This window comes from Lactuca saligna, chromosome 5, assembly GCF_052625555.1.
Source record: "Lactuca saligna cultivar CGN05327 chromosome 5, ASM5262555v1, whole genome shotgun sequence".
NCBI classification, from domain to species: Eukaryota; Viridiplantae; Streptophyta; class Magnoliopsida; order Asterales; family Asteraceae; genus Lactuca; species Lactuca saligna.
In genome coordinates, this window is record NC_136421.1 from 182,894,521 (window position 1) to 182,957,724 (window position 63,204).

At 39.7% G+C, this 63,204-nt stretch overlaps 3 protein-coding genes across 4 annotated transcripts; 1 reads left to right on the top strand and 2 right to left on the bottom strand.

Annotated features, from left to right (window-relative positions):
* Nucleotides 1–18,860: 18,860 nt before the first annotated feature.
* Nucleotides 18,861–20,984, top strand: LOC144998818 (translation initiation factor IF3-2, chloroplastic-like). Of its 2 annotated transcripts, none has more exons than XM_078958552.1 (8): nucleotides 18,861–19,164; nucleotides 19,463–19,502; nucleotides 19,603–19,662; nucleotides 20,005–20,057; nucleotides 20,164–20,229; nucleotides 20,313–20,385; nucleotides 20,483–20,575; nucleotides 20,684–20,984. In XM_078958552.1, the coding sequence occupies exons 1-8, from the start codon at nucleotides 18,920–18,922 to the stop codon at nucleotides 20,828–20,830; spliced, it is 777 nt and encodes a 258-aa protein (XP_078814678.1). In that variant the 5' UTR covers nucleotides 18,861–18,919; the 3' UTR covers nucleotides 20,831–20,984. The 2 variants fall into 2 exon arrangements, with proteins under 2 accessions (XP_078814678.1, XP_078814677.1); XM_078958551.1 differs by having other exon boundaries at nucleotides 18,862–19,164; nucleotides 20,161–20,229.
* A 3,624-nt stretch (nucleotides 20,985–24,608) lies between these two features.
* Nucleotides 24,609–26,814, bottom strand: LOC144998763 (AUGMIN subunit 8-like). Its single transcript, XM_078958491.1, has 6 exons — nucleotides 25,882–26,814; nucleotides 25,679–25,798; nucleotides 25,485–25,601; nucleotides 25,317–25,406; nucleotides 25,117–25,224; nucleotides 24,609–25,027 (listed from the first exon to the last, which is right to left on the bottom strand). Exons 1-6 carry the CDS (start codon nucleotides 26,812–26,814, stop codon nucleotides 24,965–24,967), a joined length of 1,431 nt encoding a protein of 476 aa, XP_078814617.1. The 3' UTR covers nucleotides 24,609–24,964.
* Nucleotides 26,815–32,067: 5,253 nt separating this feature from the next.
* On the bottom strand, nucleotides 32,068–36,988 carry PDE327 (FAD/NAD(P)-binding oxidoreductase family protein). Its single transcript, XM_078957696.1, has 13 exons — nucleotides 36,603–36,988; nucleotides 36,193–36,255; nucleotides 35,659–36,099; nucleotides 34,966–35,037; nucleotides 34,697–34,822; nucleotides 34,270–34,482; nucleotides 34,130–34,177; nucleotides 33,714–33,860; nucleotides 33,286–33,447; nucleotides 33,091–33,184; nucleotides 32,668–32,786; nucleotides 32,546–32,590; nucleotides 32,068–32,448 (listed from the first exon to the last, which is right to left on the bottom strand). The coding sequence occupies exons 1-13, from the start codon at nucleotides 36,942–36,944 to the stop codon at nucleotides 32,212–32,214; spliced, it is 2,109 nt and encodes a 702-aa protein (XP_078813822.1). The 5' UTR covers nucleotides 36,945–36,988; the 3' UTR covers nucleotides 32,068–32,211.
* Between the last annotated feature and the right edge of the window lie 26,216 nt (nucleotides 36,989–63,204).

The following is a 63,204-nucleotide window of genomic DNA, read 5'->3' on the forward strand; positions in this document are numbered from 1 at the left end:
TCACATACAACCATAAACAGGGTTAGCCCAAGTTCAGTCAAAGTCAACATTCAGTTGACCTGACTCGCCGAGTTGGCCTACCAACTCACCGAGTCCATGCTTCTCTAAACCCACACATAACATACTATCTAGGTAAACCTCATAACCAACACATAACCAGACCAAGATAATTATCACAAGAACCATTATCTTTTAAATGCCCCTTTTTGGTGGGCCGGCATTGTGGCCTTAGACCTACCCCTACTGGAAGGTAACTCACCTCGATATCGTGCAGTGTCTGAACTATCCTCGGCACACAAGTGGACTCCCAACGACTCCTTGATCCCTACACGACAACCTTCAAGTCAACACATATCACATACAACCCTAAACAGGGTTAGCCCAAGTTCAGTCAAAGTCAACATTCAGTTGACCTGACTTGCCGAGTTGGCCTACTAACTCGTCGAGTCCATTCTTCTCTAAACCCACACAAAACCCCGGATCCACTAGTCGAGTCTAGCAAAAACTCGACGGGTTCTCCTTCAATCATAACATCGGGACCATCTTCATCCGACTTGCCGAGTTCCTTCTTGAACCCGTCGAGTTCATCTCCAACTTAAGAACTTGTCCAGTCTATGACTCGTCGAGTTGTATGAACAACTCGTCGAGTCTATCTTCAAAGTTTGGGAGATTGCTATGGACTCGCCGAGTCTGCTCATACCACTCGTCGAGTCCCATGGCTTCCAGGTTCCTTTTCGCGTCTAAACCCACAAGGGACTTCCTTCCTAACACTAACCCATTCACCGAAAGGGTTTGGGTGCACAATGGTCACCGAATCGTCGAGTGCCAAGAGCAACTCGCCTATTCCAACCTTGACCAATTTTATACAGTCGATTTAAATGAGGTCTAACACACAAAAACCATAGATTTGGCCTCCTAATGTCCATTTTATACGTAAAGTTCCAAACTTGATGCACGTGCATGGGGTTCTTAGCTCAAAAATCCATATAAAGTGTCCTACAATGTGCATGGGGCTCTCATGGCCCTAAAGTTGGCACCTTTATGCCATGAGACCCCTCTTAAGGCCCAGATCCGAAGGCTATAGTCCACATAACACCCTTTAAATCCGAAAATGGCTTGAAAGCCCTAAATGCACCCAAGATCTACGATCTAAAGATGAACAACCAAATGGAAGACCAAAGCAGGAGCATTTTACCTTGATTAAGCTGAAGATGGAATGAGATTTCTAGATCCACAAGCCCCAAGTCAAATACTCAAGCTCCTCTTCTTCCTTCCAAGCTTCACAAGTCAACAAAAGCACCAAAATGGCCTTAAGACACACACAAATGGCTACGGTTTCGATATGCAGATCTAGGAGAGTGTTAGGGACAAGGGAGGCTGAGTTAAGGTGTTTATATAGGGTGCAAACCCTCATATTAGGTTTTTTTTTCAGACAACACGGACTCGTCGAGAGCGGTCTCTAACTCGCTGAGTCAGCCACTTAACTCCCGTGTCCAAACTGCTTCTACTAGATGATTTGGGCCACCAACTCGCCGAGTCCTAGGCCAAAATGCAAAATACTTAATTTAAAAATACGTACCAAGAACCAGGTGTTATATCACACTCGGTTCCCAACCTTGATGATCAACCCCAAAAAAATAGTTTGCGAACAAACGGGAATTATAATGCAAACATGTCGTAGAGATTTTCTCATATATGACTGATACTCCCCACAACCTTTAACTGTTTCATTTATCTAAACCAACTGATTTGTGTGCCTCTCGACTTCCATCAATGCACCAATACCATAAGTACCATAATAAGAAGAAATCAACAATCGTGATCACTGGGTCGACAACCTATGTCTAGAATGCTCCCGCTATTACGCCGATCTTGGCGATATTACATCATTCTACCAACACCCCATGGCCTAAAGATACTCACCTAATTCCATCATTTTGTAGGGACCTAAGCAACATCTTTCTCAACAATAACCGAGCACACTAATGCCATACCCTCTTACCACACACAATTACTTTCAAAGAACAACTATTACTAACAAAAAACCCTACGAAATCATAGTCGCACACGTCCCGAGAATAGGATAAATGGTCGTACTCTTGAACCAATTCAAAGGTTATAACCCAAAAGCCCCATACATATAACTCGAACCAAGTGCTCCAATGTTATCTTGTCCAGCCTACTAACACCCCTCTCGATAATATCCATAATGAATTACCACATTGTACATCTTTCAAGGACCCACAAACTCATCCAAAAAGAGCAGAAATCCCAGAGACTTATCGAAATGACAAGACTCTATCATTTACAATATACATCCTCAAGATCAGCTGAAACAAGATCCCATAATTGATCGAGGCTGAACAGATTCCACCATCACGCAACTAGCTCGAGAAGACTTCCAAGGGTCTTGAATGTTACCAAAGCCTGAGCCTACTATGAACCAAAATTCCACACCAACATTAAGGGTAAACATACCCAAAGACAAAAGGAGCATAAAATATACTAGTCTTGATGATAGGTTGACACATCCATAGAACTTCAACTGCCACAACTCGAAACTTCCTGAGACCCTTCGATGAATGACGCACGATGCGACCAATAGCCGAGGACGCATTGATATTAGCTCTAATGAACCAAAACCCATGCGGATCTCAATGTACCCAATTCCATAACTGATTCCCCGGTCGACCTCTAACCAAGCTATAATATAATTATAAATCTATGCAACGAGCTAACAATTTCCCTCTACAATCGATACTCAACTTGAATGGTCCTAATGACTCCTCATCCATTCATTGGCGCCCCTAAAAGGAACAAATAGTTGCAATGAGCTCCTTGACCAATCACTTTCTGCTGAGGGACAACTCATGTGTCTCCGAACACATACATCTGATCGACACCTACTATATACCCCTCTCTTGACCAAACCCTGAATAGAGATCCCACATACTCGCACTGTAGATCCCTAAAAACCATTTTCTCAATACCACGAACCTGGACATATCGATGATCCTCCAAGTAGAATACTCAGTTCTCCCCTACTTAGGGTTCGAACTCCCACCCATTGATTTGGAAACCAACCCATAATTCAAACCGACATAGCCAGGTACAACCATCTCTGACCCTGGAATGAATAATACACATAGGATGATATTCCATATAAGGATCAACCAAATCCCAAGAGAATCCTGAATTTTAGTTGAAGATCTCTGAGATTTCCCAACCTTTCAGTGGGGTCTGAATCAGCAGTTGGCCTTCGAGACTCTGAGGCAGAGATTGTGCAAGGCCCCGATTCTCGCATTATCTAAGGAATTAGATGATTTTATGGTTTATTGCAATGCTTCTATTTCAAATTGGGAGTTGCCCTTATGCAAAGAGGGCATGTGATTTCTTACGCCTCGAGGAAGCTGAAGCCTCATGAGGCAAATTACCCCACGCATGACAGGGGCGGTGGTGTTTTCCCTAAAAATATGGAGGCACTACTTGTACGAGGTCTGATGTATTATCTACACCGACCATAAGAGTTTGAGATATTTGAGGGATCAGTTGAATTTGAATATGAGGAAGCGGAGGTGGTTGGACATGGTGAAAGATTATGATTGTGAGATATTGTACCACCCTGGGAAGGCCAATGTGGTGGCCATTACTTTGAGCCACAAGACGGCAAGCACATCTATTCAGGATACCTGATTAAGAATGATTGTCACTTCACATTTGATGGATTTGATCAAGAAGTCCTAGGTGAAGGGGTTAAATAAGAGAAAATGGAAGACAGAGCGAATTAGAGTACAAATTCCTTTGTTTGTAAGAGACAGTCGGGGTTGTTGACGCAGTGTGGCAAGGTTTGGGTTCTGGCATGAGGTGGGGTAAGACAGACCATTACAAAGGAGGCACATAAATCAAAGTTTTCTATCCATCCGGGGCCCACGAATATGTACCGAGATTTGAGGTTGAGTTATTGGTGGCCCTGCATGAAGAGGGTGATAGCTTTGTTTGTTGAGTGGTGTTTGACTTGCAGTAAAGTCAAGGCCAAGCACCAGAGACCCCATGACAAGATGCAATTGTTACCTATTCCCATTTAGAAGTGGGAGGAGATCACCATGGACTTCATCACACATTTGCCTTGGATGGAGCACGGTGTTGATTCTATCTGCCTCATCATGGACATATTAACCAAGATTGCATGTTTCATCCCGATTGTAGAGGCATATCCGCAGAGAAGTTAGCAGATATTTATGTCTGGGAGGTCGTTGTTTGACATAGGGTGCCAGTTTTTGTGGTCACGGACCGGGATGTCCGTTTCACTTCCAGATTTTAGAGGAAGTTTCATGAGGAGTTGGGTACACAGTTGCATTTTAGTATAACATACCACACTCATACCAATGGCCAGAGCGAGCGTACAATGCATACATTCCAGGATATGCTTCGAGCTTGCATGCTAGATTTCGGAGGGAGTTGGGATACTTACCTTCTACTGGCAGAGTTCTCCTACAACATCAAAATCATGCAAGTATTGATCGAACATTATTTGAGATACTATATGGAAGGAGGTATAGGACCCCTGTTTGTTGGGGTGAGGTCTGACACCCGGTAATGGGAAGCACCGAGGTGGTTCTTAAGGCCAGAAAGTTGATTTAGTTGGTGTGCGACAAGTTGTGGGTCGCACATAGTCAAAAAAAGAGTTATGCTAACTGACTTCGTTCAGACCTTGAGTTTCAGGTGGGGCAATTGGTATTGCTAAAGGTTTCACCTTGGAAAGGTGTCATCCTGTTTCAGAATCGGGGCAAGTTGGGTCCCCAATTTATCGGTCCCTTAAGGATTACTGCCCGGGTTGGCAAGGTTTCTTACAGGCTAGACCTTACAGATGAGCTCAGTCAAATCCATAACACCTTCCACATGTCACTATTACAGAAGTGTGTAGCCAATGAGTCAGTGGTGATATCGTTATATGATATTCAGGTGGATGAACGCTTAAATTATGTGGAGAAGCCTATTGCAATTCTCGACAGGAAAACTAAGACTCTACGCAACAAGGTAGTGAAACTAGTGAAGGTTTAATGGAAACACCGAAAGGGCTCTAAGTGGACGTGGGAGGCGGAGTCCAAATTAAGGGAGCACTATCCATAATTGTTTGCATCAACAGACTTTGGGGACGAAGTCTGATTCTAGTGGGGGAGAGTTGTAACACTCTGATGTTGATTTGAGGTACTTCACTTTTAATTTATTGTTTAGGCTAGAGGTCACGACATAAGTATGTTGGTCAAATCGTGAAGGTCCATTGACTAGTTGAATCGTAAATTTAACTCTCACGATGTGAGAGTAAAAGGGATCACGATGTGAGATTCACAGAATGACTAAAACCTAATATTTTAGATATTTAAGGGAATGAATGGACTAACGTTGCCCCTCACTAGCTTCATGCATTCCTCTACCTTCTGGAAACCCTAAATCTACCTCCCTTAGAGTCCTTATCCATTTTTGAGATCCTTGAAGCATTATCGGTGGTTTTGGTCCTTAAAAGTGAAAGAAGACCTTGGTTGTGCAACCTCTTGGCATTTTGGGCAGCTGCTTTGCAGTCTCTTGGAGCTTTTGGACCATTGTAAGTCTTAAAGCTTGAACCTTTCTACCTATAGATTTCTAGATCTAAGTTATGAGCCCCTTTTTACGTGTTTGTGTTGGATCCCATGCTTAAGATCCATAAAGTTGGCAACTTTATGGATCATTGAACATTCTACGTAAAATAGTCCTTGGATCTGGGTTTTGGCATGGTTTGAGACTCTAAGTATGAGTTTAGATCTCATTTTTCCAAATTCTGACCTAGTAGGAGTTTGGGTCATGCATTGGACATGCATGACTGAAAAGCTACGATTTTTATGATACTTTGGATTAGAAAAGACCCACTGGAAAGTCCCATGCTATGGCTGAAAGGATTAAGAGCTTAATGCTCAAGGCTGGCCATAACAGATCTCACGACATGAGGACTAAGCCTATCACATCGTGAGAATACTATCGATCACGACTATCTTGTCCAGATTTGGTCACAACGTGACCCAGGGTATGGTCACGACATTATAAGGGTTGGAATCACACTGATGATCTAAGTCGACTCGTTATGTTGGGACTGGTTCGAGCTGGTACTCACCACATGACCATGGGTTGGTCATGACATGGGGGCTAACTGTAGGAGCTGGATTGTTGACTTTGGGCCTAGTTTGGACATTAGACTTCTATTTTGGGCACCCTAGGATTTAAGCCCGTGAGGGGTTTTGGGCCCACATTGGAAGATCGGGCCATAATTGGGATGTTACTAGTCAATTATGATCAGGAACTTTTTGAGTGGTGAACTGGGCCTTAGACTTGGACTAAGTTATGTAAAGGGTAAATAGGTCTTTTACCATAGTTGGATTTTTAGTGTGGGTCGGGATCAAATTATAAATTGGGTGTTATTTTATGTTGATAGTACGGGAAGTGTTAGTAGACCAGCAACAAGTGATTTAGTTGTGAGATTCAGTAGTCTGATGTGAGTCTCCTCACTATATCCATGGGTCGAAGACACTAATGCCATTCCATTACTTGTTATGTAAAATGATAGTTGTCTATGTGTTTGCTTGTCTGAAAGAACTCGGGGGTATCCCATGGCACTTGTATGAAAGACCATCGGGGTAGCCCATGACACCTGGATATTAGTGTTGGATTAGTGTCTAAGTCCATAACTATTTTGGTATGTACTTGACCCGATGGTGCATGGTCCTTTTGGGTTGCCTTCACCAAAGCAACTTGATTGGAGAAATGAATAAAGAGAGAGAGGATAATATGATTTATTAATATGTTATAAGAATAATATATTAAAGGAGAAATCATATTTGTTTAATTAATATTGGTCAATAATTAATTAAGAATTAGTTTTGTGATCAAATGTAATTAATTAAACTAGAGGGGCTGATTTGTAATTATGTGATAGTTACAAAATAAGGTAAGGATTATCTTATTTGTATGGTGGAGGAATTTAAGGTTGGAAAGCCTTAGAATTCGAGTATGATAAGGATTCAAGGATTATCTTATTGGTTGCTTAATGGATAATCAACTAGATAAGGATAATGACTGAAACCCTATCTCTACACCTATATAAACACCCCTAGGGTCATGAATTCGTGTATCCCTTCCCAAGAAGTCCTAGATACGAATTCTAACCTCTCACCTCTCTCTTTATACCTTCTCCACTTGCTTATGGTGTTTGTAAGCCATTAGAGGAGTGACACTTGTGACTCTAAGCCTTTCAAAGCAAATTCAAGGAGGAATTAGGATTGTTATTGCTACATAACAATCAAGGTATGATCTTAAACCTAATTACATATTAATATGATTACTTGTATGCTAGAATTAGGGTTTATAGTCTTGGATTCAAAGCATGTACAATAGAGAAACCTAGATCCAAGCATTAGGGTTTGTATGAGCACATAGGATGTCTTATGACCAAAACCCATCAGTGGTATTAGAGCCTAGCTTGGTTTCAATTGTATTGATGCATTGTATAACTGAAAAATTCGATTTTTTGGATTGTGGAGGCTGGACTCGCCGAGTCCATGGCTGAACTCGCCGAGTCCATGCAGACTCGACGAGTCCATGCCTGACTCGACGAGTCAACTCGTCAGATAATGCTTATCTCGGGATTTCTTGCTGTTTTTGCATATGGATAGTTACCTTATCATGTTAGATCAATATAAATCCGATTTTATGATATATATGACTATATTCTTGATCTAATTAAAGATAATTATCAATTAACAAGATAATTGTTTCCTTATAAGATAATTGATTAATTATTTTGAGTAAATTGATAAATTGTTTTGCAAGAAATCATTAAATAAATAAAATATGGATAATTATGTGATTAAATGTTAATTTAAAATTATTTGTTATTTGATCCTTGTTGTTATGAAAGGTTTCATATTTTCCCCTTTAGGTTTTATAGTTTAAATTTGAACCCAAAGGTTTTGGAGTTTTGAAATTTAAATAGTTAAAACCCTAATGTTTTGAAAAAGGTTTCAAAATTTGCCCTCAAGTTTTGGAATTTAAAAGTTGATTAAAGGTTTAATTAGAAATGTTAAATTCTAAAACCCTAGTAATGTTTTGAAAAGTTCAAATCACACCCTTATGGTTTTATTAATTAATTAAGGAGTATAATTAAAAGAGGTTTAATAAATCCATAAAAGTTTAGGTTAACCTTTTAATTTAATTAAAAGTGTAATTGTTAAAGTTAACCATATAGTATTTTAAAAGTGTAAAATACACCCTATACTACATATATAACATTAAAGGTTTAACATTATATATATGTATGAGTAAAAGTCAGTCTTACCGTTAGTAGGCCTCATTCACGAAGCTGGTCTATAAGGGGTGTTTAAGGAAATTGCCTATAAAATGGCGATTGAATGGGTATCCACTCTTACCCACCGCACTTTTGACTAGTGGAGGGTCGTTAGCCGAACGGGTAGGATAGGACGAAACCTTCCATTATAAGTATAATGAAATACAAAGTAACTAAATGTTTTTCAAATTCCCAATCTTAGTTACTTAGGCAAAAGTGAATTGATGCAATTCCATGAAATTACACTTTGTGCCCTTGCGAAGACGTTAGTGGAGCGTGTGTAGTTTACCGGCACACTAAATGGTTCTGAGCAAAGGTAGCAAAGGGTGACTCAATGTTTGTCATAGTTCGGTGGAGCGTGTGTGGTTTACCGGCACATCGAATAGGTGATTGTAACATGTGAGGGCACCATGTAGTTTGCATGGTTATTCACACCCGCTTTGTGATCCTCGGCATCCCAGTCACAAACAAGAGGGGCATATCGAGATTTAAACATGCCATTGAAATGTTCAATGAATCTCAAAGGATTTAGGAGTTTTCATAGATTTAAAACTTAAATTTCTTTTTCGTTTTTCATGGTGGAAATTAGTGAATCGTCATTCACTTACCTTAAAATGTTCTGCAATTTGGGTTACGGCATCCCTCTCCCGAGTTGTAAGATATTGTGTTGGGTCCTAGCCTTGGAATTTCATTTGGGTGATTTACCAAGGACTCAATCAATCAACTAATTTGAATTCGTTTTTGTCCCGATGTCAAAGTTCGACAACTATGGTCTTCTCAAATCCCGTGGAACAAGCATTCCACATGAAGATGATATTCCACGATTCGATCGAGGAACAAGGAATCATGCTTCACTTCCTCCTCCTCCTCCAATTATTCTCCCTAACCCACAAGATTGTAAAATTGAAAGGTTCAATATCAATCAAGCCCTTTTGGCAAGTAAACATAAAGAGGGCAAGTCGGTGTGTGCACACGTCTTAGGGATGAAATCACACATTGATAGATTAAGAATGATGGGATCCATTGTCGGTGAAGAGATGGCTGTTGATTGGGTTCTTCAGTCACTTCCTAACTCGTATAGTGAGTTCGTAAGAGAGTACTATATGATGAACCACGACGTGACACTTATAGATCTCACCTACATGCTTATTGCTGCTGAATCAACAATGGTTTGGCGCAATAGAAAAGAAAAGTTGATTGGTGAATCTGCCTTCAAGACCTCTATGGATATAGACACTGGCAATGAAAAACATGCAATGATCGAAAAGTTTGATCATAAGAGAGAGGCGATGTCTGAAGTAGTTCCATATGTTGTTCCATAGGAGTCAATTTGCTTTTATTGCCAAGAGAGGGGGCATTGGAGACGAAGTTGCCCTATTTACCTAAGAGATCTAAGAGATGGGAGAGTCAAAAGTATGACTACGCTTTAGGTAAGAATCCACTATCTAACTCCATTAAGTTCCTATTCATTGATTCTTAATACATGATGTGATAAGATTGCATTTGAATGTTTTGAAGGATCGGTGAAAAGAAAGGAAGCTTGATAAGAGAGCAAGATGAATCTAATCACAAGAGATGGATCTCGATCTCATGGACTTGAAGATTGGATTTTGAGCTTAGATAGTTATGATAGAGTTGTAAGAAATTTTCTTTTTACATAGTTTTCAATAAATTTTGCATTGTAAGGACAAATGTTTTTCCGCTGCTTTTATAAATAAAATAAATTTTGTTTGACTTATTTATTTGTTTACTTCCTTGCAATGAAATCGTTATGAAAATTGATGTTTGCATATTTCTACAACGAGTGGATATGATTCTTAGTTATGTTATTTATGGAAATGTCAAGAATTTACCAAATAGGGAGAGTTTCCCATCGCCCAAGTTTCAATTGGACAGAAATTTGGAATCACTCAACTTGGTTGCATGATGAATGAGAAATTTCGTATTTGGAAATTAGACTAATTCATTGACAAAGTGTCAAGTGAAGGATTAGGAGATCGAGTACACAAAGTTGTGTGTTGATCAAGTTCACCATAAGAGTAACAAAGATATTCGTCATGATTTACTAAAGGTTTAGTAAATATGATTATACTTACAAGATTAAGTGTAATTTTGAATTGATTAAAGGGTTTAGATCAATAGCAAAACGAATAAGAAGAATCAAATAGGCAGAAAGATAAGAGTTTCTCCATTCTAAGAAGAAGGGAGAGTAGCTTTTATGCTTTATGATAGGTCTTAATGATTAAGAACCATATCTCAATTGATCCTCTAAGTGAGTCTTGGTACAATTGTATGTCCAAGAAGAGGAATCAAAGATTGAAGAAATGGTCAAATCAAGAAGTCAATCATACTTCGTTCCAAAACAAGTCTTAAAGTCAAGATTGTGACATTGAGTGAAAAGCATTAAAGTTTTATAACATTCATCAAATGTGGAAAGTTGTGATGTTTTGGATAAGACAAAAGACCAACTAGGACCAATTTGTGAAGTGTTTTGATAAAAACTACACTAACTCTTGAATATTTGTTTGTCAAGAAATGTTTATTGACAAAAGAATCTTATATGTCAAGGAGTCAGTGGGAGTCTTAATGGTCTTGAAAGGTTTCAAGAACAAATCAAATAAACCTTATTGATCATCACTAGCACACGATTTGAGGTTTACAACCTATCGTGAAGACATTATTTTGTTTCTGTGCCAATCCAATCGAGTTAATTATGCATGTGAGTCCTATGAGTTCTCATTTGAATGAGTAAAAGGAAAGGACCTTGATCAATGAAAGGTACATTGATAGGAAAAAGGTGAGATGCTTAACTACTTGGAAGACGTGGTGGGCAGCTGTGCTACCATAAGGCAAGAAATCAAGATTAAGGAAGTTCGATCCATATGAGTTTGAATTTGTCGTAAACTTTGGTTTTAACAAATTCACATGGATAGGAACACATACACCGTTTAAATCTAAGTGTCATAAGATTTCCTCCTTCATGAAAATGATTGTGAGGAAATGCTTTCACTAAGAAAGATTTTAAAAGATAGTGATTGTAAAATTGCATTCTCGAATTCGATCATGGTTACGGCATCCCTTTCCATAATTTGAATTGTGAGGTTTGGCAATTAGTCTTAATTGTTAAGACACACATATGAACTATCTAAGGCAAAAGTGTATAAGTTCAAGAAGCTTTGATAAAGATTATCAAAGCACTAAGTATTAGAAACATGAACTTAAGAAATTCAATAAGTATTGTTTTTTTGAAAGTTAAGATGTTTATTAATACATGTCAAAGCTAGTGGGAGCATAAGTGTTATGTTTCATAATAATCATCATGATAGTGGGAGCATAAATGTTATGATTGTATGATTATTAAGGCAAGTATTGCATAGTTGGCAATATTAATTATAGAAAACAAGAGTCATACTTTGCAAAGTTGTAAGAGTTGAAAGGTTGTGTTGCTATAATTAAGGGAGAGAATATTATGCTTCATTTCAAATCTAAAGGATTAGGTTGTGGAATGTTAATAAATTTAGTCAAAGGTGCATAGTGTGTTCTTAAAGTTTCGATTATGATTACGGCATTCCTCTTCACAATTCGAATTTTGAGAACATAGCAAATAAAACATTATGCGTCGTATCCCATACACTTCGAGTATAGGATCGATTGCAAATGATTTAATATTTGACCATTCTAAGATTTTCCAAATGTCTAGTGCATTTAGAGGGAAAAGGGACTAGAATCGGTTTTGACTAAAATAATTAAACAACTATCAAAGGACAATCCAAAGTTCGACGAGGATTGGTCGCTTGTGAGTAGTTGGAAGTATAGTATTGGAAATTATGGAAATGTTTCCATATTGGATGGACAATATCGAAATCATTACGAATAAGATAAGATTCTATTAAGAAATGAGTTGTCATATGGAAAATATGGAAGCGTGTCCATATTGGGAAGTAAATATTGAAAATCTATGACTAGATTAGAAACTTTTATGCAAAAGGATGTTCAAAGGAATGTACTTTGAGAGAGAGACATCATATCTAGGGAATTTTCTTGTAACAATCTACGTTAGAGGACTTTGTAATATCATTGGCAATAGTCTTTGTGACTTTGATGCAGTGACATTACGAAAGGATCGTTGCATAAAGTGTTAGAATCTAGTATATTCTATAAGTAACAAGAATTTGATATTCTTACACTTAAGAAAATGGATTTGGAGTTGTAAAATGAGAATGATTGGAAATGTGTTCAATTTGTCTATTTCACAAAAGTAAGAACCATATATAAACATTGTGTGCATGCTAGGAGCATGGGACAAGTGTTGGAATTCAAGTAAGAAGTTGATTACCCGAAACGATAAATAATGAGTAATCGATATGGTGATAAATAAAACGTGTTTTGTTTATACTCAAAGGTTTGAGGCCATATGGGATTAGTATTATTCTTGTGTTTCACCTTGCATGTTTTGACTTCCAGAATAATTGAGTTTATTAAGAATAATCGAATTATTCAAACGGGCCACAATCGTTCATATGTTGGAAGTAGGTATGAATGAAGACTGTCGTGAATTGGTGTGTGGATTGTCTAAAAGAGTATTAGACATAAGCAAATGTTTGCTGCAACGTTCATGAGTGCTTATGAATATGATTTGAGCATTGGATTAAACCCACGCTCACTTGGATCACTCCATGAATTGTATTACGAGTGATTGGTGACACGATAACATCTTATATTCTTGAAACCGAGATGTGTGAGTTGTATCTTGCGAATCGGTTGCACATTGATAATATGTAAACGCACTAGTAACTTGGTGTTATAAAACATATTGTTGTGTGTGATTTGGTTAGTGAGTGCAAGCAAGCATTGTATCAAAGTTTATCTGTTCCTTTTATCCAAGGTAGGATAAAAGCGATATCTTTGGGCCCCTCGATGGTTTAGTGATTACATACGTAAATGCTCGGCCGGGCTAGGGCTAATTTGATTTGTTCAATTAGTCTGTCGTCATAAATCGGAAATCGAGATATAGTACAAAGAGAATGATTTGAAATCATATCTCATACGATATCTAGAATGGAGGAATATATGATCCCTTATCTAAGGACACGCGAATCTGATATGATCAGAGTTGACAGCAGCTTTGGAAAGCTACGATTGCAGATCGGGATCTAAAGTCATACGCAGAATAGTTGTTAGACTTATCCAAGTGGGAGACTGTTGGATTAGTGTCTAAGTCCATAACTATTTTGGTATGTACTTGACCCGATGGTGCATGGTCCTTTTGGGTTGCCTTCACCAAAGCAACTTGATTGGAGAAATGAATAAAGAGAGAGAGAATAATATGATTTATTAATATGTTATAAGAATAATATATTAAAGGAGAAATCATATTTGTTTAATTAATATTGGTCAATAATTAATTAAGAATTAGTTTTGTGATCAAATGTAATTAATTAAACTAGAGGGGCTGATTTGTAATTATGTGATAGTTACAAAATAAGGTAAGGATTATCTTATTTGTATGGTGGACGAATTTAAGGTTGGAAAGCCTTAGAATTCGAGTATGATAAGGATTCAAGGATTATCTTATTGGTTGCTTAATGGATAATCAACTAGATAAGGATAATGACTGAAACCCTATCTCTACACCTATATAAACACCCCTAGGGTCATGAATTCGTGTATCCCTTCCCAAGAAGTCCTAGATACGAATTCTAACCTCTCACCTCTCTCTTTATACCTTCTCCACTTGCTTATGGTGTTTGTAAGCCATTAGAGGAGTGACACTTGTGACTCTAAGCCTTTCAAAGCAAATTCAAGGAGGAATTAGGATTGTTATTGCTACATAACAATCAAGGTATGATCTTAAACCTAATTACATATTAATATGATTACTTGTATGCTAGAATTAGGGTTTATAGTCTTGGATTCAAAGCATGTACAATAGAGAAACCTAGATCCAAGCATTAGGGTTTGTATGAGCACATAGGATGTCTTATGACCAAAACCCATCAATTAGACCATGGGGGTAGCCGATGGGATTCCAGGGAAAAGACCATGGGGGTAGCCCATGACAGTTGTGTGTATGTATGTGGTGTTTGTGGGGAACTCACTAAGCTTTTGCTTACAGTTTGTATTGTGGTTTAAGGTACTTCCAGTACCAAAGGGAAGGGCCCGACTTGATGGCTTAACATTCACGCTCCACTATTTCCGCACTTACTGATGTTGTTACTCTGATAATTTAACATCTTTATTTTGTAATGGATTCTGGAAACAAATTATGACTGTAATTTGTAAATGAAAATGAAAAATTTTTATTGGGTTTTTGGGCTATTACAAGTTGATATTAGAGCCTTGGTGTGAGGGATTCAGGCACACTCTCCGGTGTGTCAGAACTCAAACTGAGGAATGATAATCTTTAAAAAGAAAATGAATTGATTTTTTCTAAAAAAGGTTTTTCTTAAGTAAAAAGGGTAAGTGCAATGCATGCGATCAACTAAGCTCAAGTAAGTGTTTCCCCATTTACCCATGCTTATGTGTTATGATTAGTATGCTTGATATGTTAAATTGCATGCATAAGGCAACCTATAGTGTTGAATGATGTTTATGGTTTTGTGAGGATTGAGAAATCCTAGAAGAGTCTAGGATATATATATATATATATATATATATATATATATATATATATATATATATATATGCTGTGTTGTTTGAGTTGTGTTATTTAATATAGTTAGGTGAATTGGAGGAATCATGCTTGATCTCGAGGAAGGTATAGGTAGGTGTGGATGGTAGTATTGGGCCCATACTACCAAAAGCACAGGATTTGTACCCGAGATGAGTGCAGACCTAGAGACTCCAAGGCGACCCGTGAGGAGAAGTCCCCTCAAACCTTTTTATCGATTATTTTCTATGTTGTATCTTCAGTTAGAGGATAGTGATGACTACACGGGGAGGTTCAGGTTAGGATAGGGATCTGGTTCGGGTTCAGGTTCAGGCGTCGAGCCGATTAATGAGAGGTTACGTGAGCTCATCGCAGCCGAGGTTACTCACGACATTCTTAACGCTACCCCAGTGATTTTCGGTACTGTTAAGGAGGGAATTATGGAGATCATGGAGGAGCAAATCAGGTCATTTCGAGCCGAGATTTTCTTAGGACAGATTGGGGCTCGAACTCCCTCGTTCTGGGAGTTCAAGGCGTGTGGAGCGCCTGATTTCTTTGGGGTTAAGGACCCTATTGCTAGCCGCCGCTGGATCGCTGACATGGAGAACGCTTAGCTCACGAGATACAAAGGACCGACTCACACTCGAGTCAAATAGCTCAAGATCAAGCAATGATAAATGGAAACATACCAGTAATGACGTCTGGCGCCACCCTGACCTCCTCTGTAGTGGGTTGGAAAGCACGAACTCGAGCCCTCGGGGGCTCCCCCTACCCTGGCATCCATCGATGATCCTCAGTGTAGCTGGTGTTGGAGCCTGCACCCGTCTAGTTACGAGTAATGGAGAGTTGGCCCTCATATGATAATAGATCTTGCTGCTCGATGGAGGGGCATGCTGATGATAATCTATCGTAATGTGGTCCTCCCTGCCACATCTGTGGCATCCATATGATGATGATCGACAAGCACCCTCATGAACCTTGTTGCACTTCCCACAAGTGCGTCCCCTCTGTCCCCCATGTATCAAATCAGCAGGCTTGAACTGCTTTGTTGCAGGCTGTGACTGAATAGGAGCTTGTATCAACTCCTTTACCTTAATCTCTATCTCAATCTCTCCGCCTCCTCACATCATCTTAAAGCTCAGCGAGGGAAGCATAACGTTGGGTGTGCACAAGCTGCAGAATATCTGCCTTGAGCATGCTCAAGTACCGGGTCATTTGAGCCTTCTCCAAGGCAGCAAACTTAGGGCAAAAAAGAGCCCTCTTAATAAACATCTTGGTATCTCTGTCACCATCTCAGTAGTCTGCCTCAAATCCAAATACTCTTGGTCCAACCTCTCCATCTCCACCAAAGGGGTGTATCTCGCATGGAACATCTTCAAGAAATGCTCCTAAGTAACAACAACTCTCTGCTCAAGAGTGTAAGCACTAGTCACCAATCTCCACCAATCCTTCGCCCCCAATCTGAGAAGGTTTAGGGAGCACTTGACGTTCTGGTCATCAAGGCAAGAGCATGTGAAGAAACAACTATCCACGTCAGATAACCACATCATCACTACAATTAGGTCCCTGACCCCATCAAACTCCGGGGGCTTCGTATTGTCGAAGTCCTGGTACTGGAAAGCTTTCTCCCCTCGAACCCCTGTGGCTGTAGTAGCAACAACCTCAGTCAATGCAGTATAACCCTCATAAAATACCTCAATCATGGTGGTCTTGATAGATCCAAATAGATCTGGGATAGAACTCTGTATCGTAATAGCCACATCAGTAGTAATCATCTCACGAATCTAATCCTTAGTCAACCACGACCTATCCCGACCACTCTCTCCAGATCCTCTCATGAACACCATACTGAAAAAGAACCAATAGATACATCAGAAAATGTCACCATTCATACTATACAATCATCACAGAGATGTTAAACCCTTGGGGTTTGTGACTTCTTTTTTATGCATACGGGTCATGTGCTTCCAGTAGTACGAGCCCATACTACCTTCCACACCTACCCGTATTGGTTCCAAGTATCATCACAAACTACCCGCCAACAAATTCACAACTAGGATATGCATACATTATATCCTCGATATCTCAATAGTAGCTAATCATTCCTTAACAATCCTGTTACCTACACATACTCACTCATGAAACTTCCACCAGCCCTGTTGCCACTCGTGCATGTTAATCATACATAACAATGGATCCTATAAACATTCAAATACTTGACCTTACCCTAAGCCCTTTATCAGACAAGAACAATAAATAAGGCTAAATCAAACATTCTCAGGCTATAAGATCTTAGTTATGTATAGCTATGACGCACACACTAAACAACTACAGTAATGATGTCAATTTCATTTAACATACAAAAAGTCCTCCCAAACTATCAGGAATCATATATCACATAATTCCATCATGCAATCCCTGAAGATCCCTAGCCTATCACTAACATGCAGTTCTATCATAATCATTAATAACAAATAACAATGTGGTAACTTGGGGTATATTTTCTTTCTTCAGCTGATCGTACACATCTCCTCCTTTATGGGTTGCTTTTGAAAACAATTTGAATTCAATTTGACAATTATTTTAAAAACCTTACATATCCTTAGTTTGAGTCTGAATTCACACGAACGCTCATCCAATTCTCTCAAACCAAGGCTCTGATATCAACTTGTAACATTTCAAACATCACAACAATTTTTTTTTTTCATTTTTAACTTAAAAGAAACCATTGTTTTCGACCAAAACCACATCAAATCAAGTATCAAATACAAATATACCCAAGATCAATGTATCATAAAAACTTTGGCAAACCAACACCACAACCCACTGCCTCTTCATAATTAGTGGGTTGTGACATTGGATCGCCAGAGTTGAAGGACCGAAAAAATAAGGGATGATGAAGACGTTGATGTCACTAAAGACTAAAAGGAAATAAAAGTTGAGAAGGATGAGAGATAGGATGGTAACCGATGGGATCCAGATTAAATTTCTCAAATGTGGTTTCAGATTTACGGTGAGGAGATACAAATATGTAGGGCTATTTTTTTTAAATATATAAAAAATAAATGCATACATTAGAAAATTAATTAAAAAAATAAATTAATAAGGGCAAAATATTATTTTTAGTTAAGATAAGGACCAAGTGCGCAACAAAAATAAACAGTAGGGACGATAGGTGTTAAAAAATAAGTTAGGGACAAAACACAAAAATTCCCTCAAACCACAAGGACCATTCGTGTAATTTACTATTACTTTTCGTTTTGTTTGTATTCAAGTAACTATTTTTTTTACACATCTAAGTAATGAACTTGCTGGAAGTATTCACATATGATCATTATCATCGGATGTAACCTGCTACAGCAGGTAATAATGATCATATGTGAACATGTCCAACAAATTCATTACCTAGATGTAAAAAACATAGTTACCAATATGTCCAACAAATTCATTACCTAGATGTAAAAAAGTTAATTAGCTTTTAAAAGCCCAAAAGTCATTTTTGAAAAAGTTTCAAAAAGTCAGGATTTCTTGATTTTTCCAAAAAGTTGATTTTCCTTATATAAAAACTGTAAAAGTAACTTTCAAAACAAGTTTGCCAAACATCTTTTCATTTTTTTTCTTTTTCAAAAAGAACTTTTGGATTTGAAAAGCTAAGCCAAACACTAAAACCCTAAAAAATATAATGATTTTTTTTGGGTAATTTCACTTTCAAAAGCAAGTTCCGTTACATTTTCACCAAAAAAAAAAAAAAAAAACCTTCACGGTCCTTAATTGCAACTTCCATGAAAATCCAGGGTTCTTATTGTAACTAAATGTTCTTCGTTAAGCTGGGATAAGATGATGTATTGCCATTAGAGGTGTCTTTCGACGTACTGAAGCAGCGGTTTTGCAGAAATTCAATGGCTGGGGTTACCACCAGCTGCTCTATCCAACCTTTCAAACAACCAATTTCTCTTTCTGCTTTCCAATCAAAACTCTCCCATCTCCACCTTGACTTCCCTAATTCCTCCATCTCCCGCTGCTGTCGTATCACCTGCCGGTATGGAGGTGGCGGGGGCGGCGGAGGTTATTCGAGACAGGGAGATTTTAGGCGGCCTAAGTCGCCTGATGATGTCGATCCAGCTATTGATATCGCTAGTATCAGGTATTACCACCATTTCAGAACGAGCGTCACTCTACGCTTACCACAAACTTCAACGATTTTTTAGTTAAATGTAACTTTTAGAAGTCAAATTTAAAATCATGCTTAATGATTACCCACTACTTGCGAAAAAAAATCTGAAAGACTTATGTTCGTAACAATTGGCTGCTTGTTTGAAATGTGTATAAATAGGTTTATACCTATGTCAATAAGCATCCAAAGCAAACTTAATTTGCATTTTTTTTTTCTTTCTAGAAGTGTGAGTGTTCTTTCTTTTCTGCTTATTGTTGATTCTAAATAGGTCAAGTACTGTGAGGCTATTTGATGAGGACCAAAACATGGTGAGTATTTCTGCATCATCATCATCATCATCATCATCATCTTCTTCTTACATCAATGTTCTTTGTCTCTCTGTTGGGACTGATTGGATGATTGTTGTAGGTTGGCGTAGTATCTAAAACTGCTGCTATTCAGATGGCTGAAGATGCTGAACTTGACCTGGTATGTGTTTAGTTTGTATGCTTATGCTAATGCTTTGATTACTTTTGAATTTATCCTTATCCCTTTTGAACTATAGTTTCAGTTTTATGTTCTCCATATCTACTTATCTTGATGTTAACGTCTAGTTCTTGTAGTAAAATAGCATATAATATCAGAGACTTATATATATCTTTGAACTTTAAAAAGATAAAGATGCTCATGGTTTTGACCTAAGAAGATATGGGATTGTAGTATATTTGAATAGGTCTTCTATCTGCAACCCATAAAATTTCAGAAAATTTGCTTTATTTTTTGTTATAAGTAAAATCTTTTTTTTAACATAGAAATATTTTAATTTTATAGGTTATAACGTCTCGAGAGGCAGATCCTCCTGTTGTCAAGTTGATGGATTACAAGTAAATTGCATCTCATATTTTCATTTGTAATTTTACTTATCTCTCTCTTTTAAAATTCCAAATCCTGTTTGATATTTATCATCATTTTCAACAAATTTCACAGCAGATATAAATATGAGCAACAAAAGAAGAAACGAGATCCTCGTATGGATCAAAAGGAGCTTAAAATGGGGTATTTACTATTTAGTCTACACATCTTTATGCAAATAAATTATTGAAAACAATATGAACTTTTATCTTCATTTTTATTGGTAGTTACAACATCGATGTGCATGATTACACTGTGCGTTTGAAGGCTGCTCAGAAGTTTCTAAAAGATGGCGACAAGGTTTTTTTTTTTTTTAAATAATTCCTGCGATCTGTGTGTGTGTTTGTTAATTGAAATGTGATGATTTTTTATCATGTACTTTTTGGTAATTTGACAGGTGAAACTAATAGTAAACTTGAGGGGACGTGAAAACGAGTTCAAAAAAAATGCTATTGAGCTTATACGACGTTTCCGTGATGACGTAGGGGAGGTACGTGATATGACAAGGGCATTTACGTCTTTTTGCACAACAACATTGTATTCTGAAAATTTTAACAATTATAGCAATATGATTTAAATAATGTTTTGTAATTTGCAGCTAGCGCTTGAGGAGAGCAAGAACTTTAGGGACAGGAACATGACATTGGTGTTGATTCCAAACAAAGCTTTTCTACAACAGAAAGAAACACCAAAGATGAAAGAAAAGTCAATTAGGACTGAAGTATCTGCTTCTGTATCACCATGATTCTAGATTTTGATTTTGATTTTGATTTTATTCCTCAAATTTTAACAGATTCTTGAATTGTGTATAGTTTGTTTTAGTGGACTAAACATGTATTATGCGGATAATTATATAATCATTTTGGTTCTTGGTAGCAATAGCAGTAACCTTGGTATAATTATTTTCTTGTGTGTTTCAGCTTGTTAATCAGCACAGCCTATATCAAGAATTTATTTTTTATTGTATTCGCACATAGGATTTTATATAGGTTTTCTAAAGATATTGTTGATAAAACTTTGGGTATGAAGATCTTGTAACATTCACTTAGTTCCGTATAACTGACTTGTTAGTCTGCTTAACCTGTCTTTTTATATATAGTAAAGCTTGTATATATATGAAATTCACATCTTTAATTCCCAAAAGGGATCATTTCACAAAATGACATCCAATGTACCAACTTCTTCGAATGCAGCAAATTCGTCAAATGCGTCAGTTGCAACAAATGGTACATCTCCATGGACGACAACAAAGGTGTTGGTCCTAACACGATCACAAAGTCTTATGTGTTGTACTATCAAATCTATTACACCTTCTTACTGCATATTCCTCACCTTGTAACGGGATACGATTTCTGTTTTTCGGTCTACCAGCTTGACGTGTATCCATTATTGGGGATTTAACAACCATCATCTCAGCATGAATCTCCCAATCACACGGTTCTAGAAGGGGGTAAATCGCATCCTCATATGTACTTCGATACATTTTCATTTTGTAAGCATTTATAGCCAAATGTCAAAAGTTAGTTTTTTTCAAGTGTTTTAAGACCATTATAACATGACCACAAGGCAACCCGGTTCCTTTCCAATATTTGCATGTACAAGTCTCTTGCCTCAAATCAACTATGCCACCATGTTTGAAGTCATTCACTTGATATATGGCATCTGAAACACCAGAAACAGACCATCCTATCATACGCTCTTCGTTTTTCCTAACTACTTTTTCAGCACACTCCATTAGCACTGTTGAACGTTTCCCTGTAAAGAATATATATATATATATATATATATATATATATATATATATATATATATATATATATAATTAATTTACTACTCAACATAATTAAAGGCCAAGTTAAAGTCATACCTCCATCGATGCAACGCTTGTTACACCATTCATGTGAAAGATGATGAAAGAACTCAAGAAGGGGCATTATAGGCATCTTCCTTGCATCTACAAATAAAGCATTCATGGACTTTGTATTGTTCGAAGTCATGTAATCGTACCGTTTCGACGGGGAATATGCTCTAGTTCATTTAGCACGTGGAGTTTCACTTCGATACGCCGCTACTTGCGGCCTAGTAGAAATAAATCTATACCACAAATCTTCAAATACATTTCTTTTGTAAGCTCTCACAAGCCTCCAAAACAATACTTTTGTTTTATCATTTTTCCCAAACCTGTGTACTATGTTTCCTAGTAGATGAAAAGCACACACGTCATGATGAGTGTGTGGGAAAACATTTTCAATACTAACCCGAATTGCACCGGCCCTATCAGTTACAAACGTCAAATCTTAACAATCACCAATGCATTCATACAACTTTTCAAGAAACCATGTCTAAGTAAGACCACTCTCTTTTTTGCATATTTTGTGCGTAAGGGGCACTATCTAGTTCTTCCCATCCATAGCTACTGCATGCAATATGATTCCCTTAAAATCACCCATCAAATGGGCACCATCCATAATTATGACTTTACGACAAAAACGTTTGAACGCTCGTATCTACAGTATATTTAAAGGGAACATGTAAACACTCTACATTTTTTACAAATAATTATATATTAAATAACAAGTTTTTCGTATCTACCGTGTTCCTAATAATATAAAAACAACACTCGAAACAATCTTTAGAATTTGTTTGTATATAGGCAACTGTACCAGGATAATGCCTCTTCAAATTGTGAAAATAAATAGGAAGTTTGGAAAAACATTCTTCAGAGAATCCCAACAACAGTTCCATATCATATTGTTTTGCACCCTAAGCTTGTTTGTAACTTACATTGATTTCTAGCAAGACATTCAAATCCCTTGATATTTCATTAGACCTCCAAACCTTGGAACGAGTTTCCCATAACCTCATGCAATATAGTACCTATGACTTTTTTATTTGCGTGCTTATGATTTAGGTGTATCTGTAATGACGAACATGTGTGCACATTGTTGAAAGTCTTGATTTCAAATTCATTAGTGGGATCAATGCGTTTTGCATATAAACGCCAAGTACAGTTCTCAATTTCACAATATACCTCATAACGGCTTTTGTTAGAATGCTTGGTCTTAAACCAAAACTTTTCTCTGGTTTCTTTAAGACTCAAAGCAAATATTAGTTGTTTGTTATCATACGTTTGACGAACAAACATATCATCATTTGGACCTAAACTGTGAACTGGTCCAGGTTCAACAATAGGATCAGGACAATCAGGTATGTGAGGCATACCATAAAAGATGTTTGAAGTTTTTTTCCCGTGTGTGAACTCATCTTCTGACCAACCTTCATTTGACTCCTCATCATTTGACAAAGTTTTGTCACGCAGTCTTCCAAACTCAAATAATTTTTCTTCTTCCATTGTATTCACTGCCACAGTTTCTTCTTGTGGACACTCTTCAACATTATCAGATACAATGTTTTCAACATTGTATGGTACAATCTTGTCAACTGCTTCTGTCTGTTCGACCCATCCCTCAAACACCTCCAAATACAAGCGCACAATCTCCTTCGTTTCAGAAACTACATTTCTGAGTTTATGAACATCTGTTTCATCTACAATATTCATAACATACCCATGAACTGGGTGTTGACACGACAATGATATATGACTATTGAACGCATTAGCCTTACTTTTGACCAAATCAAACAATATTCGACGGTCAAAATTTGGCGGAAGCAGTAAACCTAAGTTGTTAAACTTTAGTCTAACGTAGGTGTTAATCCCATTACTCATCTGCCAGAACTCATATTTTCTTTCAAAGCACCTACACGCAACGTATCCTAGTCATGCTATCTTTGGAAATGTTAACCCAAGCACAACACAATGCCTCTTCCTCCTTTGTATGTCAATTTTGTTTGTCACTATTTTTAGAACTCATATCTTGTGATGGTTTGTGTTGCAATTCGGGTTGTAAATAGTGCATATTGGGTGGTGTTTGGAAAAGTTGCATTTAGTGATGAAATTGTTAGGGTGAATTAAGTAAGTCAGTAAAGCTAAGTTGAGGTGAAGGGACGAGATTCATATCGTAGTGATACAAAAGTGGTGATGCATTGTTTAGTTCGAAAGGGTTATCATATTTTGAGGTGAAGGGGCAAGATTCATATCCTCTTGCATAAGCCCTCATTCTTATTATAAAGTAAACCCTACAAAAGTTTGCTTTGTCCTTTCCAATTCAATCAAACTCCATTGCATCCGTGTAACAAATACAATCTAATTAAAATTCTATATTTTTAAGCTAACAATTTTAGTGTGTTTTGCGGAGAGAATATGAAAAATTCGATAGCTGCAACGTGAGAATTTCATTTCCAATGTGGATTGCATTCGATATTTATACGAAATGCAACCTTTCCATAAGCGTTGCATTAAACGTGTTGCAATTTGTATGGGACTACTATCTTTTAGGCTTTATTAGTCTTTTTTTTTTTTTTTAACTTAGGATTCTCACTTGTAAGGCTGTCTATATAAAGACCATTAGGTGTCTTTATTTTTCTTGCCCTCATATTTTCTGTGTTCTACTTTGTGGAGTTGATGGAAGAATAATTCTTTTGCAATAACCATAAAAATCTAGAACATACACCAAATTCATCGTTCTATAGAACATATATTATGATATCGTAACTCTTCACGTAATATTTACACGTTATTTCTTAGTTTGATTGTAACATTGGTTGTTGTATTCCATCTTTCCGCTTCTAAAAAAAACTATATACTCATTGTGTTAGTTTTGCCACAAGGCATGTATCACTATAAGAGATATCTTCACATGATAAAACTATAAATGTCATGTTCACCAATTTTCCATGACTTTACCAATTTCTTCAAGACTTTTTCTTCCTTAGTAAATGGTAAAAGTAAAAGTAAGTTATCATGATGGAAAATATAGACTTATGGAGTTGTCCAATTTTGTTTCAATTGTACTAGGTGTGTCCTAAGGCTGTATTCCTTTTCCTGTATAAAAGAATCAAACATTAAAGATCTTTTTATAGAACTATGACATGATCAAATACTGAAACTTGTGATAATAAAAGTAAGTTTACCTGTAAAGAAGCTACAAAAGTCAATAGAACTTCACATTCATCAAGAAGAGCTCTTTCATGTGATACCACAGTAGCAAGTTCAGAAACCAGACAATTTGGTCCCTCCATCTGTATATATATAGATTTTGAAATCAGTAACTATAAACATTATATACAAAAAAACTTAGGATATATGATATATCAGAGAACACAAATCTCACCCTTGATAGAGTAGACTGTATGGAAGATCCAATTGTTTCCATTACTTGGATAGCTGAACAAAGAGAAGACTCCAAAGTTTCAATATCCACCTGTACAAATATAAAATTAAACTTCTATTCACTGAAATTACATTTTTGTCCTTTTTAGTTTTTCAAGAGCTGACATACCATTGCACCTCTAGTTACAGGGACTCGAAGAGTGCTTGACTCTAGATCTTCATTAGCACCAGACAAAGCAAATTTGTGCTCCTTTTCAATTGAAGCCCATTCATTGAGATAAGTCATCTGATCCATAGATATCACAATATAAATATGGAAATAATATTGGGTTTATTAAAAAGTGTTATGGGAGAATGAATTACTTGTTGATTTAAAACTGAATAAAGCTTTAGCTTCAGTCTCAACTGATTGAGCTCAATCCTCTTTGCAGCTACTGAATCATGGAGTTCTGAGGTACTTCTCCACACATTAAATAAAGATTTCTGCATCATGAAATATAATAAATTTAGCTATAATACATGGCTATTTCTTTCATTTAATCCTTTTAGAAATAAAGAAACCAAACCTTAGCAGTTGATTTCTGGGAGTTGAAGCCAGCTTCTGAAGTGGCATTAATAAATCTCCACTGAATTTGTCTATTGTGAAGTAGTCTCAGATAATGAGCATCTTCTATCTGATCAACAACTCGTTTTCCCTTTTTAATATCAGCAATAAATGTGAGAACAGAAGCTTTATTCGAGTTGCAGGGTTGTCTCAAAGGACTACAAGACCTTCTAGAAGGACTCACATTTTTCAAAGCCAAAACAGATGGCTTGTTTGGTGTAACAACAGGTAAAGATTGAGACCTTGAAGAAACAAGATTCGACATTCTTAGTAGATTGTCATATTCCAACTTTCCTTTATCGGAAAATGACGATAATAACCTCGCAGGATCGCTTGTAGATTTTCCTAAAGGCTTGGATTTAGAACTTGTTCTGCTAGGCCACCGATGTTGTTCCACTAGTTTGGAATGTAAGCTCTCTAAAGGTTTGGAATTTTCCGATTGGTCGATGACATTTTTACCCTTGAGTGGACTTCTTTTCCTCTCAGGGGTAGACTTTCTAGAAGGTTTCTGTGATACATTTGATGATGACTTTAGGGTTCTATCAGAAAGAGCTTGAGGAGGTGGCTTCTCTTTCTTACTAGTGGGCATGGAAAACGAATCAGATTGGAAAGAAACACTTAGACTACGCATTGGTGAAGGAATTGCCTTTCTGGTTATCACTTCCATATTGATAGATGTATCATGGATTGGGGTGGAGGGGTATGATGGTAATTTTGGTGTTCCGGGTCGTCTTCTTTCTGCAGATATAGCTCTATTTGGTGGGGATACTTGTGGTGTTGTAGCTTTTCTTGTTGTGTTTGGAGAAGGACAACGCCTTGGTGTAGGTGATTTGTATCTAGAGCTAACTTCTCTAGTCTTTAAATTTGGCCACATTGGATTAAGCTCTTCTATCATATGATCAAAAACATTTCCCAGATCTTTAAAAACAACAAATTTCTTTACAGAGTGATATGCTATATCACCATAATTGAACTGTTACAAATAGATAAAGAGATGTTATGACCAAAAAGGTATAAAGTTGATCAAAAGCGTAGGTCTTTACTCTTTATACTTTACAGGTACACTAGATCTCAGAATAAGAATTGTCTTGAAACTTGAAGCTTGAAGCAAAGATATGTAATTGGGTGTATGTCTTTAGAATACAATATCTCCCTGAACCCTAATCTATCAAGAAGATTTTCAGAAGTTTAAAGAGGACTAAATTGCACTTTACAGACCACACTTACAAAAAGAAGAATCAATTCCTATGATCGGTTTAGTTTCTTTCTCAAAATTCAGAATATTGAGAGGAAAATGGAAGGGAGAGACAATCAGAATCTCATTATATATATAACATATTGGAGTTGAAAAAGTGAAGTCTACGTGTAGGTTTTTACAGTCAAAGTTTAACCATATAGAAACAGACAAATAGTTGCATTAAATTTAAGATGGTAATAATGTATAGAATCATAAGGGTTGAGGAAACAGACATGGAGGACCATGTGATGAAGAAGATCATTGTCTATCTCCATTGATTCATTGAATCAGCTCACCAAGACAAACATATATTTATAATACATACAAACAAGAAGGATCGAATAATGTCATAAATCCATGTAAGGCATGTCTGAACCTCAGATCGGAAAATATTTTTAATACCATGAAAACTCCTGAAATCTCATTTTCCATTTTGGATTTACTTATTAATTGATGAAAAGAAATATAGTATTTGATGAGTAGATTGATAAAAAAGCTATTTTACTCATCGAATTTGCAAATTTCAAGACTGAGGAACGAATATCGATGTAAATACCTGATATGATAAAAAAAAAAATTAACACCTCATAATTTTGTAGTACAAGAGTAACATTTTATATGAAGTTACGAGCACTACATGATATAATGTCTGGATTTTGCAGATCATGTCCCTGATTTGTGGAACAGTGCCGAATTCTCAGAATCGGTGGAAAACACATTGTTCTGCAAAATTATTATTTTAATACCATCACGGAAATAAGATCTTCACTTTAAAGTGGATCTATTGTCTTCTTCTTTTTTTACAGATATTAATGCTAGCATAAACCCTAGATTAGAAAACTATTAAATCAAACTAATTAAAAACGGCGAATCTCAATTGATCATTAATGACAATAAGTTTGATCACAAAAGTTAAAACACATCAGTAGTTTTTTTAATACTGAGATTGAAATATAAGAATCTAACAATCCTAACAGTGTATAAATTATAATAGTAATTTGAAATTTACACATTCATGCAAACTTACGCAGAAAGAGATCAGAAAAAGTGATCTGAGCAGCGATCAGTCATCAGTTATGGTGATGAAATCATGAAAGGTGATTTGATCGATCGGATAGTTGAGGAGAGGTATAAGAAGAGTTAAATCCTGAAGTTTTGATTGGTTAAAACTGAGGATTTGAACAGGGAGACGTTGTTGAAGGAGGTGGAAAAGTATGTTTTGGCGCCACGAGACATCAACTTTAATCCAAGGAATAATCTTTTTTATGCTTAACATAAATTAGGGGTTCATTGCGGATGAAGTGGAAAGCAAACCCGAAATTGAGAATCGGTTTGATTCGGAGCCGGATTAATTATAAACCGTATACAAACTTGGATTTTTATGGTTTATATTTAGGTTATTTAACATTTTGATCCCTATTTCAGAAGACATAATATTCTTTACAAATCTAAACCAAGAGAACCAAATTTGATGCTTTTGACTTTTCTCATCCGTTAAAAAAAATATATTAGGATAAATATAGTAAAAATCTTTGTATATTTTATGCAAATATCAACAATGGATATCCGATTTGGATTTGATCTAATCTAGAAACCAAATTTTTGACCAAATTGGATCGGATTATACGATCCACTAGATTATAACCGGATCCATATTCTAGAGATAATCATATTTGATATAAGATTTGCCAAAGTCCGGAACCAAGTCCACCATAAAATTCGGTCAAGCCCACCTCAATCTGGATTGAATTTTGGGTGGATTCGGATAGGATTTGTGATTATGACATTCAAATCGGATCGGATTTGTATTTGTGCACCTCTTATGGTCAAATATGTAACATTTTTTTATGTTTATTTGCAAAATCAAGTATATAGATTTTGACCAAACCGGAGTTTATAAAATACAATAAATTATATCAATGTCATCTAGATATTAAACATATTTCTTTTGTTTTAATATGATAGATTTTCAAAAGTTATTTGAAATAATTTTTAGATTATAAATTTTTGTTTAAAATAAAAGTTTTAGACTTCTACTCCCAAATGAAATGTTTTCTTTAATTTGATATTTTCATAAAATGTAAATAGGCAAAAGCTCGTTGCCAAATATACATGCATACACTTTCAACATACAAGTTGAACTCGTTTGTCGATAATCAAAACTTGAGGTGTATAAATGTAAATTTTACATGTTGAATATCATTTAGAGTTTAGATACTTCAAAACAAAAAAATTCTATTTTTCTTTTTGGGAATATGACTTATCAATGGAATTAACTTTTCGGTATGTTCACATCTGGGTAACTATCTTTTTTTTGTACATATATAGGTAACAAACTTTTTGGAAGTGTTCACATATGACCATTATGACCTGCTATAGCAGGTTAAATCCTAGATGTGAACGTTTTCAACAAGTTTGTTACCTAGATGTATGAACAAAATGAAAATTAAAAATTAAATTACATGAATGGTCCCTGTAGTTTGGGGGAATTTGTGGTTTTGATCCCTAATTTATTTTTTTAACTTAAATGGTCCCTACTATTTATTTTTGTTGCACGTTTGGTCTCCGTCTTACCTAAAAATACTATTGTGCCCTTATTAATTTATTTTTTTAATTAATTTTCTTATCTATGTATTTATTTTATACATATTTAAAAAAATTAATAGACCACACATATTTGTATCTCCTCGGATGATCTCTACTGTTTATTTTTAATTATATATATATTTTTTTTAACTCGGATGATCCTTACTGTTTATTTTTGTTACGCGTTTTGTCTCTGTCTTATCTAAAAATACTATTTTTCCCTTATTAAAATTTTAAATTAATTTTCTTATTTATGTATTTATTTTTTATAAAAAAATTAATATACCCCACATATATGTATCTTATCACCGTAAACATGAAACCACATTTGAGAAATTTAATTTGAGTCTTACCATTCACCATTTCATCTCTGATCTCCCCATCTTCTATTTCTTTTCCATCTTTAGTAACATCAACGTCTTCACCGTCCTTCTTTTTTTTGGTACTTCAACTCTGGCGAACCAACACCATAACCTACTGTCTCTTCATATTTAGTGGGTTGTGGTGTTGTTTCGACCGAGTTGAAGGACCGAAAAAATAAGTGATGATGAAGACGTCGATATCACTAAAGATGAAAAATAAATAGAAGTTGAGAATGATGAAAGATGGAATGGTGAGGAGATACAGATATGTGAGGTCTACTAATTTTTCTAAAACATATAAAGCATAAGTACATAAACAAGAAAATTAATTAAAAAAAATTAATAAGGACACAATAATCTTTTTAGGTAAGACAGAGATCAAGTTCGTAACAAAATTAAATAGTAGGGACGATCCGAATTAAAAAATTAAATTAATTAAAAAATAAATAGTAGGGATCATCCGAGGAGATACAAATATGTGTGGTATTTTATTTTTTATAAATATGTAAAAAAAATAAACATAGATAAGAAAATTAATTAAAAAAATAAATTAATAAGGGCACAATAGTATTTTTAGGTAAGATGGAGACCAAACGTGCAACAAAAATAAACAGTAGGAACCATTTAAGTTTAAAAAAATAATTTAGAGACCAAAACCACAAATTCCCCCAAACTACAGGGACTATTCATGTAATTTAATTTTTTACTTTTCATTTTGTTCATATTTGGGTAACTATTTTTTTTGTACACATCTAGGTAACAAACTTGTTGAAAGCGTTCACATTTAGGATTTAACCTGTTATAGCAGGTCATAATGGTCATATGTGAACACTCCTAAAAAGTTTGTTACCTACATATGTACAAAAAAAAAAAATAGTTACCCAGATGTGAACATACCGAAAAGTTAATTACCTTGATAAGTCATATTCCCTTTCTTTTTTTGACAAAAACTGAAAGGGTGTAATATTTTATTTCAAAATTCAAACAAAACTTTACTTACGAAGTAGAGGAAGAAAGCCATACTATAAGTCCATAACCCAATATACAAAAGATAATTAGTATAAAGTTTTAAACCACACAAAAATTCAACTTTAGCACATGATATGTAACACAATGTTACTTATACCAGTTATATAAATCTTAACTGCAATCATTAAATGCCTTTAACTTTTCACAATAACAACCACCATGATGTAAAACTGAAGCATCTAAGTCTCCATGACATGCCACGTGTCATCTACACAAAATTCGCCTCCATTGCTTCCTACAAAATGTTGATTTTCTTACAACTAATTTTTCACGCTCGTCAATAAATAATACCCATGGAACTTGTCCAACTGTTTTTCAAAATATATATATATATATATATATATATATATATATATATATATATATATATATATATATATATATATATATATATATATATATATATATATATATATATATATATATTAAGCCACATAAATAGTAAACAGGTAACTAATAGTCTAAAATCCTAAACACTATTTTACCAATTAAAAATAATGAATAATTTTATAAAACATATTTTGCTCTACAAGTTTCCATCATTTTGTCGTTGTGAATTACCGGTAATAAAATATTTTTAGTATCAAAGTTTCCGATTACTTTATGATTACCAATCATTCAAATTCATAATTTAATATAATAAAAGAAAAGTGCATGAAATGGAACTAAAACACTTGAATGTGAAAAGGACAAAACATCTCCAAACTTGAACATAAAGCATGTTTGGAGGCTAAAATCATGAGAGATCATGTGCAAATACCTACAAATCGATAATTTTAATAATTTTAGTCCACTTAAAAAAATTCAATTGCACCAACTGCATCACTAGTAGTACCATTGACAACCACAAGTCCCATCTTTTCATTCCACTTATAGGCCTTCAACTAACCTAGAAGTTGTACAATAATATTTATTTAATCAATGATATAACGAAATGTATAGTCAAGTCTTTTTTTTATCGGATTATGCAACGAATTTGATTTCTTACCAATTTATAGTCATGTTACATAGAGAACGTGTTTCTAAAGGATCAAAATTTGTGGACTATGCAAATAAAATTCTATTTTGTATGTTACGTTTAATATTTATTGAATCCAGAACTTTGAGTCCTTCCAAAAAGTGATTCAATGTCATCAGCTTTATAAAGATCTAGACTTTTTGCCAAAGCAAAACCCGCATACATCCCATCAACGGCTGCACTCACAATCCCACCTGCATACCCTGCACCTTCTCCCACTGGATATAATCCCCTCAATGACATGCTCTCGAAAGTGTCTGGATTTCTAGGAATCTGGACAGGAGAGCTAGTTCTAGTCTGCAATGAGGGGCCAAATTTGTAAAAAGTAAAGACTTAGAGGGGAAAACATGTTTTTGTTAAATTCATTATTTTTGGAGAAAACTAGTAATATTACCTCTACTCCATGAAGAAGGGCATCACTGGAAATGAATCCTGGTAACTGGATACAACAAGAAACATTATTTACATTCAAACTCATGGATTTTTTGAAGATTGTGCAAAGTCAAAGCTAAAAACCTCTTGGTCAAACGCCATGATTGAATGCTGCAATGCCTCTGTTATATGAACAGGAAACAACTCATGCAGATTTGCTGCCTTCACCCCTAATCGGTAACTTGATGATGGTATATTACTCGCTGACACAACAAAAGACAAACTTTATAGAGGGAGGACATTTACGTCTTTTGCTATCCCTGTCCCACTTTGTTCTACCTTTTTGGGTAAAACAAAAAATTGCAACTATTGTCTCATTGACAATAGTCTGCTCATACTGCAGTCTGCAAATTGCAACTGCAAATTGCAGTTTGCAGACTGCAGTGTAACAAAAATTGCAACTTTTGTCACATCGACAATAGTATGCTTAGACTGCAGTCTGCAGAGTCAGCAGACTGCAGTGTAACAGACTGGGGCTTAAGGACATGAATCAAATCAAAATTTTACCAGACAATTTATTATCCATGAAATCTTTAACGGTTTGCACAGGGACAACGAAATTTCCACCTCCCATAATAGCTGCTCTTTGTTCGAATTCCCTCTTTAAGAAAATACAAACGTGTTTTTAAGGAGAAAAGTTTGTATGATTTTGTAAATGAAAAAGTAATAGCGAGTATGAATGTTGATGATGGAAAGAAGTACCTGAAAGTCAACACCTGCAAGAGGTCCATGAAAACCAAGATCATTAAAATCCTTTGGTGAAACAGTGACAGCAAGTGCAGCATTAGCCCATTTAGATGCTCTTCGAGAAAATGACATGCCATTTATACAAAGTTCTGATGGATCTATGCTCGTTACAACCACCTGTAGATGTTTTGGAAGGAATGGAATCCGTTAAAGGAATGGAATCAGTCAAAGGAATTGGAATCTGAAGGAATTGAAATGTGTCATGCGTTTGGTTAGAAGAGTTTGTAAGGGATTTTGGTCTCTCTGGTATAAAAGGAGAATGGAATTGAATTCAACTCCGTTCGTTTACCAACCAAACACCTCAAGGAATGGAATCTCTCACATTCCAATTCCGGAGGAATCCACAAACCAAACACAGCCTAAGATTCATGTTTTTATTTTACCTGTCCACCAGGACACATGCAGAAAGAATAACAACTCCTTTGTGGTGTATCGTTGTTGTCTTCTCTTTTGACATATTCAACAACCTTGTAATCAGCAACTGGTATTTTCCCACGTCCACTTCGAACCTCATTGGCCAATTTTGAGTACTATATGTTTAAAAGATTAAATAAATTTAAAAAACCATAGATATGCCACTTAAAAACATCATTTTTCCTCCCTTTGTCACATAAAAATTGCAATAAGTTACCCTTTTTGTTTTGTTTTGAATAGGAGTCTAGATACTTGATAGATATTAAAAGAAATTGTTGTCAAAACAATCTTTAAATGGAAATTTTATGATTGTTTATTTTGATGCATTGCAATTTTCATAAGATGGAGGGAGTAAGTAGTAAATTTGCAACAAAATATTTCCAACCTGAATGATGTTTATCAATTCTTGTGGATGCTCAATCCGCAAACCAACCTGTTCATAACACAAGTCCAAAATATATACTCTAAAAAAAAGTTTCTCTCACACAATATAAATGTATTATGCAAGGTTTAATTGGAACATACAGCAAAATCTTTAGGGACCAATTCCGTATTATGAGAAAGAAGCATTTGGTATACATCACGTGCAGAATGCCCAACTGCAAGAACAACTGCATCAAATCCCAGCTTCTCACTACTAAACCCTAATCTTCCACTTGAATCAGATACATTCACTCCAACAACATGACCATTTTCTACAATCAGATCATCCACCCTACTTCCAAACCTTATGTTAACCTTCACAAATAACAAAATTCAATTAATTATATTAACTGACAATGACACTGACAGGGACAGTAGTGACATTGACACAGACAGTGATAGTGACAGAGAAGCGACACTGACACTGACTGACACTGACAGAAGTTAATGAGACAAAATATTGCAATTATTTTGCTCTCTGTGCAAAAGACGAAAATGCCCTCCTAATCAATTAAGACATGTAACTCACCCCCAAATCTTGTAAATGTTGTCGAAAGTTACGGAGAAGTGGTATGAGTCTATCGGTTCCTAAATGGGGCTTTCCATCAACCAGGATGCTTTCTGGAGCTCCAAACCGAACTAAGGTTTTCATAACCTGAGTTTTTGAGGAAAAAATGCTTACGAGTGTTACATTACATATTGCTATTAATATTATCCATAAAGAAATTTATGTATGTTGCTATTATGAATAAATATATGCAAGTGTGTTGTGCCTAAAAATGGAGAAAGTAGACTCACAGACAACACACTTCCACTGTTCCTCCCAATTCTAGTCACCAACTTTCCATCACTCCAAGTACCTGCACCACCCTGTCAACCATAAGTCCATGATAAATAACAACTTTTTTGTCTGGATAAATGATGTTTAAATAATATTTGAGAAAATGATAGCACATTTTAAAAGAAAAGGTAATTGAGGGAAAGGTTTAAAAAAAGGTTAGGACTTAGCCTGTGTTTGGCGTGCCATAGCTAACTCATAAACTAGCTTATTTTTCAAGTTTTTTTAAGTTGTCATGTTTGGCAAGCCAAAAAGTAGCTTATAAGCTAGCTTTTTAAAAAGCTACTTAGACTAGCTTTTTAGGGGCTTTATTTAAAATTTTCCAAATATACCCCTTAATTCATTATAGAAAACATATTCTTTTAAATTTCCTTTTATGTCATTAAATATCTTTCGGCTAGTTTTACCAAACGTTAAATTTTATCAGCTAGCTTTTCATATAACTAGTTTTTCAGCTATCAGCTAGCTTTTCAACTAGTACGTCAAACATAGCCATAACAAAGAAAGCCTCATTTCCCTTACTTTCTCCTTTGAATTCGTTCTTTCTGCATTGAGTTAAAAAGAAACACCCATGTATAACTTACCAGATTAAGTCCATTAAGTCAAAAAGAAACAGTATGAAAATGAATGAGTAATAAAATGTAAAATGTAACCTCGCCAAAACAAAAGTTGCTTTCGGTTTGCAGTATTCGCCTGACAACCAAAGCACCAATATCACGCCCACGTTTCTCAACGGGTTGCCCTCTTTCTATCAAAGTCACATCAACACCAAACTCTGCAAGCACAAGAGCAGCAAACAAACCAGATGGACCACTTCCCACAACTGCAATTTTTGCCTTTTTAGTAGATGGAAGCTTGTAAGAACTTAATGAATTAGTATGACCATTTTCTTCTTTCACTCTATCTTGGTTGAGTTTCTTGTTATCTTGTATTATGTTAATTAAATCACCAATGACTTTCTCATGAGGCGTATGCTCGATGACCCCAATTTTGGGTTCTAAGCGTGAAATAAAGTCCCATGTTCGGGGTTCAAGATTCAGGAGCTTATCGACGTCCATTTCCACTGTGTACACAAATTTCGGCTCCTTCTGACTCTGAAAATTGAATTTTTTTTCGAAATGAGCTTAATTTGGACATTTTTTGTTGGTTAATAAGTGAAAGTTATAAAGAAAAAGCAAAAAGATGACCTTTCTAGCGTCAAAGGATTTCCTTAAAACTGTAAAAGCTTCTCGGGGTAACATTGAAGCAACCTGGACAAAAAAAATATTGGAAGCTTTGCTCAATCAAACCAGAATCGCATACATAGAAAAATGAAAGATTTTTTGAACCATTGTACTTTGGTTTTTGTTGCAAACAGGGTGTGGATCTTGTTAATATATGGAAAGAAAGCAATATCTGTTCCGAAAATGAGCAAATTGTGGAGAAGAGTTGCATAGTACAATGGTTTTTTTTTTTGGCATTTGCATTTCAATAATTCGTCCAGAGTAGTATTTTTTGCATTTTGGCATATCTGAAATGAAGGTCGAGTACGAAGGAAGAAAATTTAACTTCAAAATGGATAGTCGTTGATCAAATGTAAGAAAATTAACCCAATTACCGGAAATTCAAGAACTTTGGCGACCTCCTCAAGCAAAGCATCAGAAACATCAAGAAAATCTTTACCAGCGTCTCTATCAATGGGAACACCGAGTTTGAAAAGCCTCCAAAACCCTTTGAACTTATCGATATCGGTTTGAATTTGTTGGATTGATTTTAGCTTCTTTTTTTCTGATGGGTACCTCGACTTACCTGTTCGTTTGGACCCTTTTCTGGCACATCGAATTAGGGGTTTGTGAGGATAAAGGAAGCGAATTTTGGGTGAAAATGGGAGCTGGTAATTAGGATATGTTGTGAAAGAAAAACTTTGAGGGCAGAGTAGCTTGGGGGAAGCAGAGAACATCGCTGGATTGGAGAGACGATGGGGAGAAAGTGAGGGGATAAGGAGGGGTTTAAGACGGGGGTTTTGTTGTTCGTTACGTTGTAATTACAAACGAACCCCTATATTTATCCTAGTTTACATTTCAGTCCTTTTAACTTTTTGTGAAATTGAAACATCTCTTTGTCGCAAGTAATGCAACACCACTACCCAGATCCCATAAGAATGAAATAAGGAAAGTAAGATGTATGGCCTCTTCTTCCATTGATGGCCTCAACCATAATCAAAATAAAAAACATGAGTTCAGAGGCACTTACCTATAATAATGTTTTCCCCAAAGTAAACGATATTGTGTGACTAAATAGAAAAGCATAATCAAAATAAAAAACATGAGTTCATATTAGCACCTACATATCAAAGTGAACATTAAACGATGTTGTGTAACTAAATTGAAAAGCATATACAAGCAATAGAATTGGAGTAAAATCGAGCAAGGTTAACAATGTTAATATTGTATGAATACACTAATGTGACTGGGTCCTTCGGTTGCAGTGGCTCTGATCACTATGCGGTGATTTTGATTGCTCCGGGAAGACCTACGAGGTCACAACAAGGGAAATCCTTGTTATGTCAGAGCTAACGATTGGTTCATGTAGTAATGCTCTGAGTATACTACTTGTCTCTTGGAGTCGTTGGGTTTGTCGCGGAGTGGAAGGCGCCCGCTGAGGGTTGGGCCTTCCACACGGGCTTCCGGCTCTAAAGGGACGCTCGCGGGCACGAGACTTCATCGGGGCGGCTACGTTAGGAGTAGTTTGGTCTAGTGGCCTGCCTTAAGGCACCTTTAGTGCGGCTAAGCATAAATCCTAGCCCATGCTAGGGGCATGTTATCAAGTCCCCCAGTCCAGTAGTTATAGCGTTTTCTAGGCTAGGTATGATGTTCAGTACTTAGCTTCCTATACACGCATCAAGCTGGGGTTCGAGCGACACTTCGATTTTTCCTACGCCGTTGATTTAAAAGAGTTGCAGAATTTGTTCTCAAAAACAAAATATGATAAAAATAGTATTTACCAAAGCATTTCATAAAGAAATGTATCTTCATTATATAATCAAAACTCGGGATGTCATGTTCCGATACAGACACAAAAGCATAAACAACAAAAGATAGACCATACAACAGTTACATTAACAACGGGTCTAATAAACAAAATAACTTGATGATTCATCCATCTTATGCCATCGCACCACTACCTGTAATACAAATAAACTGAGTGGGTCAGGCTTGGGAGCCTGGTGAGCATATAGGGTTTTCAACCCGCGATAAATAATTATATTTAATTTCACCAACCAACAATAACCCGATTACCCATTTCCGTTATCCTCACTTTATGTCCCTAAAACAACATCTATCTCAAGGGACCTAATCTAGGATTTTTCATCAGGACGGACATAACTGCAAGGATTTTCCTCAACAATAGATGTCCTAAAGGCAACCATGAGGGGGATAAAGTACATCGGTGAACACATCGTTCACAACACCTACAGGTTATTAGCCTGCTAGCGTTCCACAGGACTGTCTAGAATTATCCATACTCCGCTGAATAACTAGATCAACAACAACAACATCGAGGCCTCTCATCTATTTATCACACATCAACTATCTACTCATGTTCTACCCAACATATTAGTAGAATATATATATATATATATATATATATATATATATATATATATATATTTATACACAGTTTAGAACTTGTATAGCATTCTCATTCAATACATATTCGAAACAACAGATGAGACACATACACATAACACGTATTTCATAGAGAATAAATCATATCTATGAGATAGAAGAAAGTGAATATACATTCACACATATAACAACAAAATATACACATAACACGTATTTCATATAAAATACTTCATAATTATGTGTTAGAAGAAAGTAACTACACACTCACTTGATCAGAAGAGGATCGGACAACACCACAGCTCTAAGAGTAGTATTCTTCGGTGAAACTGGAAGATCTTCACACACCGGACTTCTCGCAAGCAGAGCTTCGGCTTGGAAACTCTTTTCTTCTCGGGATCTTCGGTGCTTCGAGACTCGCTTCAGGTCTCGGGATGATATCGGGGCTTCGAGGGTTAAAATAGGGCTTAGATAGAGTATCGGGAGTGGGAGAGTAAGAGATGAGCAACCAAACTCGGCTGCCCCTTGAATTCTATTTATAAGGCAAAAATGCTAAGTTCACCTCGTGAGCTACATATGCTCACCTCGTGAGCTAGATACATCATTGTGTTCGTCATGGCCACTTGCCCTGGAAGACGTCCATCATCTGTTCACCTCGTGAGCCACTAATGCTCACCACGTGAGCTCTGACACAGCCTTGGGGTTCACGCCCTGAACTTCAGAAATTATGCTAGGTGAGATTATGCTACACAACTCTCGTTTAGACTCCGTTAGCTAATTTTTACTTTATTTTTATTATATTATTTTTAGTAGGCCGGGATAGGAAAACTCCATTATTGTAACACCGTAAATTTCCAAAACAATTTTTTGCATTTATAAAGCATAATTCACTGGTAATTCATAAAAACATCATTGTTTGAAACTCAATTTATAACATATAAAAATATCCCAAGATCTCGTATCATAAAAATCTCGTGTGTGTACTGATCAAGCCGGCGCCTTTCTGCGATCCTCACTAGTACCTGAAACACATAACACAAAACACTGTAAGCACAAAGCTTAGTGAGTTCCCCAAAATACCACATATAACACATATTAGCCACTCGAGGCTATAACTCTGTGGGTCCGTGCACCCAAACTCTGTGAACCCTCAGGTTCTAACTCTGCAAGCATGCACAGCATAAATCACATAGAAGAATGCAGTACAACAAACAATATATATAGAGCATTGTATCACATAACTCTATTTACCTACTCAAGGTAAAGTATAGTGAGAAGACTCACCTCGTGTATCTCGGTAACTCGTAAATCCCTGAAATCACTAATGCTCGATCTCCCGAGCTATAGTCCTCCTATAACACAATACATCTCTAATTAACACTTTTCTAATTAAGGTTGACTAACCCTATCAAGTCAACACTGGTCAATGGTCAACAGTCAACCCAACTCGCCGAGTCTGGCGTGGACTCGCCGAGTCCCTATGAGGACCCAATTCCTCTGAGTCCCTTCCGACTCACCGAGTCACTCACCCAACTCGGTTACTCAACCCCTGGTTCGAAATCTATGAACAACCCGCACCAACTCATCGAGTCTGCCAATGGACTCGGCGAGTGCATTCCATGCACAACCCCAAACGACCTTCTGAGGTTAGATCTGTTCCAATAACTCATAGATCTAGTCCTTCCAAGCTTATTTATCACGTAAAGTTCATGTCTTAGCGCTCATATCACACCTAATGACTCATAAATGGTGTTTTGACCTCAAGAACAAAGATCCTAAACCAAAACCTCCATGGATTCATAAAAAGCTTGGACAAAGGGACACTCTGGACCTCCAAGGGTCCAGATCTAGAACCTAACTCGCTTAAGGGACCAAATGAGCACTAGATCTAGCCACAAAAGGGCTCAACAAACCCTAAATCAACATGAACATCACCTCAACAGAAAAGGGTTCAAAAATGATACCTCAAATGTGATGTTATGGACCTCAAATCTTCAGAAGGTTAACCATATTGCTTCCTCTTGGCTAAAGCTTCCTTTCTCTTTCTAGACAACACCTCCAAGGTTGATAATGGCTCCTTCTCTCACTCCAAATGCTCAAGTGCACTAGGGTTTCGCTCTGGGGGATGGTGAGCACAAATGATGGCCATAAGGCCCTTTAAATAGGCCCCAAACCCGAGAAATTAGGGTTTCATTAAACAACGCGGACTCGTCGAGTCCACCAATGCGACTCGTCGAGTCCGATCATTAATTCGGATGAGAAATCGCGTCTCTACTCGGCAAGTCTACGCACCAACTAGCCGAGTTCTTCCTCAAAACTCAAAATAAAAAGAATAAATATAATACCTGAAATTCCAGATGTTACAATTCTCCCCCACTTGAATCTGACTTCGCCCTCGAAGTCTCATCCCTGAAATAGCTCCGGATGTTGCACACGCATTTCACGCTCCGGTTCCCAAGTAAGCTCCGACCCTTTCTGATGTTGCCACTGGACCTGCACCAGAGGCACATCCTTGTTCCTCAGAACCTTGATCTTAGGATCCACAATCGCAACTGGTCTCTCCGTGTAGTTCAGGCTCGCATCCACCTAAATATCCTCTAACGGCACTACCGCCGACTCGTCGGCTATACACTTCCTCAACTGATACACATGGAAAGTATTATGAATCCGCTTCAATTCCGCAGGTAGCTCCAAGCGATACGCTACCTTGCCCACCCTCGCGATTACTCTGAACGGCCCGATATACTGGGGCCCTAGCTTGCCCCTCTTCCTGAATCGAATCACTCCTTTCCAAGGAGATACCTTCATGAGAACATAGTCACCGACCTGGAACTCAAGCTCGGATTGTCGTCTATCCGCATAACTCTTCTGGCGGCTTTGAGCGGTCAACAATGTAACGACCCAATTTTCACATCCAAAAATTTCGTTTTTAAAAACATTACTTTTAGAAAATGTTAATGGATAAAATATTGTTTGACCAAACTACATCACAACATAAACCATGTTCAAAAGACAAGTCATACAACCAATAGAAACATCAGAGTATAAATCCCAAGGACATCTAGTAAATGCGGAAACCAATGTGTGTGCATGATGTGCCGCTACCGAGCCAGCTCCTTCCCCTTCGATGAAGAGGTACCTAAAACCAAAACTGTAAACTGTAAGCACAAAGCTTAGTGAGTTCCCCCATCATACCACATACCATACAACACATAACATACATACTACCAGGCTATTATGGGGTGCCTGACTACCCGGTACGGCCATTATGGAGTGCTGACTACCCGTGTGGCCATTCTGGGGTGCTGTCCTACCCGTGTCAAGCCATTCTGGGGTGCTGACCTACCTATGTCAAGCCATTCTGGGGTGCTGACCTACCCGTCGGTCCTAACAACCGAACTTGGGGACTGGTCCCCTCCTACTACCTCTATCGCATACAACATAACAAGCCAGCATGCAAACATATCATAACATACTGTCAGCCGTATCTGGGATGTCTGACTACCCTTCGGTCCTAACAACCGAACTCTACTACTATCACATATAACATATCATGATATCATATAACATATCAGGTAGTAGCAAACCTAGATGATATCACAAAGACAATCATCTATCCTACGTCTCCTACTGGTGGGCCGACATTGTGGCCTTAGACCCACCACTACTGGAAGGTAACTCACCTCGGAGTAGCTGCTGATCTTCGTGGGAATAGTCTGACTGCTGCTGCTGTTCCGGAAATCCTCCAGCTGCATTCCTACCAAACACTTAGTCAAAAACTGCTAACTGACCCTTGGGTAAAATGACTATTTTACCCCTGATCATGCCCTAAGTCAAAGTCAGAGTCAACTTCTAGTTGACCTGACTCGCCGAGTTAGCTCGCCAACTCGCCGAGTTAGCTCGCCAACTCGCCGAGTCCATGTCCAAACGACTGTCCTGAATTATGTTTCTACTCGTCAAGTTAGGCGTCGACTCGACGAGTTCTCCTTCCCAAACTGATGTTCAAGTCCTTCATCCTACTCGCCGAGTTGTATGAACAACTCGCCGAGTTCATCTTCATCCGATGAACAAGTTATACTGTGACTCGCCGAGTTGTATGAACAACTCGCCGAGTCTGATCTTGATCTAAGGAGATTGCCTTGAACTCGCCGAGTCTGGGCATCGACTCGCCGAGTTCCACTATGGGTGAGTTTTAGCTTCTAACTCACCGTGTCCCTCCTGGACTCACCACGCGACTCGACAAAGAAAAAAGGGGACAAACCCGGAGACTCGCGACTGGACTCGCCGAGTCAGATGAGCGACTCGTCGAGTCCGCTCCATGCAAGAGCTAAAAATACGATTTTGCTCGAATCCAATCCATGTCATTCGTAGATATGGGCTCCTAGAGCATGAATAACACGTAAAGTTTCCAACTTTACGTGTAAATATCCATGTATGGGATTTTTAGGGTTCAATATGCACCGAAAGAGTAGATCCAAGGTTTATATGCAATATGGGCTCATAAAGGTAGTGGATCTGAGCTCCTGGAGCTCAACTATGCTTGGATCTAGAGACCAATCAACTTATTTCGAATTATCATGCACATACAAGCTTGGAAATGAGCCAAGAATGTCTTAAATGAAGCCTTAAGCATAGAAACATGGGGAAAATGGGATATACCTCAAAGAAACTGCTGAGAGAACACAATGGTGCTTGGATGGCTTCCCTTCTTCTGGATCTACTTCCCTTCTTCTTCAAAACCTTCAAGAACACACAACAAAAGCTTCAACTCTTCAAAGAACAAGCTTAAACGAGGGTTGGGAGCTCTAGGGGGTGAATGGGGGCTGGCCTGGGGCGGAAAGGGGGATTAAATAGGGTGCAAACCCCAGAAACTTAGGGTTTCATCCAACAGCGGTGACTCGCCGAGTCCAGGATATGGACTCGCCGAGTCGCCAACTTAAACGCGTCCCGGGGTCTCGTCCCTACTCGGCGAGTCGGACCTATGACTCGCCTAGTCCAAGGCTTAAAAAGGAAAATACTCAATTAAGATTACATACCAGGAACCAGGTGCTACAAATCTTCCCCACTTATTTTAGACTTCGTCCTCGAAGTCTGCTGCTAAATCCTGGAGCAACTTGGGGTAATGCTCCATCATCTCATCCACCGGCTCCCAAGTCCACTCTGAACCCTTGCGGTGCTGCCATTGCACCTTCACTAACTCCACCCTTTTGTTTCTCAAATCCTTCGACTTCCCGCCGAGGATTGCAATTGGGCGCTCAATGTAATTCAGGCTATCATCAACCTGAATATCCTCCAATGGCACTACTGCTGAATCATCCACTAAGCACTTCCGCAGCTGAGAGACATGGAAAGTGCTGTGGATTTGGCTGAGCTCGTCCGGCAGATCCAACCTATACGCTACCTTGCCCACCTAGGCTACAACCCTGAATGGTCCGATAAATCTCGGACCCAATTTGCCCCGCTTCCTGAATCGAATGACGCCTTTCCAAGTCGACACCTTCAGGAGAACCATATCCCCGACTTGGAACTCCAAGTCGGATCGACGCTTGTCGGCATAACATTTCTGCCGACTCTGAGCAGTCTGAAGCCTTCTCCGAACCTGCTGGATCCTCTCGGTCGTCTCGAGCACCACCTCGGTGCTCCCCATGACCCTCTGGCCAACTTCACCCTAGCATATCGGGGTCCTGCACCTCCGTCCGTACAACATCTCGAATGGGGAACGGTCGATACTCGCGTGGTAGCTGTTGTTGTATGAGAACTCGGCCAATGGAAGGTAGGTATCCCAGCTACCACCGAAATCTAACACACATGCCCGTAACATATCCTCCAAAGTCTGGATGGTCCGCTCGCTCTGACCATCCGTCTGCAGGTGAAAGGCGGTGCTAAAATGAAAACGAGTGCCCAACTCGTCATGAAACTTCTTCCAAAATCTAGAAGTGAATCGCACATCCCGGTATGATATTACTGACACCGGCACCCCGTGCCGCGCTACTATCTCCCTGATGTAGATATCGGCCAACTTCTCGGCCGAGATGCTCTCCTGGATCGGAATAAAATGGGCGCTCTTGGTCAATCGATCCACGATAACCCAAATCGAATCTACTCCGCGCGTAGTCCTGGGAAGCTTTGTGATAAAATCCATTGTGATGTCTTCCCATTTCCACAACGGAATGTCCAACGGCTGCATCTTCCCATGCGGTCTCTGATGTTCAGCCTTGACCTTCCTGCAGGTCAAGCACCGCTCGACGTACCATACCACATCCCGTTTCATGCAGGGCCACCAATAATCTAGACGAAGATCCCTATACATCTTCGTCGCCCCGAGATGAATAGAGAATCGGGACTTGTGCGCCTCCTCCATCAAGATCTGACGCACGCCTCCGTGATACGGCACCCACACCCTGCGGTGTAGTGTCAATAGTCCTCGACTATCATAATCGAAGGAGGAAACCTGACCCACCACAAGTTCGCTCTTCCGATGTTCCTCCTTTATAGCCTCCTGTTGAGCCTCCCGAATCTGCTCCAACAGGGGAGTCACCACAGTCATCCTCATGCAAATATCCCTGATCGGCGTCGCCTTGCAGCTAAGCGCATCGGCCACCAGGTTGGCCTTTCCCGGGTGGTAAAGGATCTCACAATCATAATCCTTCACCACGTCCAACCACCGACGCTGCCTCATGTTTAAATTCGGCTGGTCCATGAGGTACCTCAAACTCTTGTGGTCCGTGTAAATGGTACACCGAACCCCGTAGAGGTAATGCCGCCAAATCTTGAGGGCGAAAACCACCGCCCCCAACTCCAAATCATGCGTCGGGTAGTTCGCCTCGTGAGGCTTGAGCTGCCTCGAAGCGTAGGCAATGGCATGCCCCCTCTGCATCAATACCGCGCCCAACCCTGTAATAGACACGTCACAATAAACCACAAAATCCTCTACGCCCTCTGGCAGGGCTAAGATCAGCGCCTCGCACAATCTCTGTCTCAGTGTCTCAAATGCTGCCTGCTGCTCGGGTCCCCACCGAAAGACCACGACTTTCTTCGTCAACTGAGTCAGGGGTGCATCTATCTTGGAGAAATCCTGAATGAACCTCCGATAATAGCCTGCCAATCCTAGGAAACTCCGAATCTCAGATGGAGACTTCGGAACCTCCCATCTCATCACGGCCTCGACCTTGGCCGGATCGACCAGAATCCCGTTCTGGTTGACAAGGTGTCCGAGAAATTGCACCTCGCGCAACCAAAACTCACACTTGGAGAACTTGGCATACAAGCTCTCCCTCCTCAGGGTCTCCAAAACCTCTCTCAGATGCTCCTCATGCTCCTCCTGCGTCTTGGAATAAACCAAGATGTCATCGATAAAGACTATCACAGACCGATCCAACATCGGTCTGCATACGCGGTTCATGAGGTCCATGAACGCGGCAGGAGCATTGGTGAGCCCAAACGTCATCACCACGAACTCATAGTGGCCATAGCGCGTCCGAAACGCGGTCTTCTACGTATCCTCTTCCCTGAACCTCATCTGATGATAACCCGAACGCAAATCAATCTTGGAGAACCAAGATGCTCCCTGGAGCTGATCAAAGAGATCATCAATCCTCGGGAGTAGGTAACGGTTCTTCACCGTTACCTTATTCAGCTCCCGATAATCTATACACATCCAGTGCGACCCATCCTTCTTCTTCACAAACAGAATCGGGGCTCCCCAGGGTGAACTGCTCGGTCTAATGAATCCCTTGTCTAGCAGCTCTTGCAGCTGCGTAGACAACTCCTGCATCTCGAGAGGAGCCAGCCGATATGGTGCCTTGGCTATCTGTGACATCCCCAAAATCTCGGCCAGAAAAGACCGATTTCATTTATGCTTTTTAAAATAATTTTCAGAGTAAATCCTTTTAATTTTAAAAGAGATGCGGAATTTGTTCCCAAAAACAAAACATGATAAAATAGATATTTATCAAAACATTTCATAAAGAAATATAATTTCATTTCATAATCAAAAGTCGGGATGTCATGTTCGGATACAGATCATAAAGCATAAACGATAGCATTACAAGTCATTCAACAAATATATACATATACAGACTTGTAAACAAAACAACTTGATGTTCGCCCATCTTAAGCTCTTGCGCCACTTCCTGTAAAATAAATCAACTGAGTGGGTCAGGCTTGGGAGCCTGGTGAGCATATAGGGTTTTCAACCCACAATAATTATATTTAATTTCAACAATCAACAATAAACCCGATTACCCATTCCCGTTATCCTCACCTTATGTTCCTAAAAATAACGTCTATTATAAGGAACCTATTTCAGGATTTTTCATCGGGACGGACATTACTGCAGAGGGGCTTCCTCAACAATAAGTGTCCTAAAGGCAACCATGTGGGGGATAGAGTACACCGGTGAACACGTCGTTCACAACACCTACAGGTAATGAGCCTGCTAGTGTTCCACAGGACAGTCTAGAATAGTCCGTGGTCGTCATCCATACTCTGCTGAATGACTAGAATAACACCAATAACACCGAGGCCTCTCATCTGTTTATTACACACCAATTATCTACCCATGTTCTACCCAACATATTAGTAGATAAAAATATACATTTTTATACATAGTTTAAAAACCTGTATAACATGTTTTAATCAATACATATTCCACATAACAGATGAGGCATACACACATAACACGTATTTCATAGAGAATACATCAGATCTATAAGATAGAAGAGAGTGAATATACACTCACACGTATAACAACCAAATATATACACATAACACGTATTTTATAGGAAATACTTCATAATATTGCATTGGAATGAAAATAACTACACACTCACTTGATCAGAAGATGATCGGGCAGCACTACGGCTTGCAGAAGAGGTGTTTCTCCGTAGATCTGGAAGATCTTCACAAAACCGGGCTCCTTGCGGGCAGCGTTTCGGCTCGGGAATAACGCTCTTCGGGATCCTCGGGGCTTCGGATCTTACTTCGGGGCTCAGGAATGATACCGGGGCTTTGGGGCATAAACGGCACGCAAAACGAGGCAAAACTTAGAGAGAGGGAAGAGTTTGAACAAGAGAAAATGGCTGAATTCGAGTTCTATTTATAGGCTGCTGGGTCTGGGATTACGCGGGGCGTACTCAAATTACGCGGGGCGTACTCGGGTTACGCGGGGCGTACTTTGACGTCACTGCGTGCGTCGACTGGTGGCACTCGAGTATTGGTCAGACAAGTTGCATCCGACTGAGTACGCGGGGCGTACTCAAATTACGCGGGGCGTAATTGACTTGTCAAACTTCTAAATTGCGTAACTTTCGCATACGAGCTCCGTTTTCGACGTTCTTTATATCCACGCGAAGGTCAGACCGTACTCTACAACTTTCATTTAGACTCCGTCGGCTAATTTTGACTTTTATTTTTATTATTTATTTTTAGAAGGCCGGGACAGAAAAACTTCGTTATAAATTCATAACTTCTTCGTCTGACGTCCGTTCTCGCCTAACTTTTCATTGCTTCGCTACTAACAACAAGATCTTCGATTCTCATTTAGATTGTTTCAGCTAAAAACCGCTCGATCTCAAATCGAGTATTCGGGCTGTATACTGCTAAGTCGAAACTTCATAAAATCATAACTTCCTCATACGAAGTCAGATTTGGGCGTTCCTTTTATGCACGCTCTCGGTTTAACGAAATCTACGAATTTTGTTTAGATTTCTAAGGCTAAATATCGCTCTATCTTAAATTCATATTTTACGTCACTCGACGTCGTGTCGGTTCTGTCGCGAAACTTCGACAGGTTATAACTTCTTCGTTATAACTCGGATTTTGGCATTCCTTATATCTCCGGAATCCTTGTTTCAACCACTACAAATTTATGCAAAGATATCGGGCTTATCTCACACTTTAATTTTGATGCTTATTTTATTCTTAATTCATTAAATTATAAAAATTAAGAAAATACACACATAAATCACATAATTCAAATAATTCACAAATAATACATTCTTATTATTTCAAGTTGAGTTACAAGGTTAACCTAGACTATTACATTGCTAAAAATGGCAAGCCTAGAAACACGGGCGTTACAATTCTCTCCACCTTAGAATGATTCCGTCCCCGGAATCACACACCAGCAAACAAATGCGGATAGCGACTCATCATGTCACTCTCCGTCTCCCAGGTGAGATTTGACCCATTTGTGTGTTTCCATCGGACAAGCACTAACTCCACCATCTTACGTCGCAATTTCTTAGTCTTTCGGTCAACAATTGCCTCCGGTTCCTCAATCAACCTTTTGTTCTCATCGATCCTCAACTCTAAAAGTGGAATTATGTCGGGAACTTCTCCCGTGAACTTCCTCAAATAACACACATGGAAAGTGTTATGAATTCCATTCAGTTCTTCTGGTAGTTCGAGCTTGTAAGCTTGGTTCCCAATCCTCTGAAGAACTTTAAATGGTCCAATAAACCTTGGACTTAACTTTCCCCTTTTTCCAAATCTTATAAGTCCCTTCCACGGCGAGACTTTAAGCAAAACCGAATCTCCAACTTCAAAAGTCATCGGTCTTCGCTTTTTGTCAGCATAACTCTTTTGACGATCCTGAGCTGCTAACATTCTCTCCCTAATTATTTTCAACTTTTCAGCAGTTTGATGGACTATCTCCGGCCCCATAAACTGCTTTTCCCCAGCCTCAAGCCAACAAGACGGCGTACGACACTTCTGTCCATACAAGGCTTGATAAGGTGCCATCTTTATGCTCGAGTGAAAACTATTATTATAGGAAAATTCTACCAAAGGTAAATGTTCATCCCAATTACCTAGGAATTCCAAGGTACACGCTCTCAGCATATCTTCAAGTGTTTGTATCGTCCGTTCGCTCTGACCATCAGTCTGCGGATGGTAAGCTGTACTTAAACACAACTTGGTACCCAATTCCTCTTGTAGACTTTTCCAAAATCTTGAGGTGAAACGGCTATCACGATCCGACACAATTGTTAGCGGAACACCGTGAAGTCTCACAATTTCCTTCACATAAGAATTCGCAAGCTTTTCCATAGACCATTTCTCATTGGCTGCTATGAAATGCGCACTCTTAGTGAATCGATCGACGACCACCCAAATCATGTCGTGACCATTCTTTGTTCTGGGCAGTTTAGTGACAAAATCCATAGTAATGTCTTCCCACTTACCCATAGGCACAGGCAATGGTTCTAAACTCCCGTACGGTTTCTGATGTTGTGCCTTGACTCTTGCACAAGTCACACACTCGGCCACATACTTCGCAATGTCGAGCTTCATCGTCGGCCACCAATAATAGGGTTTCAGGTCCCTATACATTTTAGTGCTACCGGGATGAATTGAGTACATGGTCTTGTGAGCTTCTTCCATCAGAAGATCTCTGACTCCTCCTGTCTTAGGTATCCAAATCCGATCTTGGAACACCTTCAGTCCGTGACTGTTTACACCGAACACCAACGTTTTGCCCAAACGTTCTTCCTTCCGGTCATTCTTCTCCGAAGCTTCCTCTTGAGCTTTCTTTATACTTTCTAAAATGGTTGAGACAACTTCAATTCTCAACGCTCTTGGCCTTCTCCTTTCAAGATTGACTTTCCGACTGAGAGCATCAGCGACAACATTGGCTTTACCGGGGTGGTAAAGTATCTCACAGTCGTAGTCTTTAAGTAGTTCCAGCCAGCGTCGTTGCCTCATATTCAATTCTTTCTGACTAAAGAGATATTGGAGACTCTTATGATCAGTGAAAAGTTTGCACTTCGTGCCATAGAGGTAATGCCTCCATATTTTCAGAGCGAAAACTACCGCTGCCAACTCCAAATCATGAGTCGGGTAGTTCTTTTCATGCTCTTTCAGCTGTCGAGATGCATACGCGATCACCTTATCTCTTTGGGTCAAAACACAACCCAATCCAACACCAGATGCATCGCTATAAATAGCGAAGTCTTCAACTCCATCGGGTAGAGAAAGTATCGGTGCCTCGCATAGTTTCTTCTTTAGCTTCTCGAATGCTTCTTTATGCTTATCACTCCAAGCATAAGTAGCTCCTTTGTGGGTCAAAGCTGTTAATGGACTAGCAATCGAAGAAAAGCCTTGGATAAACCTTCGGTAATATCCGGCTAATCCTAAAAAGCTTCGAATCTCCGTGGGACTTTTTGGTTGTTCCCACTTCATTACAGCTTCAATCTTTGCTGGATCAACCATTATACCTTCTTGGTTGACCACGTGACCCAAGAATTGGACTTCTCGAATCCAAAAATCACATTTGGAGAACTTCGCATACAGCTTCTCCTTCTTCAAGACTTCCAAAACTTCTCGCAAGTATCTGCCATGCTCCTCTTGGCTTTTTGAATAAATCAAAATGTCATCAATGAACACTATCACAGATTTGTCAAGGAATGGATTACAAACCCTGTTCATTAAATCCATGAATGCTGCTGGAGCATTGGTTAGTCCAAACGACATAACCAAAAACTCATAGTGTCCATATCGGGTTCTGAATGCAGTCTTCTCTATATCCTGCTCTCTTACTTTTAGCTGATGATATCCTGACCTCAAGTCGATCTTTGAGAAATAACTTGAACCTTGTAGCTGATCGAATAGGTCATCAATCCTCGGCAACGGATATCTATTCTTTATTGTTGCCTTATTCAGCTCTCGGTAATCAATGCACATCCTCATGCTTCCATCTTTCTTCTTTACGAATAACACCGGAGCTCCCCAGGGTGATGAACTAGGTCTAATGAAACCTTTGTCCAATAACTCCTGAAGTTGCATCATTAGCTCTTTCATCTCCGTTGGTGCTAATCGATAAGGTGCTTTTGCAATTGGCGTTGTTCCGGGCAACAAGTCAATACGGAATTCTACTTGTCGATCGGGCGGTAATCCAGGAAGATCTTCGGGAAATACTTCCGAATAATCACACACAACAGGAATATTTTGCATCACCTTCTTTTCCTTCTTAGCATCGATCACGAATGCTAAATATGATGTACATCCCTTGGTCAAACACTTTCTGGCTTTCATTAGGGAAATGATTCCAGAATTTACTCTGCGTTTATCTCCATACACCATAAACGATTCCTTTCCAGGCGGATTCACTTTCACTATTTTCTTCTTGCATAAAATTTCGGCATCATTGGCACTAAGCCAATCCATTCCCAACACGATGTCGAAACCATTAAGTTCTATAGGTAATAATTCCTCGTGGAACTTATTCCCATTCAAATCAATTAAAATGTTTTTCATATGATGGCTAACAGGTACAATCTTGCCACTAGCAACTTCGACTAATAAAGCATTATCTAGTCTCACAATAGGGAAAGCTAGTTTTCTACCAAATTCATGCGATATAAAGGAGTAGTTGGCTCCAGAATCAAATAAAATTTGGGCAGGCAAATTGTTAACGAGAAAGGTACCTGAAGCGACATCAGCTTCATCTTTAGCAGCTTCCAGTGTCATCTGGAATGCTCTCGCCTTTGGCTTTGGCGGAATGTTGGGTCTTGCTGCCTCCTTCTTCTTCGGACAATCCCTTGAGATGTGCCCCTCCTCACCGCAACCATAACAAACATTCTTGGTGAAGGTGCATTCGTTGGCATAATGCCCTGGCTTTCCACATTTGTAGCATGTGGTTTCCCCGCCACACTTCCCATGATGCTTCTTCTTGCACTTGTCGCACCATTTCGCCTCTACCTTTCCTCCACTTCCTCTCGAACTAGACTTCGAGAATTTACTTTTCTTGCTGGACCCTGAAAATCCATCGATTTTCCTTTTCTCACCAACCTCTGACCTTTCTAGACCTTTTTCCCTGATCTGGGTCTCAACATTTCTAGCAGCCCAGATGGCGGCTTTCAATGTGGTTGCTTGCTTAACCATTGGACCATAGTCCGCTGGTAGTCCAAGGGCAAACTTGTTGGCCTTAGAGAGTTCTGTAGGCACCAAATATGGGATAAACTTCATCTTTTCCGTGAAACTTGTAGCGTATTCAGTAACGCTCAATTTCCCTTTCTTCAAATTCTGAAACCCATTACTAATTTCCAGAAGGTCCTGCTCGGAGCAGTATTGCAGTTTTAGTTGTTCCAGAAAGTCTTCCCAAGACATTTTGCTTGCTTCTCCCTTGGGCATAGAGTCAGCTAACAACTTCCACCAACTCAACACGCCATATTTTAGCAGAGGGATCGCAAGAGCGGTCTTCTGCCTGTTGCTGCATTCGCAACTTTCAAACATAGTCTCCATTTCAGAGACCCAGTCCATAACTTGTACCGGCGTCGGGCTTCCGGATAGGCATGGTGGTTTGGATGCCATGAAATCCTTATACTTGCACCCACGACCATCATTTCCTCCATACTGGTTATTGCGTCTAACCACTGGTTGTTCGTCTTGACCAATGATCCCACTAAAGTTTTCTCCTTCAGACTGCCCTCCATTCTCCTCGGGCTCTTCCGCTTGAATTGACGGTTCTTCACGATTCTGCCTAAGCAGACGTCTTGTTTCTTCCATCTGATGATCCAACATCATTTGAATCATCATTTGTACACCAGCCATTGTTATCGGCTCAGGTGCAGCAGCTACGATAGGTACTTGTTCGATTATAGGCGGTTGATTCCTGTTTTCATTAGCATTTCCAACTCCGCTTCTTGTTCTCACCATTTTGATCTATACACCGAATAATTTCACCTTATTACTCCAAACGATTACATGCTAGTTCTAATATCGTATACATACGCTTAGAATCCTAAACACATAAACCTTCAGATCCGGTTGGCAACAAACCATAGATCCGAACAAATAATATCATATTTGGCAACATATAACATTTAGCACATAAAAGCATTTTAGGCAACTTTCCTAAAATAAACTAGTGCTTGTGTCTAAGATCCAACAGACACACACCTCGCAATCTCCACTTAGCATCCTAAGTTTAAGTTTAGAAATCCTACAAATTCCTAATTCGCTTAAACTAATGCTCTGATACCAACTGTGACATCCCCAAAATCTCGGCCAGAAAAGACCGATTTCATTTATGCTTTTTAAAATAATTTTCAGAGTAAATCCTTTTAATTTTAAAAGAGATGCGGAATTTGTTCCCAAAAACAAAACATGATAAAATAGATATTTATCAAAACATTTCATAAAGAAATATAATTTCATTTCATAATCAAAAGTCGGGATGTCATGTTCGGATACAGATCATAAAGCATAAACGATAGCATTACAAGTCATTCAACAAATATATACATATACAGACTTGTAAACAAAACAACTTGATGTTCGCCCATCTTAAGCTCTTGCGCCACTTCCTGTAAAATAAATCAACTGAGTGGGTCAGGCTTGGGAGCCTGGTGAGCATATAGGGTTTTCAACCCACAATAATTATATTTAATTTCAACAATCAACAATAAACCCGATTACCCATTCCCGTTATCCTCACCTTACGTTCCTAAAAATAACGTCTATTATAAGGAACCTATTTCAGGATTTTTCATCGGGACGGACATTACTGCAGAGGGGCTTCCTCAACAATAAGTGTCCTAAAGGCAACCATGTAGGGGATAGAGTACACCGGTGAACACGTCGTTCACAACACCTACAGGTAATGAGCCTGCTAGTGTTCCACAGGACAGTCTAGAATAGTCCGTGGTCGTCATCCATACTCTGCTGAATGACTAGAATAACACCAATAACACCGAGGCCTCTCATCTGTTTATTACACACCAATTATCTACCCATGTTCTACCCAACATATTAGTAGATAAAAATATACATTTTTATACATAGTTTAAAAACCTGTATAACATGTTTTAATCAATACATATTCCACATAACAGATGAGGCATACACACATAACACGTATTTCATAGAGAATACATCAGATCTATAAGATAGAAGAGAGTGAATATACACTCACACGTATAACAACCAAATATATACACATAACACGTATTTTATAGGAAATACTTCATAATATTGCGTTGGAATGAAAATAACTACACACTCACTTGATCAGAAGATGATCGGGCAGCACTACGGCTTGCAGAAGAGGTGTTTCTCCGTAGATCTGGAAGATCTTCACAAAACCGGGCTCCTTGTGGGCAGCGTTTCGGCTCGGGAATAACGCTCTTCGGGATCCTCGGGGCTTCGGATCTTACTTCGGGGCTCGGGAATGATACCGGGGCTTTGGGGCATAAACGGCACGCAAAACGAGGCAAAACTTAGAGAGAGGGAAGAGTTTGAACAAGAGAAAATGGCTGAATTCGAGTTCTATTTATAGGCTGCTGGGTCTGGGATTACGCGGGGCGTACTCAAATTACGCGGGGCGTACTCGGGTTACGCGGGGCGTACTTTGACGTCACTGCGTGCGTCAACTGGTGGCACTCGAGTATTGGTCAGATAAGTTGCATCCGACTGAGTACGCGGGGCGTACTCAAATTACACGGGGCGTAATTGACTTGTCAAACTTCTAAATTGCGTAACTTTCGCATACGAGCTCCGTTTTCGACGTTCTTTATATCCACGCGAAGTTCAGACCGTACTCTACAACTTTCATTTAGACTCCGTCGGCTAATTTTGATTTTGATTTTTATTATTTATTTTTAGAAGGCTGGGACAGAAAAACTTCGTTATAAATTCATAACTTCTTCGTCTGACGTCCGTTCTCGCCTAACTTTTCATTGCTTCGCTACTAACAACAAGATCTTCGATTCTCATTTAGATTGTTTCAGCTAAAAACCGCTCGATCTCAAATCGAGTATTCAGGCTGTATACTGCTAAGTCGAAACTTCATAAAATCATAACTTCTTCAGACGAAGTCAGATTTGGGCGTTCCTTTTATGCACGCTCTCGGTTTAACGAAATCTACGACTTTCATTTAGATTGCTAAGGCTAAATATCGCTCTATCTTAAATTCATATTTTACGTCACTCGACGTCGTGTCGGTTCTGTCGCGAAACTTCGACAAGTCATAACTTCTTCGTTATAACTCAGATTTTGGCATTCCTTATATCTCCGGAATCCTTGTTTCAACCACTACAAATTTATGCAAAGATATCGGGCTTATCTCACACTTTAATTTTGATGCTTATTTTATTCTTAATTCATTAAATTATAAAAATTAAGAAAATACACACATAAATCGCATAATTCAAATAATTCACAAATAATACATTCTTATTATTTCAAGTTGAGTTACAAGGTTAACCTAGACTATTACATTGCTAAAAATGGCAAGCCTAGAAACACGGGCGTTACACTATCGGTGCCGCACTAGGAACGAGGTCAATCCTGAACTCCACCTGTCGCTCCGGAGGTATCCCAGGAAGCTCCTCTGGGAAAACATCTGCGAAATCTCGCACCACTGGAACCTCGCTCACGGTCGCATTACCCGCCTCCCGGGTATCCATCACATACGCGACATATCCTGCCCATCCCTGCTGAAGGTAACGTCTAGCCCTCGCTATTGAACATACAGCGGGTCCACGCTGTGGCCTCTCACCATGGATCACTAACTCTCCCCCACCTGGGGTCCTGACTCGCACTAGCTGCTGCGCGCAATCTATCACCGCCCCATTAGGGCTCAACCAGTCCATGCCTATAATCACCTTGTTCCCACGTAACGGAATGGGAACCAAGTCCACCAGGTAGCGCTCCTCGAACAAATGCAACACGCAATCCCGAAATACCATCGATTCTCGCACCGATCGATCATCAGCAATCTCTACTTCCAAAGGGCAATCCAACTTGCCCGAAGACTCGGGGAACTTCTTGCTAAGCGCAAGGGAAACAAACGATCGGGATGCACCCGAGTCGAACAACACCTGGACTGGGATACTGTTCACATGGAACGATCCTAACACGTATACATATACCGGGCACATATAAATATCATAATATCACATAAATAAACGAGGGGGGAAAGAATCATACCCGTCACCACATCGGGTGTTGCGTGTGCCTCCTCGGTGGTCAGTTGGAATGCTCGGCTCCTCACCACTGGAGCCTCTGCCTTGCCCTGTCGGCCATCTGTGATCCGCAAGGTCGCTGGAGCTGGCGCCTTTACCTGCGCTGAACCTGTCAACTGGGGCAATTGGCCTTCTTGTGGCCCCTCTGGTTGCAGCGGAAACACAGCAACTCCGATGTATGAATAACTGTTGTCGGAGCAGTGCAATCCCTGCTAAAGTGCCCAGACTTGCCGCACTTGTAGCAGCCCGATGATCCCATCCTGCACGCCCCCTCGTGCGGTCTGCCGCATTTCCTGCAGCGGCTCGGTCCTGACTGGCCTTTTGGCCTCCCGTCTGATCCCTTGGGCTTCTTCCCTGAAGCCCCTCCTATCTGACCCTCCTCTGACTTCCGTTTCCGGATGTGCTCCAAATCTATCTCCCTCTCCCTCGCCCTGGCAATCATGGAGTCCAGGGTGGGGCAAGCTGAAAAACTGACGTGCTCCCGGATATCAGCCCGTAGCATGTCATGGTAGCGGGTCCTCCTCATATCCTCATCTCCTGCGTACTGGGGCACCAGCAATGCCCTCTCCCGGAACTTGGCGGTGATCTCCGCCACAGTCTCTGTCGTCTGCCTCATATCCAAAAACTCCCTGGCCAGCTGCTGAAGCTCCACCGCCGGTGCAAACTCTGCCCTGAACTTGGTCACAAAGTCTGACCAGATCATAGCCTCAATAGCTGAGGCTCCCAAGGAATCACCTACTGACTCCCACCAATCTCGAGCTCGATCTCGTAAACACCCTGTTGCATACCTCACCTTCGACCCTTTAGAGCAGAAGCTAGTCAACTGCGCAGACTCGATGTCTGCAATCCACCGCCTGGCAACAATGGGGTCCTTCACCCCGTGGAAATCCGGCGCACCGCTGCCCCTGAAGTCCTTAAAGGACAACATGCGAGATCCCGACTGGCCAGATGCCATGTCGCTCCTGAACGCCCTGAGGCGATCCTCCATCATCTCGATGATCCCTTCCTTGATCGACCCGAAGATAATGGGGGTCGACTCAAGGATACTTCTGGTGATCTCTGACGCGATGAACTCGCGTAGCCTCTCATCTACTGGCTCGGAACCTGATCCCGAACCCAATCCCTCTCCTGAACTGCCAACTGCTGGTCTTGGGCGTAGTACCACCATTCTGAAATACAAAGAAATAACAACTGTTAGCGATACTGATACCCCTAGAGGGATCCCACCCACTACTAGTTCCCTAATCTTATCTTAGCCTTCCTCGGTTCGGGTACGAATCCTCTGCTTTCAGTAGTACGGACCCATACTACCTTCCACATCTATCCGTACCTTCCCTAAAGACTGCCTCGACTCGACCAGGTCCCTTCCCTTACTGCTGATCACCGCTACTCATTATCCTAGGCTTACCCTAGGAAACCTCTAACTCCACCCAGCCCAGCCCTCAGCTGCTGAAGGCCTCTTGGTGATGCCAATTAACTATTACCTGAATACAATCACATGCGCTGAGGCTCGAATAATCCTTCGAGTAAAGGACTCATCTCTACAACGATTAAGACTCAAACAAGAGCTACGCAATAGAGTCAAATCCAACACTTTGAGATTATTCAGCCCTAATCACATGTGACTTAAACATATTCACCTAACAGTTAACTCCCATCACTTCAAGGCCCACATAGCACAAAGCAAGCAGCATTTGGACGAAAGAAAACGACCTCAAGCAACTCTATCCTCGAAAAGAGAACTGAACTAGCATACAATGCTAAACTCGTACTATCAGGAATAACCTAAACAGGCTACCCTACTGCTGTCTACTCAACTCTAGCATGCAACTCTTTCATATACGGAAGCACATAAAGCAGGCACATAAGGCATCACTCCTAGATCCTTAGTCCTATTCTAGCATGTTGTTCTACAGAAACTGATATACATAAATAAACTTGTATGGGTACATTGGGGAATACTTACTTGAGCTTGGCCGGTTGCGCACATCACACACATTATTCTTTCTTAAAACCCTTTACTTAACCCTTTTTGAAACATTTTCTCTTTCCAAAATCTTTTAATCCCTCAATTTGAGTTCGAGCACCCCCGAAGGTGTGTCCGAATCCCTCAAACCAGGGCTCTGATACCAACTTGTAACGACCCAATTTTCACGTCCAAAAATTTCGTTTTTAAAAACATTACTTTTAGAAAATGTTAATGGATAAAATATTGTTAGACCAAACTACATCACAACATAAACCATGTTCAAAAGACAAGTCATACAACCAATAGAAACATTAGAGTATAATTCCCAAGGACATCTAGTAAATGCGGAAACCAATGTGTGTGCATGATGTGCCACTACCGAGCCATCTCCTTCCCCTTCGATGAAGAGGTACCTGAAACCAAAACTGTAAACTGTAAGCACAAAGCTTAGTGAGTTCCCCCATCATACCACATACCATACAACACATAACATACATACTACCAGGCTATTATGGGGTGCCTGACTACCCGGTACGGCCATTCTGGGGTGCCGTTCTGGGGTGCCGTCCTACCCGTGTCAAGCCATTATGGGGTGCTGACCTACCCATGTCAAGCCATTCTGGGGTGCTGACCTACCCATCGGTCCTAACAACCGAACTTGGGGACTGGTCCCCTCTTACTACCTCTATCGCATATAACATAATAAGCCAACATGCAAACATATCATAACATACTGTCAGACGTATTTGGGGTGTCTGACTACCCTTCGGTCCTAACAGCCGAACTCTACTATCACATATAACATATCATGCTAGCATATAACATATCAGGTAGTAGCAAACCTAGATGATATCACAAAGACAATCATCTATCATACGTCTCCTACTAGTGGGTCGGCATTGTGGCCTTAGACCCACCGCCACTGGAAGGTAACTCACCTTGGAGTAGCTGCTGATCTTCGTGGGAATAGTCTGACTGCTGCTGCTGTTCCAGAAATCCTCCAGCTGCATTCCCACCAAACACTTAGTCAAAAACTGCTAACTGGCCCTTGGGTAAAATGACCATTTACCCCTGATCATGCCCTAAGTCAAAGTTAGAGTCAACTTCCAGTTGACCCGACTCGCCGAGTTGGCTCGCCAACTCGCCGAGTCCATGTCCAAACGACTGTCCTAAATTATGTTTCTACTCATCGAGTTAGGCGTCGACTCGACGAGTTCTCCTTCCCAAACTGATGTTCAAGTCCTTCATCCTACTCGCCGAGTTGTATGAACAACTCGCCGGGTTCATCTTCATCCGATGAACAAGTTATACTGTGACTCGCCGAGTTGTATGAACAACTCGCCGAGTCTGATCTTGATCTAAGGAGATTGCCTTGAACTCGCCGAGTCTGGGCATCGACTCGCCGAGTTCCACTATGGGTGAGCTTTAGCTCCCAACTCACTGAGTCCCTCCTGGACTCACCACGCGACTCGACAAAGCAAAAAGGGGACAAACCCAGAGACTCGCGACTGGACTCACCGAGTCAGATGAGCGACTCGTCGAGTCCGCTCCATGCAAGAGCTAAAAATACGATTTTGCTCGAATCCAATCCATGTCATTCGTAGATCTGGGATCCTAGAGCATGAATAACACGTAAAGCCTCTCCGATCTTAGCACGCTAAGGATCTCCCGCAAATGCTCCTCATGCTGCTCCCGGGACTTTGAATACACCAAAATGTCGTCAATGAACACAATCACTGAACGATCCAACATCGTTCTGCATACCCTGTTCATGAGGTCCATGAATGCTGCAGGCGCATTGGTGAGCCCGAATGGCATCACCACGAACTCGTAATGCCCGTAACGAGTCCTGAACGAAGTCTTCTGAATATCCTCCTCGCGCACCCTCATCTGATGATATCCAAATCTCAGATCAATCTTGGAAAACCAAGATGCTCCCTGCAGCTGATCGAACAAATCATCAATCCTTGGCAAAGGATAACGGTTCTTGACCGTTAACTTATTCTGCTCTCGATAATCTAGGCACATTCGGTGCAAACCATCCTTTTTCTTCACAAACAGGATCGGTGCTCCCTACGGAGAGCTGCTCAGCTATATAAACCCCTTCCCTAGCAGCTCCTGAAGCTGCGAGGATAACTCCTGCATCTCTGGAGGTGCAAGGCGATAGGGCGCCTTGGTGATAGGTGTTGCCCCCGTAATCAAATCAATGTGAAACTCCACCTGCCTCTCGGGAGGCACACCCGGTAGCTCCTTAGGGAAAACATTCGGTAATTCACACACTATCAGGACCTCCTCAACTGCACTCGGTCTCCCTGCACCGACCCTCGTATCCAACACATACGCTACAAAACCGCTACAGCCCTGCTGTAGACTTTGCCTCGCTCTAGCAGCCGAACAAAACGTTGAATTGGGACGGGTACCCTCGCCGTACACAGTAAGAACTCCCCCACTTGGGTCTCGTATAGTCACCAGCTGTCGCTCGCAGTCGATAACTGCTCCAAATCTGCTCAACCAATCCATGCCTATGATGACACAGATGTCCCCCATCGCAATCGGGACCAAATCAATAGGAAACTCTACACCGAAAATCTCGAGTACACATCCTCGAATCACCTCCGTGGCATATACTGCTCTCTCGTCAGTGATGGAAACTCTCAGATGTCGACTCAACGCCTCTCGAATAATGCTGATGTGCCGACTGAAAGCTAACGATACAAAAGATTGACTCGCACCCGAGTCAAATAACACCAAAACAGGTACAGAATTCACAAGAAAAGTACCTACGCATATCATAATATAAGCATAAAAGTTTAAACATTAAATAATTACATGAAAGAATACATACCAGCCATGACATCGGGTGCTGCGCGGACCTCCTCCGCGGTCAACTGGAAGGCTCTCCCTCGTGCCTTCGGCGCCTCGGCCTTCACTGGCCGACTCTCGGTAGCTCTGATGGCGGTAGGGGCAGATCCCAGAGGTTCTCCCTGGGTAGTCCCTCGCAACAGCGGACACTCTGCCTTCTGGTGTCCGGTCTGGTTGTAGTGGAAACACACTGCAAACCCTTTAGGGCAGTCCTTGGCCATATGCCCCTCCTTGCCACACTTGTAGCAAGATCCATCTCTACAAACTCCATCATGACCCTTGCCGCACTTCCCACAAGTGCGGCCTTTCTGGCTCCCTGCTCTGGGATCAGCGGGCTTGGCCCGCTTAGCTGCTGGCTGAGACTGTGCCGGTCGTCGATCCCTCCCCTGAGACTCCGCCTCCTCCCTCGCCTGAGTCTCTAGCTCGATCTCCCTCTTCCGAGCATTTGCCTGAAGCTCGACAAATGTCCAGTACGAGGAGTTCGCCAAGAACTCCCGAATATCTCTCCGCAAAATACTCAAATAACAGCTCATATGTTCCTGCTCAGATGACACGTGCTCAGGGCAGAGCATCGCCCTCTCATGAAACATCCTAGTGATAACCGAAACGGACTCTGTACCCTGCTTGAGGGTCAAAAACTCCTGTGCCAACCGATCCCGTTCCACCGGAGGAACGTACTCATCACGAAACATGGTGGTGAACCTCTCCTAGGTCACCTCAGCAAGCTCTGCTGGAGAATAGTGTGCTGTCGTGAACTTCCACCAGTCCTTCGCCCCCAGGCGAAGCTGGTTCAGTGTAAATCGAACCCTCAAGTGCTCCGGGCACGAGCATGTGTAGAAACAACCCTCAATGTCAGACACCCATCTCATCATTGCAATCGGATCTTGCGTCCCATTAAACTTTGGTGGCTTCATGTTGTTGAACTCTCGGAATAACAACGCATCACCACCCTGCGGTCTCGCAGCAGTAACAGCTGTGGTGGCCGCTGCAACAACAGCCTCATAAAGAACAACATAACGCTCGTCAAAAGTCTCAATCAACGTGGTCTTAATAGACCCGAACATCTCTGGTATCTCTGCCCTGATGGTCACAGCCACCTCCTCATGGATGATTCGACGGATCTCCTCATCACTAGTCCCACTACTCTCTGGCATAATACATGCCCTCACCATGATCTACCTCTGAAATACAACATACGATATATTAGAAATTCACTCGAGTATACTCCCACTCGACAACTCATCCCTCCTTGATCCCTGGCATCCCAAAGATTCTTACTTGGACTGTACACCGCCCCGGTGTTTTCAGTAGCACGGGCCCAATACTATTGTCCGCACCGTATCAGTATACACCCCAAGTCCTCCTCTTCGGATCCCAAATCCCTAGTACTCTACTATGCATAATCCACTCTTTAACAGATCTCTCATAAGCTCCTCGCTACTACCTACTCACTCTCAAGCATCTCATAGTTGCTCACCTTTCCCTAGGCTAAGGCATCACAAATCAGGACACTCTAGTCCTAATAGGAATACCTAGCCCACTCTATCAAGAGAATACATCATATCAATCTCATAAACATATAACATAAGGGTATTTTGGGAAATCACCGTTCGGGCGCTGACTGATCGTACACACGTTTCTGCTCTGTGTTTCTCTAAAATCTTTTACTTCTTTTAGAAAATTTGGTTCTCTTTTGAAAATATTTTCCAAATCCTCAGTTTAAGTTCAAATACTCCCGAAGGTGTACCCGAATCCTTCAAACCAAGGCTCTGATACCAACTTGTAACACCGTAATTTTCC

Excerpts from the sequence above, each read along its gene's own strand:
- LOC144998818 (XM_078958551.1), top strand. The coding sequence starts at position 18,920 with ATGGCTGGGGTTACCACCAGCTGCTCTATCCAACCTTTCAAACAACCA. Across the intron at positions 20,058-20,160 it reads GTCAAGTTGATGGATTACAA|CAGATATAAATATGAGCAAC; the intron begins GTAAATTGCATC and ends CAAATTTCACAG. Across the intron at positions 20,576-20,683 it reads TCCGTGATGACGTAGGGGAG|CTAGCGCTTGAGGAGAGCAA; the intron begins GTACGTGATATG and ends TGTAATTTGCAG.
- LOC144998763 (XM_078958491.1), bottom strand. The coding sequence starts at position 26,814 with ATGATAGAAGAGCTTAATCCAATGTGGCCAAATTTAAAGACTAGAGAA. Across the intron at positions 25,407-25,484 it reads CTGTAACTAGAGGTGCAATG|GTGGATATTGAAACTTTGGA; the intron begins GTATGTCAGCTC and ends ATATTTGTACAG. Across the intron at positions 25,225-25,316 it reads TACAGTCTACTCTATCAAGG|ATGGAGGGACCAAATTGTCT; the intron begins GTGAGATTTGTG and ends ATATATATACAG.
- PDE327 (XM_078957696.1), bottom strand. The coding sequence starts at position 36,944 with ATGTTCTCTGCTTCCCCCAAGCTACTCTGCCCTCAAAGTTTTTCTTTC. Across the intron at positions 33,185-33,285 it reads TTGCAGGTGTTGACTTTCAG|AGGGAATTCGAACAAAGAGC; the intron begins GTACTTCTTTCC and ends ATTTTCTTAAAG. Across the intron at positions 32,591-32,667 it reads TCATGGCGTTTGACCAAGAG|TTACCAGGATTCATTTCCAG; the intron begins GTTTTTAGCTTT and ends TGTTGTATCCAG.